The following is a 69,323-nucleotide window of genomic DNA, read 5'->3' as shown; positions in this document are numbered from 1 at the left end:
GAAGAGGATGGAGGAATGGAGTGTGGTGGAATGCAAGGGGGGGGAGGGGAGGGGGGGAGGGGAGGGGGGAGGGGGGTATGGGGGAGGGAACCCTGCTGAAACTTTGATTCCCTTCCATAAATATCTAAAGAACAATCACAAGGATTCCTATACTTATCTGTAAATTAGATAGATAGATGGATAGATAGATAGACAGACAGACAGACAGACAGATAGATAGACAGATTCTGTGTAACTCCCTAGGTCCTATCTGCATATGCGTTTTATATGTTCTACCATATAATGGAAACAATCTCACGTAAGTTATTTCGTAATGTATAAATAATAGTTTATGTATTACATACTATATTCAAAATTACATTGTCTATCACCTATGTACATTTCTATATTATAGGTAATACAGTAATGTGGACACAAAGATGTGTTATAATATAACATGTTATATATTTATATATCTATGCGTATAATATGTATTAGATGTATCATAATATATGTATCATAATATAACATGTTATTTATATATCTATACATATAAACATAAAATATATTGATATAGTTATATATGCTATATATATATAATATATAGCATATATAACATATGTGTGCATAATTATATACTTGGATACCATATATTTACACATAAATACATGATATATACATTTATATTTACATGTACTTATCTTTATAGCTTATCTTTACATAAATATGAATATAAGTAAATATAACAATAAATATAAACCTATTTGAACAAATATGTTTATCTATAAATTATAATATAAGCATATTTAAGTAAATATATACATATAATTCTGTATATCATCTATTTTTTTGGGGGGGAAGGTCCGGTCATGGGGCCTGAACTCTGGGCCTGGGCGCTGTCCCTCAGCTCTTCAGCTCAAGACTAGCGCTCTACCACTTGAGCCACAGCGCCACTTCCGGCTTTTTGCTTTTTGCTTATGTGGTGCTGAGGAATCGAACCCAGGGCCTCATGCATGCAAGGCAAGCGCTCTACCACTGAGCCACCTTCCCAGCCCCTCGAGGGCCAGCCTATTTCTTGCCACCAGTCTTGGGTCTTGAACTCAAGGCCATGGGCGCTGTCCCTGAGCCTCTTTGTGCTCAAAGGCTGGTGCTCTACCACTTGAGCCACGGCGCCACTCCTGGTTTTCTGGTGGTTCATTGGAGGTCAGAGTCTCCCAGACTTCTGGCATGGGGCTGGCCTCAAACCGCGATCCTCCAGATCTCAGCCTCCTCCAGAGTTAGCTGGGACCACAGGCGTGAGCCACAGGCGCTGGCCAGGCTGTCTATGTTCATTGCAGACAATAGCAATGACCAGAGAATGCTTTCAATTCCAGCACATTCTTTCTTCCTGGAGTCTCCAGGAGCCCGAGTGACTTGATTCACAGACACCCAGCCACCCTGACCATGGCTGGCGATGTGGAGAGGAGAATTTGTAGGTTGCCCCCAGCCATGTTCTTGTGGACTTTCATGTGGTAGGCTTTGGAGGGGTGAGGGGGGGCAGCCCGGAAATCTCATGACCGCCTCTCCCCATCCTGCTGGATTAAAAATGTCAAAGAACGTGTATTTTTGGAAAAAGAACAAAGCAGGGGAAAAAAACCCACTGCTTTTAAGTCCCGAACGAGACGTGCTTCAAAAGACCTGGGCTGTCGGAGCCGCGACCCAAGGCGGATCCTGTGGGAAACCCTGGCAGAGACAGAGAGAGATAGAGACAGAATCTGGGGGGGACCACACACACACGATTACTTCCCTTAATGGATGGGGAGAATTTGGGGGAACCAATGTGGTTTGATTCTGGATTAAATGGATTTTTTAAATTGATTCTGTATTGATGGCCGGTGATCTTAGCTAACGCAGGAAGGCTGAGATCTGGAGGATTGTGGTTCGAAGCCAGACTACGGTCAGGAGAGGCCCCGTTTGACTTTTTGTTTTGTTTTTGCCAGTGTACCCGCAAAAAGCTGGAAGTGGCGCTGTGGCTCAAGGGGTAGAGCGCTCGCCTTGAGCTGAAGAGCTGAGGGACAGCACCCAGGCCCAGAGTTCAAGACCCAAGACAGACCAAAAATATATTGAACTCGGCCTGGGCTCTGTCCCTGAACTGCTTTTGCCCAACACTGGCGCTCTTACCACCTGAGCCACAACATCACTTGGGGCTTTTTTCCGAGTGGTTCATTGGAGGTCAGAGTCTCCCAGCCTTTCCCACCTCGGGCCTGGCCTCCAACCTCGATCCTCCGGATCTCAGCCTCCCCAGTAGCTGGGATGCCAGGCGGGAGCCACCGGCTCCCCGAACCCCAAACACAAACGATAAACCCTCCCCCCAAAAAACCCACCTTTTGAAAAACAAATACGCAGAATGGAAAAATCAAGAGCACTTGGGTCAGGTAAGGGATACACACACCTAGGTGTATTTGGACGTGCGTGTATGTGTGTGTGTGCTGTGTTCTAGCCCTGCCGTTTCTGGAACCTTCCAGGCGTGCTGGGAGTCAGCAGCTGTCCACTTCCAAGCCGAGGCCCAGGACATAATCAAGATGGATTTGGCGTTCCTCGGCCTGTCACCTTGTATCAGCCATGATAAAAGCCTCAGCACCAGCTCCCGGTCTCCCTTTGATCTGAGCAGGCCTGGGCCGTGTGCACAAGCAGTACCTTCTGCCCTTCCCCTTTGCACACGGCCCAGCCCTGGCCGGGGAGATTTGAGTGTCTCTAGGCCCAACACAGCCCAGTCTGTAAAGCCACCCACCAGCCAAAGGGCCGGTCAGCCCTGGGACTCGAACTCGGGGCCTGGGCGCTATCCCTGAGCATCTTGGTGCTCAGGGCCAGCGCTCTACCACTTGAGCCACAGCACCACTAGTTTTGGTTTTTTGCTGGTTCACAGGAGAGAAGAGTCTCAAGGACTTTCCTGCCCCAGGCTGGCTTTGGACAGCGATCCTCCGGATCTCAGCCTCCGGAGTAGCTGGGATGGCAGGCGTGAGTGGCTTGGGACTCTGATCTCCAATGAAACCACCAGAAAACCGGAAGTGGCACCATGGATGCAGCTGGGCGCCCCGGAGGCCCGGCCTCCGCCTTGGCCTCCCTATTTTCTGTGTGTTTCTCCTTTCTTTTCCCAAGGCCCAGGGCTGCTTCTAGAACAGCTCCTCCCGGCCCACTGCTGTCCCTGGAGGAACATTTGAAGGCAATGGCTGGAAAACAACAAACAAACAAATAACAAACAAGAAAACCAGGCTGGAGTCTGCGCCTGACCCCCCCCCCACTGCTGTTGGGGTCTTGGGTGCGAATTCAGAGCTGGGAGAAGAGATGGGGGGGTGGGGGGTGGGGAGGTGGGAGGTAGGGGCTGTCTGTCTGTGTGTGTATTTGTCTGTGTGTCTCTGTGTCTGTCTGTCTGTCTCTGTCTCTCTGTCTCTGTGTGTGTCTGTCTCTCTGTCTCTGTGTGTCTGTTTGTCTCTGTCTCTGTGTCTGTCTCTGTGTTGTGTGTATGTGTCTGTCTCTGTCTGTCTTTCTGTCTCTGTGTGTCTGTCTGTCTCTGTCTCTGTGTGTCTGTCTTTCTCTTTGTCTCTGTGTGTCTGTCTCTCTGTCTCTGTGTGTCAGTCTGTCTCTGTTTGTGTGTCTGTCTCTGTCTCGCTGTCTCTGTGTATCTGTCTGTCTTTCTGTGTGTGTGTGTGTCTGTCTGTCTCTGTGTATCTCTGTGTGTGTATCTGTCTGTCTCTGTCCCTTTGTCTCTGTGTGTCTGTCTGTCTCTGTTTGTGTGTCTGTCTCTGTCTTGCTGTCTCTGTGTATCTGTCTGTCTCGTGTGTGTGTGTCTGTCTGTCCCTCTGTCTCTATGTGTCTGTCTGTGTGTGTCTGTGTGTGTCCCTCCATCTGTCTGTCTCTGTGTATCTGTCTGTCTGTCTCTGTCTGTCTGTCTCTGTGTGTCTGTATGTCTGTGTCTGTCTGTGTGTCTCTGTGTGTGTCCCTCCATCTGTCTGTGTGTGTGTCTGTCTCTCTGTCTGTGTGTGTGTGTGTCTCTGTGTGTGTGTCCCTCTGTCTGTCTGTCTGTCGTGGTGTCTTCGTTGGTGTGTCTCTGGGGAAAGGGTTGCTTGTATGATTTCATGTTATTTTGTCTTCTTTTCTCCGCCGCAGGGCCGGCTGGCCGTGCGTGCGCTTGTCAAAACAGAACTTTCCTGAATGTTCGGAAGGGAGGGTTGGGCCTTGCGGGGAGTGGGGGGGGGGATGCCAGGAAGCAGCCAGGGCCAGAGAGAGGGAGGGGGAAGGGAGAGGGAGAAGGAGAGGGACACAGACAAAGACAGAGACAGACAGACAGAGACAGACAGGCAGACAGAGACAGACAGACAGACACAGAGACAGACAGACAGAGACAGACAGAGACAGAGAGACAGAGACAGACAGACAGAGACAGAGAGACAGACGGACAGCCTGGTCCTCAGCCGGTGGCCCCCCCCCCCTCCCTCACCCCAGGGTAGGATTTCGGGGTGAGAGTCCCCAGTCTCAGGTGAACAGCAAACTGCTGTTTCTTTCCTAACTCCCGGGCGGCTCCCATCCCCCCTCCCCCCCAAGGCCATCCAGTAGACTGAGACCTGTGGTTCCCGCTGTCATCCCAGCCACTCAGGAGGCTGAGATCCGGAGGATGGCCGTTCAAGGCCAACCTGGGTTGGGAAAAGTCCCTGAGACTCTGATGTCCAATGGGCCACAGCAGAAAGCCAAGTGGTAGAGCGCCAGCCTTGAACCAAAGCAGCTCAGGGAACCAGTGCCCAGGTCATGAGTTCAAACCTGGGCTGGCCTCAAACCGCGATCCTCCAGATCTCAGCCTCCTGAGGAGCTGGGATGACAGGCATGAGGCGTAGGTGCCCGGCCTGCTTTCATATGCTCTCTGAGAGGCATGGGGGGGTTAGGGGTGAGCAAAGCCAGGGGGATGCGCTCTGGGGCCCCCTGGGGCATATAGGCCCCCAAGTCCCGTATGAAGTCACCAAGAGCCAACCAAGTGAAGAAAACTACAATTCCCAGAATTCCTCGAAGGGGAGCGGTAGGTCCATCCTGGTTCAAGGACGGAAGGGTACAGGTGGTAAGCCTGGAATTCATGAAGAATGCATAAAACACACGCAGGCTCACGCCTGTCACCCCAGCCGCTCTGGAGGAATCTGGGGTCTGGAGGATCACAGTTCAAAGCCAGCCGGGGACAGGAAAGGCCATGAGACTCTGATCTCCAAGGACCCACTAGAAAAGTGGTAGAGCGCCAGCCTTGAGTGAAAGAGCTCAGGGACAGCGCCCAGGCCACGAGTTCAAGTCCCACCACTGGCAAAAGTTCCTGGCCCTGAGACACTGGGACATGTTAGAGTCATGAGATTATCCTATGCATGTATTTCTCCCTACTATCCGCTGGGGTATTTGTTCTAAGCCAGCTGCCCCAAGACTCACACCTTGATCATGCTAATGTACTCAGGAGGCTGAGATCGCGAGGATTGCTGGTTCAAAGCCAGCCTGGGGTAGAAAAGTCCATGACACTCTTATCTCCAATGAACCACCAAAAACTGGGAGTGGTGCAGCGGCTCAAGTGGTAGAGCACTTGAAGAACACGAACAACAACCAAAACATCCAGTGTCAGCCACACTTCCCTCCTTCGGAGCCAGCTTTGGAGAGCTTTTCTTTTTGTCTGTCGCGGGACTTGAACCCAGAGCCTGGGCGTTGTTCCCTGCATTCTTTTTTCACTCAAGGCTGGCGCTCTACCTCACGAGCCACGGCACCAGCCACTTCTGGTTTATCTGGAGATTTCCTGGAGATCAGAGTCACACAGACTTTTTTGTTTTTTTCCTGCTCCAGGAGTCGGCCTCGAACCGCGATCCTCCAGATCTCAGCCTCCGGAGTGGCTGGCTGGATGGACGGGCGTGCGCCCCAGCGGTGGCAGGTTTAAGAACCTTTTTCATATTTGCACGGAAGCAAAGGTTTCTCAAAGAAAAACAAATAATAGAAAAGGAAAAGGAAAGATGGCCGGGCTGGGCCTTGGAGGGCCGGGCCTCCTTCTCCTTGGAGGAACCGCACAGAGCTATTTTTGGCTCCCTGGGCGCTGTAATTACCATAATGACACGTTGTCTTTCCTAAAGACCCATAGTGGGCTCCAGAACTGACCGTCCCCCCCTGTACCCCTTCAGTGCCCATCTGGGGCCAGGGGTGTGGGGTGCTATGCACAAGTACTGGCCAGGGAGTTGTTTGCTCAGCTGTGAACTTGAATTGCTTGGGAGGAGGGGGGCGAGGGGAGGCCCTGGTGTGGACTGAGCCCAGAAGGTTCCAGGAAAGGGGGGGAGGGAGGGGGGAGGAGAAGGAGGAGGAGGCCAGGGGAGAGGCCGTGTGTGAAGTCGGAGGACACTGTGGGTGGAGGAAGCGTGCGTGGAAGATTGCTCAAGTCCCTCCGTGGAAAGCACGCAGTAAATAAGACATCTTCGCACACGTGTGTGTGTGTGTGTGTGTGTGTGTCCTGGGCCTTGAACTCAGGGCCTGAGTTCGTTTGGCTCCAGCCTGGTCCTCCACCCCTTGAGCCACAGCGCCCCTTGCGGCTTTTTTTTTTTCTATCAGCAAAAACTCGGCCCTGCAAATGGAGGCTGGCCTCCTAAAAAGCTGACGATCCCACTAGACAATGGGGAGAGACTCAGGACCTGATGCTCAGAGCTTGGCTGTCCAGACTCTTCTGGAAACAGAACTGGCCTGGCTCAGAGATGAGCAGCGCATGCCCGCCACTCAGGAGGCTGAGATCCGGAGGATCGTGGTTCTCAAGCCGGGCCCCCAGTGGGGGTGGGGGTGGGCGGCAAGAAAACCTGGGAGATTCCCCCCCCCCCCCCGCATGGCCAACCAACCCGCCCAAAACACTGGGAGTGGCGCTGTGGCTCAAGGGGTAGAGCACCAGCCTTGAGCACAGACAGGCTTAGGGACAGCGCCTGGGCCCCGAGTTCAAGCCCCAGGACTGACAAATACACACACACACACACACACACACACACACACACACACGGGCACACATGATGGATGTTTTCCTTCTTCAGCAAAGGAATCCCTTCCCCCCCCCCCCCCCCCTCACCCAGGCAGGAATTGGAGGCAGGCCAAAGGCCCTGGGGTTCTAGGGGGCAGGGAAGGGAAGGGAAGGAAATGGATTTCAAAGGAGGAAATCAATCCCCCCCCCCTGTCTTTTCTAGAAGGAACCCCCCCCCCCCTTCCGTGGGCCTGGCTGCCACCAGCACAATGGTTTCTGGGCTTGAGAAAAAATAAAAAACAACACAACAACACAGGAAGAAATTCAGAGCGCACAGAGCACAGAAAGGCTGCCAGGACCTCTAGCCGGCCATCACGACCCAGCCCCGGCTAAGTCCTCCAAGACAAGACACGATCTTCCTTTCCTTCCTCTCTTTCTTGTCAGTCGTGGGACTTGAACTCACAGCCTGGGCGCTGTCCCTGAGCTCTTTCACTCAAGGCTGGCGCTCTACCACTTGAGCCACGGCGCCACTTCCGGTTTTCTGGTGGTTCATTGGAAGTAAGAGTCTCATGGACTTTCCTGCCCGGGGCTGGCTTTGACCCATGAGCCTCAGATCTCAGCCTCCTGAATGGCTACCCAGCATTCCTACTTTTCTCATGCTTTCTCAGTAAGTCATTAGCTGCATCTGTATCTATGTGCAAGAAGAGGAGGAGGAGGAGGAGGAGGAGGAGGAGGAGGAGGAGGAGGAGGAGGAGGAGGTGGAGGAGGAGGAGGAGGAGGAGGAGGAGGAGGAGGAGGAGGAGGAGGAGGAGGAGGAGGAGGAGGAGGAGGAGGAGGAGGACAACAAATCCACAGCTGGTCTTGACAGTCAAGTTTTTCTACCCAAGAGCCAGAGATCTGAGAACTGGTGGCTCCCGCCTGTCACCCCAGCTCCTCAGGAGGCTGAGATCCGGAGGATGGCGGTTCAAGGCCAGCCCTGGGAAAGGAAAGTCCATGGAGGCTTTGATCTCCCATGACCCACCAGAAAACCGGATGTGGAGCTGTGGCTCAAGTGGTTGAGCGCCAGCCTTGAGCAGAAAGAAACTCAAGCACGGTGCCCAAGCCCTGAGTTCAAGACCGACAAAATAAAGTTCCTGAATGAATGAATGAATGAATGAATGAACTCGGAGGGAGGTGACTGGGGAGCGGGGGCGGGGAGCTGATTTACTCAGGAAACATCTGCTAGGCAAACAGGAAGCAGAAGGTGATTTATTGTACGGGAAAGAATAATAAAAGGCCGCACCCACGTCTTCAGGTGACGCGTAGATACTCAGCTGAGCTCACATTCACACAGCTGCTTGCTCAGTGTGGAGGGAGGAGGCCGGAGTGGAAGAGGCCTGAGAGGCGGAGGCTGGAGGGAGGAGGCTGGAGGGAAGGAGGCTGGAGGGAGGAGGCCGGAGGGAGGAGGCCAGAGGGAAGGAGGCTGGAGGGAGGAGGCCAGAGGGAAGGAGGCTGGAGGGAGGAGGCCAGAGGGAGGAGGCCAGAGGGGAGGAGGCCAGGCATGCAGGGCTGGTTTTCCGTGGGGGACACACAGGACCAGGGCCAGGAGTGGACTTTGGTTCCCACTGGATGCGTGGCTTCTGTCCAAGCAAAGAGCAAAGTCCACCTGGAAGAGAGACAGAGAGACAGAGACAGGGCCAAAATCATTGAGCCTTCCTTTCCAGAAGCTTCTAACCATCCTCTTTTTCCTCCTTCATCCCCCCCTCCTCCCCATTTATCCACTTTCTGGTCTGGATGAAACCCCAGATGGAGTGGAGATGAGGTTGGGCTGCTCGTGGGATCCAGAATCTTCCTAGATGTCAAATACATCCCTGAGTTCAAGCCCCACCCCCAACACACCAAAAAGAACCAGCGGGGCTTTCTTTACTAGAACATTCTCCCAGCTTGGTGCACACAGGCACAGGCGATGTGGGGTTCACCTGCAGGTGGAGCGGTCCCCCCCTTCTGATCAATGTGGGGGGAGGAGGGGGGGCTGGGTGGGGCCCTCCTCTTCCCTTTGATGTGGGCTACAGTGGGAGATTCCTGCACGTCCCGCACCCCGTCTTCATCTAAAGTGTTTTATGTTTTGTTTGTGTTAGGAGAGTTGGCTCGGGTCCACCGTCAACTTGGGGAGCCGGGAGGCCGGCGGCCAGGGCGGGCAGGCTGCTGGGCAGGCCTGGGCCTGGCGTGGGCTGGGCTAGCCTGGGCAAAGGCCCTGCCATGAGGGCCCAGGGTTGGGCCTGTCTCTCTCTCTTTCTCTCTCTCTGTATATATATGGCGCCACTTCCAGTTTTCTGCTGGTTCCTTGGAAGTGAGAATCTCCCGGATGTTCCGGGCCTCCAACTGCGATCCTCCAGATCTCAGCCTCCCACCAGGATGACAGGTGTGACTCAGAGGAGCTGATGGACGCGTGTGGCCCTGTGTCCTAACCACACGCACACATCCACATATAACCATATCCTCTGGACAAAACACATTTCCAGATCTCTCCATAACCCGAGAACAACAGAAACACCTTCGTGAGGTTTTCCTTTTGGGGGGGAGGGGGCGACGCTCCCCTCTCCTCTGTGGTTTTCCGTTTGTCCCTTGCCACACGCCCAAGGTGGCAGGAAATCCGCACAGGTCCGGCTTGTCCCCCCCCCCAGACCCCCCTACATCCCCCCCAGGCCCCCCCTGCCTCCCCCCCCACACCAAAACACCATGGTTTTTGTGTTTGAGCAAAGGATCACACACACACACACGCACACACACACGCATGCACCTGCACACACCCATCCGTGCAAAGATGGCGCATGCAGAACTTGCCAAGAAATCCAATCCGGGGTGCGCCGTGTGTGTGAAGGGAGAAAGGCAAATCTGAGGGGAAGAGGCGGCCCTGTTTGCGGGGGGGTGGTGGCTGGGTGGTATCGGGGTGCTGGCTGGCGAGGGGAAAGGGGGGGGATAAAAAAAAATGGATTCATTTTCCCATTGTTTTTTGCAAAGAGAATTGAGTTTTGTTTCTTACCACGCGACAGTAAGAAGTGGGGTGCGGTGAGCAAGGCATACAAAGAACGGGGGGTTTTGTCTGTGCATGCATGCGTGCGTGCGTGCGTGTGTGTGTGTGCGTGCGTGTGTGTGTTGGACTCATTGTCGGTGGACTCTGTGCGCAGATGTCCTGTCCAGGGCTGCTTCATGCTTTTTATTCGCACAGCGGGGTGCAGGCTTTGGGGGCCCAGCTCCCCTGGACGTTGAATGATGAGATTATGATGGCCCCCACCGCACCAGAAAGCCACATCCTAGAGATATTAGAGAAGAAACGTGGCCATCGACACCCCAGGGGACCCATGGAGGGCTTGGCCTGTCTCTCCACCCCCCCCCCCAAAAAAAGAGAAAAGAAGATGTGTAAGTGTGCAAGCGAGAGACAAAGACCCAAGCCCGCCACCCCCCAACGCGGACACACGGTGGATGTGTATTCTTATTTGGGGGGTAGAGATTGGAAGGCGATCGTTTATTCATTTGCATCTTCTGGGGTGCACAGGGGTGCAGCTATGGCCTGCTGGGGGCGCTACTTTAGTCCTTTTATTCTCTTTATTCTTTTTTTTTTTTTTTCCCCTCCTTACCCACGGCCTGCTTTGCCGACAGATCAAATCAAAAGGGAAAAATGATCGATTTCATGGCCTTTCTGCAAGAGAGAGAAAGAGAGAGACAGAGGCTTTTAAAAATTGCCATTGTTTAAAGAAATGGGGTTCCAAACCTGCATTTGCCTGCTTCCCCAACCTCCACAAATGTCACGATTTCTACCATCACCCGATCATTACGATCATTATTACCATCACTGCAATTATTATTACTACTAGTATTACTCTAATTGCTACTTATAAGTATTCAAACCCGCTGGAATCCAGAAATACTCTTTCTTCGTCTTCAGTTTTCTGTCTTTGTTTTTATCCTGGCTGCAAAGCACCCCTGTGAGCCCCGACCCCTGCAGGTGAGTGAACTTGCGATGGCGAACCGCCTTGAAAATGGAGGCGTTCTCATCTGGGTAGGGAGGGGAAGGCTGTGTGTGTGCACGCGTGTGCACGCGTGTGCATGTGTGTGTGGATGTTAGGCAGGTGTGTCTCTGCAGAGGGGACTTGTTCAGCATGCCATGGGGTGAGTGCACGCGTGTGTGTGAGCGTGTGTGTGTGTAAGAGTGTGTGTACGTGGGGGTGTGTGTGCACACTTCTCTTCTGGCACAATGAGCTACCTGCATGTTGCTGGGTTTTTGTTACTTTTTGTGTTTTGGCTCCTGAGTAATGGGTGTGTCTCCCTTGCATTCAGAGTCTTAGCCATCAATGTGTGTGTATGTGTGTGTGTGTGTGTGTGTGTAAGTATATATATGTATATATTTAAGTATATATATATGTATATACATATATTTAAGAGCTTTGTTGGCCTGGAACAAAAACAAAAAGAAGATTCCAGGCCTAAGAGCTAGGAAACAGGAGTTATTGAGCAGATACTTAACTGAATTAATCATTTCTTTGAAGAAAATGTATATATTATTCATATATATATACTTGTATATATATATACTATACACACATATATATATACTTGTGTATACATAGTATCTATATAGTATTACACACACACTCCCCTCCCCCACCTCCTCCCCTCCCACTCACCCTCTCCCCCCCACCCTCTCCCCCTCCTCCTCCCTCTCCCTGCATTCTCTGTCAGCAACCACAGTGGTGGCTCCTGGCAATACCTCAGTTTACCCAGTAGGCCCCCCGTCCTCCCTCCACGCTTCTGTGAACCCCACTGAGCCGCCCACCAGCTGCACAGGGGACAGAGGGACACACGCAGAGGGACAGAGGGACACACACAGGACAGAGGGCCGGGCAGCCTGACCTCTGCCATTCACTATGATCTTCTGGGGTCTTGGCCTGGTGTTTGCAGCGCAAAGATGGCGGCCTGGAGAGGGATCATGCTCATTTTTCTCTCTAATGAGGGGAAGCCAGGGCCGACACACCCTGGTTGGACACTGTGAACGTATATATTCTGATATGTAGGTATAGACTTGGGTTTGTATATGCATATGGACAGGTGTGTATATATATATATATATATATATATATTTCTTTTTCTCTTCTTATTTTCACCTGGGACTCTGTGGCTCACAGTGATAATGCTTTTTAATTTTTTAATAGATGAAGAAGGGATGGAATAAAAAACAATTCTCTCTCCAAAATAATAATAATGATAATAGTGATATTAATATTAATAATAATAATAATAACAATCCCATCTCCTTCATTGGTCCTGGATCTGCACGCATTTATTTTTTCTTTGTTTTAAAGGACACAGGATTTTGCCAGTGGGAAAGCAGACCAACCACCACCCCCCCAAAAAAAAAAAAACCCAAACATCACCCTAAAACAAAACCCACACCTAGATTGCCAACGCTGGCTGGGTAAACCCACAGGCCCGCCATTGAGCCTGGCCGGCTTTGCTCTATGCAGCTAGTTTAGGGAGAGGAAAAAGGAAAAAAAAATTAGCTTGGAGTTTGGTTTCCAGAAACATCGCCCTGATGTTTCTTTGAACGGTTTGTCAGCTCTGCATGGAATGGGTTAATTCATGTCAAACCCATTGGGTAGATTTTAGGAAAGGTGAAGGAAAAATAAAAATGATTGTATATATATATATAATTTATTATTCGTGTATAATATCATATATAACTATATAATATATATTTTTTGTTGTTGATTTCATCTCTTGGAGTTCATTCTGATTAGAATCCTCTATATTCCTGTAAGGAAATGTTTTGTCAAATTGTGTAGTCATTTCTTTCTTTTTTTTATTCTTTCTTTCTTTTTCTTTTCTTTTTTTTTTTTTTTTTCAAATTACTGACCAGTGACAATTTATTATATTCATTAGGTTATTTTTTAGATGCTGTATTTGTTCAGCTTCATGGTCTATTTTTTTTTTTTTAATGAGACAATTGAAGCCATTTATTGTCTGAGAGAGACAAACTGCAACCACCACCAAAAATTCAACTAAATTCACCACTAAATGTAATTTCACCCATAATGCTTTTTAGCATACTTCTTGTTTGGTGAGAATAAATAGAATAAATAGAATAAAAGAAGTTTGCTTTAGAGAGACAACCTGTCCGGGGGACCGTGCATGACATGGCTTTCTGCTTTAGCTATCATTGAGGTGTGGTGGTGGTGGTGGACATTTAAATTGTGAGTTAGGATTACAAAACACCCAAAGCTGGAGAAGGGGTGAATTTGTGCAAAGTGCGTTCCTTGTGTGTGTTGGAGAGACAGAAGCATCTCCACAACACCCCATTGCTGCAGAGAAGCCGACCCCCGAATAAAATAATAGCAAAGAAAGCCAACCTCTAAAATCAATCAATTAATTAATTTTTAAAAAGCGCATTATTTGGACATCTACATCCAGGAAGTACACACTTTTTTTTTTTTAAAGGATTCTTTCTCTTTTTTTTTTTTTCCCCTTTGTCTTTTAGCTCTGAACCTGATTTTTAATCATGTTCATGGTGAAATTCTCCTTCCACAGAGATGAACTGAACCCAGAAAAAAAATATTTTAAATATAGAAATATACATTTTAAATATAGAAATCTAAATATCTTAAAGAGCTTTTAAATTGCTTTAAACATATATATATTTATATATTCATATAAATATATCAAATAATATATATTTAATATATAAATATATTTAATATATATTTATACTAAATATATATTTAATATTTAATATATTATATACTATATATATTTAGATAACGGTTTTAAATCAACCATTCGATACATATTTTTTTTTTTTTCAAATGCTTGGTTTTAATCGGGCCAACGATGTTTTCTTTCACGCCGCAGCGACATTATGTGGATGGTGGAAATCCTGTTTGGGTGACACACTTTTCTATTTCTTTTTTCTTTCCGTCTCCCCCTTTTCCATCTGTCCAAATCCGGCCCAGTACTTTTTCTTTTCTTTCTTTCTTTCTTCTTTTTTTTTTTTTTTTAACAAGTTTCTCACAAGGACAGAAATGAGACAATGGAACGGGCCGGACACCCCTGTGTAATCTGTGATTGGATTTTTTGCTCTCCAGAGCTGATAACAGCAGTTTTTCTATAGTGACACATCTCAGGCAGGAAAAGAAAAGTCCTTTAAAAACACCAACAACCACCACACTATGTTGGTTGGTCCTAAAGGTAGGCTGTACCTTGAGGAGGGAGGCTAGGCCCCAAATCAATGCATCCATAGATAAATGAAGAAATGAAAATGAAACACCACAGGCCATAACAAATCTCCAGGAGTGAGCGACTGAGATTTCCTGACAGGGCTGTTGTGTATAAGCAAAGATCCGTGGTTTGCGTGTATGGTGTGGAGTCTTGGTGTTCACAAAAGAAAAAAAAAAATCTGTCAATTTGCACTGTGGCTTTTTTCTTTTTTCTTTCTTTTTTTGGTATCCTCCATTGTTTTAGAAGGAAAAAAAAAAAAAAGAAAGCACAAAATAACAGACTGGAGAAAAGCAAATCCATTGTAAGGACGTCAGGCATTTATTTCTACTTCTGTGTATAATATTTATATTAATCCTTTTATTTATATGTATTCATGTCGGTCTTGGGGCTTGAACTCAGGGCCTCGGCTCTGGGGGCTCAGGTCTTGGCTGGATTTAGACTGACGTCCCTTCCCCAATGTCAGTGTATTGTTAAATAAATAACTAGAATAGAATAAAATGTTCCCTGCTGGAATGGTACAGGGGGCTCACGCCTGTCAGCCTAGTGACTCAGGAGGCTGAGATCTAAAGGATCACCCATGGAGGCCAGTCTGGGTAGGAAAAGTCACTGAGACTCTGATCGCCAGTGAGCCACCAGGCAAACAAAGAAACAAACAAAACACAAAGCCAGAAGTGGAGCAAAGCCTCAGCCCTGAGCAAGAAAAGCTCCAAGCACCCAGGATGTGAGTTCAAGCCCCAGAACTGACAACAACAACAACAAAGATACATATAGTGTATATGGTGTATATATATATATATATATATATATATATATATATATACTATATATATAGTGCTAGTTACATAGAATGTAGAACATACTATAAATATTCTATATATCTGTATAATAGATAATGATTTATACACTTATATGTAGCTATATGTAGTAGATATTATTATGCAGTTATAATGGTGTAAGATAATATATAGCATATAACTAGTATTACATGTTATTATATGGCATTTATTAATGAAGAAAATATATTATTATATAGTTATACACAACTATGTGATATATATAACTATATAATATGTGAAATTATAGTACACATATTATACTACATATAATACACTATCATACACTAATTATATAATATACACACTATGTAATGTAGTTGTATAGACTGTATGATACACTAGGTGTGAGGGGAGGGCAGGGTCATCATACTGTAGGTGTGAGGGGAGGAGAGGGTCATCACGCTGCAGGTGTGAGGGGAAGGGAGGGTCATCACACTGCAGGTGTGAGGGGAGGGCGGGGTCATCACACTGCAGGTGTGAGGGTAGGGCGGGGTCATCACACTGCAGGTGTGAGGGGAAGGGAGGGTCATCACACTGCAGGTGTGAGGGGAAGGGAGGGTCATCACACTGCAGGTGTGAGGGGAGGAGAGGGTCATCATTATGCAGGTGTGAGGGGAAGGGAGGGTCATCACACTGCAGGTGTGAGGGGAGGGCGGGGTCATGGCAGGCAGGGGCGTGGGGAGGGCGGGGTCATGGCAGGCAGGGGTGAGGGGAGGGCGGGGTCATCACACTGCAGGTGTGAGGGGAAGGGAGGGTCATCACACTGCAGGTGTGAGGGGAGGGCGGGGTCATCATTATGCAGGTGTGAGGGGAAGGGAGGGTCATCACACTGCAGGTGTGAGGGGAAGGGAGGGTCATCACACTGCAGGTGTGAGGGGAAGGGAAGGTCATCACACTGCAGGTGTGAGGGGAGGGCGGGGTCATCACACTGCAGGTGTGAGGGGAGGGCGGGGTCATCACACTGCAGGTGTGAGGGGAGGGCGGGGTCATGGCAGGCCGGGGTGAGGGGAGGGCGGGGTCATGGCAGGCCGGGGTGAGGGGAGGGCGGGGTCATGGCAGGCCGGGGTGAGGGGAGGGCGGGGTCATGGCAGGCCGGGGAGGGGCGTGGCGCGCCCCCTTTCTGGTTGGTGCCGGGGGTCCAGGTCCTCGCCTCCAGCCTCACCCTGGGCCCCGCGTCCCGCGTCCCCCTGCACCTGCACTGCCCGCACCACCCATCACCCACCCCGCAGCGCCACCCTGCAGCGTCCCCGCAGCTCCCCCGCCGCGCCCGGGATTCGAACTTCAGACCTGGCAGGACCCGACCCAGGCCCGGTGCAGCCGGGGCGGAGATGGAAGAGGAGGCGGACGGTGGGCGGGGTCTGCAAGACGGGGCGTGCAGACTTGGGGGGGGACAGGGGTGAACCCGGTGATACCGCCCTCCCTGCAGTTCATCCCAGGACCCCCCCCCCCACCCCGCGTCCCCCGGCTCCACCTGGAGAGCCAGCGGAGGGACGCGCGCTCCGAACCCCAGGCCCCGCCCCGCCCCGCGAAGCCCCGCCCCACGCCCCGCCCCCGGCCACGCCCCCTCACGCTCCGCGGCCTGTGGGGGAGCGTGGACTACTTTCTCTGTCCTCTCGGCCCCGCCTCCTGGCGGAGCGCGGGGACTACTTTTCCCCTCCCTCCGCCTCGCTCCACCCCCCCTCGGGTTTCGCGCGGCGGAGCGTTTCGCGTCGCGCCGGCGCCGCGCGCCCCGGCGGAAGGAGACGGCGGGCACCGCGCACCGTTTATAAGCGGTCTCCTTGCGCGGCGCCATTTTGAGTCTCCCGGTTGTGTCGGCGGCCCGCCTTTCGCCCGCTCTCCAGGCCGCCTCTGAGGACGCTCCGGGAAAGGGGAGGCGGAGACGGGCCCCCGCGGGCCTCCCGGACAGCACCGAGCTCCACGCCGCGTCCTTCCCCCTCCTCCCCCCGTCCCCGTCCCCGCTCCCTCCCCGCTGCTCCCGGCGCCAGGCCGCGGACCGCCCGGCTTCCCCCGGAGGTAACTCGGGGCGGCGTGGGGGGGGGCTCCCCGGCTTCCCCCACCCCGAGCGCGGCGGGAGGCCGCGGGGGAGGCCGGGCGGGGGCGCGGGCGCGCTCGGAAGCCCCGCGGCGGCGTCGGGGGGGACGGGCGGGCGACGCCCGGGACTCGAGGGCGGGGTCTGGGCCGGGCCGCGGCGCCGCGGGGCCGGCGGGGAGGGCGGGCCTGGGGAGGGGGCGCCGCCGCCGCCGCCGCCGCCGAGGGTGTGTGCGTGGGGGGGGTCGCCCGAAGTACCCGGATGTTGGCCGGGGTGGGGGCGGGGGAGCGCCGTGCGGGGCTCCCGGGCCGAGGCCCGGCGCGGGGGTCGGGGTGTCTGTGCGTGTGCGTGTGTGTTTGTTTTGGGGGGGTGAAGGGGTGTGTGTGGGGGGTGGGGTCGCCTCTGCCTTTGGGATCGTGAGGTGGTGTTAGTTTTTGGGGGGTGGGTGGGTGGGGGGGACGGCACCTCTGAAGTTCCCATCTGCCCTAGCGTGTGTGTGTGTACGTGTGCAAGGGAGTCGGCGAGGGGGGTGCGGAGTTCCCGGGATCCCCCCCATTTCCCATGGGGGTGCGGGGGCGCCTCGCTCGCCGTGTTGGGGGCGCCGCGGAGAGGGCCTGGCTTGCGCGTGGTTTGGGGGTGAGCCGCTGCGGATGTCGGGGCTCTGCGGTGAGTTTCGGGTCCAGAGCAACTTTTCAGCCTTTTTTTTTTTTAAAGAGCCAATGACAACAGCCAACACAAAACACAGCGCGAAACACAGCGCGAAACACAGCGCACAACACAGCGCACAACACAGCGCACAGCACAGCGCACAGCACAGCGCACAGCACAGCGCACAGCACAGCGCACAGCACAGCGCACAGCACAGCGCACAGCACAGCGCACAGCACAGCGCACAACACAGCGCACAGCGCAAAAACTTGTTTCTGGGTCGGGGGCGCGGGTCACGGGTCGGGGTGGGGGGAGGAGTGGGGGCGCTGGGCGGCCCTCGCACCCCGCCCTTCGAAGAGCGCCGCCGGCCCCGTCACCCCCCCCTGTCTCGGGCGCTTTGTCTGCCGAGCGGGCCTCGGCCACACGGTCTGCGCCCTCCCCGACGTCTGTCCCCCCCCCCCCGACGTCTGCCTCCCCCCCCCACGTCTGTCCCCCTCCCCGACGTCTGCCCCCCCCCCCCCGACGTCTGCCCCCCTCCCCGACGTCTGCCTCCCCCCCCGACGTCTGCCCCCACCGACGTCTGCCCCCCCCCCCCCGACGTCTGCGCCCCTCCCCCACGCCTGCCCCCCTCCCCGACGTCCGCCCCCAGGCTGGGGGCGGGGGACGGGCGGGCCCCACGGGGCTCTGCGCGGCCGCCCAGCACCCGCCGGCGGCCGTGTTTTTCACCCCAGACCCGGTGAATGCGGCCGCGCCGCGCTGCCGCTGCGGCGTGGGTCGGGCCGTGTGCGTCGGGCCGTGTGCGTGGGTCGGCCGTGGGACGTCCTCACGGGCGAGCCGGGCCCCGGGCGAATGGAGGGGGCGCGCGGGGCGCCCGCCGGGTCGTAACGGCGTCGGTGCGGGCCGAGGGGCTTCGGGAGCCTTCAAAGCAGCGGACGACGGTACATCCCCCCCAGCCCCACACACGCCACAGCACGGCGCTTCCAACCTCCCTCCCGAGAGAAGAGCGCAGAACAAACCACGTTGGCAGTGACGTGGAGCTGGGAAGGCGCTGCGCAGCGCTGTCTGCGTGCATGAGGCCTGGGTCCATTCCTCAAGTGGCTGCGCCCGCCTTGAGCTGAAGAGCTGGGGGACAGCGCCCAGACCCAGAGTTCAGCCCCACGACCGACCAAAACAAAATCTTGAGCTGACTTTGAGCAGCAAGGTTATTGTGTAGAAACGGGTGACCAGGGGTCCAACTTGAACGAGCAGAGCAAAGCCAGTGACACGCGTGGCGTGTGTGCCCGGGGAAGCAAGGAGGTGCGATCTCCACAAATGTGTTGAACCGTGGAACAATTTGGGGCCTGGGCAGAGATCCCTGGGCCCACCCCACCCGCATCTACCCACCCGCTTCTACCCACGTGGGTGAGCGCGGGTGGCAGGCATGGCTCCCGTGGTGTTGCTGCTCCCGGAAGGGTCGCGGTGGGAAGCATCGCGCTCACACAGACCGTGGCATTGAGGCCTGAAAGGTGTGTGTGTGTGTGCGCGTGCATGGTGGGGTGAGCTCGCTGCTCTGAGCATTTATCCCTGGCCGGCGTGGGGTGGTGCGGAGTGGTTACAGCTTGGTCAGGACCCGTGAGCGCGGTCCGTCCGTCCTGCTCCACCAGCCAGCGTGGAGACGGGGCTCGTGTCCTCTGTAGACTTGGGCAGCGAGCGGCTTCCACGCCGGGCAAGCCGGGGCTTGACTTGGTTGGAAGGCTGGCCCACGAGCCCACCCCGGCCCGGCCCCGCCTTCCAAGCGCTGTCATCCGTCTGCGCGCTCCCCAGGGCCAGCCGGTGGGCACCTTAGAAAAGGCTGGGCTTCCACAATCTTCCACCCCGGAGTGGTGCCAGCCCCCAGCCAGGGCCCCCCCCCCACTCCCCCCAGCCCTGCCAGGGCTGGCTGCGGTGGTGGTGTTTTTCTGCTTTGTCTGGTCTTTCATTCCAGCACAATCGTGTGAAGTGCGCTGATAGTAACTGTCCCATGCCCGACAGGCGAGAGGTGGAGGACAAGCCGCATTCGTGCTGCCCTGGAAAAGTCTGGGCACACGAAAAAGCCCTCCGCACCCAGGGTGCCAGGACAAAGTGATCCCGGCCATCTGACCGGATGCAAGCAAGTAGGATGCCCGGAAAAAGCCAACGACCACGCGAGCTGCGATTGCACGTGCAGAAACTGCAAGCAGTGCTGTGGGGTGGCCAGGCCCCCTCTACTCTTCCCATGAGCGATCGATCCCCTTCACAGCTTCTATGACAAGCAAGCTCAGGGTGTTTGTATTTGTAGAGCGTTCCTCCCCTCCCCCCCCAAAAACAACCCAAAACACTTGTTTTAAACCAGTCTCATTGGCATCAGGAAGGAAGCTTATTGTGAGTTAGCTTTTTGGACGTTTAGTGGTTTATGGAAAATTCTGGAAAGTTTTAATTTGTGGGGGGCGGTCCTGGAGCTTGAACTCAGAACCTGGGCACTGTCCCTAGGCCTCTCTGGACTCAAGGCTAGCACTGTACCCATTGAGCCACAGCGCCACTTCTAGCTTTTTCTGTGGATGTGGTACTAAGGAATTGAACCCGGGGCTTCATGCATGCTAGGTGAGTGCTCTACTACTGAGCCACCTTCCCAGCCCAAGACTTTACATTTTCAAGTTCTTGTAGCCGGGTGCCAGGGGCTCCCGCCTGTCATCCAGGACGCTGGAATCTGAGGATCGCGGTTCAAAGCCAGCTTGGGCAGAAAAGTCCGTGAGACTTATCTTCAGTGAACCACCAGAAAACCAAAAGCTGTGCTGTGGCTCAAGTGGTTGAGTACCAGCCTTGAGCTGAAGAGCTGAGGACAGCGCCCAGGCCCAGAGTTCAAGCCACAGGACTGACCAGAATAGAAAACGAAAAAAGTAGTTGTCTGCAGAATACATAGTTGGAATGAGGGCGAGAGTCTGGGGAAGGCGATGCCGCCCCACCAACCTGTGGAACCCCGGACAGCTTTATGGGGATCGCAGTAAGAGGTACGTTGTCACGTCCACTTAGTTTATTTGTTCCAGAAGCAAGAATGCCTCCCGGGCTTTTGGTGAAATGATTTGCAAGTGGATTAAGTATTCTTCCAAAAGGATCCTGCGTCAGCCTAATAGCTCATGCTCGTTAGTGCTTCCTATGGATAGCACGCGCCGTCTGTGGACTTCTGCTCCTCAAAATTAATGAGAATGGGCAGATTTAAAGGTTCTTTTTGAAGTTCATGCCCAGGAAAGTTATGAAAAAAATTACATGTTGAACTTTGCTTTCCTTTTTTTTTGTCGTTGTTGGTTGTGGGGCTTGAACTCGGGGCCTGGGCGCTGTCCCTCAGCTCTTCAGCTCAAGGCGAGCGCTCTACCCCCTGAGCCCACACACAGTGCCACTTCTGGTTTCCTGGAGGTTTACTGGAGATGAGTCTCAAGGAAAGCCGAGCGCGCCGGTGGCTCACACCTGTAATCCTAACTACTCAGGAGGCTGAGATCTGAGGATCGCGGTTCAAAGCCAGCCCAGGCAGGAAAGGCTGAGAGTCTTATCTCCAGTAAACCACCAGAAAACCAGAAGTGGCGCTGTGGCTCAAGTGGTAGAGCACCAGCCTTGAACTGAAGAGCTCAGGGGCAGCGCCCAGGCCCAGAGTTCAAGCCCCATGACCAACAACAAAAAAAAGCTCAAGGACTTTCCTGCCCAGGCTGGTTTTGAACCAGGATCCTCAGATCCCAGTGCTGCCTGATTGTGATCTCTGCTCCTGTTGGAAGAACAAGCTTTTAACAAAACTTATTGTAACAGTTGTGTGGAGTGGTGGGGTGTGTGTGTTTATGCGACTTAGTAAGTGGCTTAGGTTTTATGCGGGCACCCGGAAAGCCTGTTGAAACATCTCATGATAAACCGGGAACTTCGGGGCTGGAGACAGACGTCACTAGACAGAGCTCGCCTGGCATGGACAGCCCAGACTTCCGGCTCCAGGACAGACATGGCCAGCGCAGACGGAAATGCCTTTTTGTGCTGTTTTTCTGGAGTGCGGGGTGCACATCGAAGTGTGCGTTCGCTTTGCTCTTTGCTGCTCCCCGATGCTTGTGCTCAGTGGCTGTCCCTCAGGTGGGCTTTTTGTTAAAGTACAAGTCTAGTGCTCTGCCACCTGAGCCACAGCTCTCCTTCCGGCTTATTCTTGGTAGTTAGTTGGGGCTGGCTGACACAGAGCGCTCAGCCTCTGGAGTCATTGGGGTGACAGGCCTGAGCCCCTCGTGCTCATGGGCGACCTCCTGCCCCGCCCCGCGGCCCAGCAGGACTAAAGCTTAAAACTAAAGCCTAAAAATGGCTTTAAAGGCTGGCATAGGGCTTCTTGGTGTCAGGCTCTTAATACATTTTGGTTAAATCTTTGAACTGTTCATCAGGTTTTTCCTTTCCAGAATTTGAAAGGTCAGTGAAGGGGGGCAGGGCTGAACCCTCAGATCTCACGGGTAATCAACACACTGGAACTGGACAGAAAACCTCAGCCTTTAGCCAACACTGCTCGCTAAAAGGCGACCCCCGAACAGCGCAGGGGACTGTGCTGTTTACATGATGGTAACTCACAAACAGACTCATCCCAGAAGATTCATTCAGCTCACCTGTCTATCCCAGGCGCTCTCACTGAGTCACCGCGATGATCCTTTTATTCTCCTCCTCTTCCTCCCCCTCCCCGTCCTCCCACCCTCCCCACCCTCCCTCTTCTTTTTGAGACGAGCTTTCAGTGTGTAGCTCCAGAGATCTGACCACTTAGGATCTCTTGGCCTCCGCCTCCTGAGCCTTGGCATTACAGGACTGGCTGAAGTTTTTCTTGGAATATTCCAGATGTTTTCCTGTCTCTGATTTCCTTTGAATTTGTTGGAAAAACACTTTTTTTTTTTTTCTGATCGCCTTCCTGTGTGTGGCAGTAGCAAGGCTGACCAGCTTCCTAGCGCTGTCTGTGTTCTCCCTGGTGCTCTTCCACGCCAGAGTCTGTCCACGGCGCTTGCCGTGGTTTTCCTTGGGGTCCGATCGCTTGCATGCTGCCAAGCAGCCTTGTCGATAACTGGCTTTGTGCACGGCGCAGGGATTTTTCACATGGATCTTCGAAGGTCATCGGTCTTCAGGTCATAAAAGCCTTACCCACGGCGAATAAAATCTTCGCGTCAGTGCTGACAGTGGATCTGAAGTGTGAGTGAAAAACAGCCACACAGAAGTGACAGTAGGCTTTATTAACAGGATTTACGTGAGCTGATATGGTGGTGATGTGTGCAGCATGTTGACACGGTTCTGGGATCCACACGGAAGTGCGGTAGTTGCAAACTGCTCCCCGTTTTTTTGTACAGAGGAACTAAATAGCTGTGACAGGCTTTATGAACTTCATGTTTTCTTTCACTTTTTTTTTTTTTGGTGTCAGTTGTGGGGCCTGAACTCTGGGCCTGGGCGCTGTCCCTCAGCTCTTCAGCTCAAGGCTGGCGCTCTACCACTTGAGCCACAGCACCACTTTCGGCTTTTTGTGCTTATGTGGTGCTGAGGAATCGAACCCAGGGCTTCAGGCATGCAAGGCAAGTGCTCTACCACTGAGCCTCCTTCCCAGCCCCCGTTTCCTTGATGAAGAAAATAAGCACCTTCCCCACCAGCAGTGGGTTTGAACTCAGCCTAGTGTTGAAGGTGAGCGCTCTTACTGCTTGAGCCGTGCCACTTACCCACTTTGCTTTTACTTTCCAGATAGGGTCTCCGGCTTCTGCTTGTGCTGGCCTTCGTCTGTGTTCCTCCTGTGTCTGCCTCCCCTGCAGCTGGCCTGGCCCACGTCTGCTAGGCTTGTTCTGTGAGGCAGGATCTCCTTCTTGCGCTGGGGCTGTAAACATGAGCTCCCCGCAGGGCCTAAAGAGGGGTAGCGTTTTGATTTCTGTTCTGGCTCCGCTTCCTTCCGCTTTATTAACCTGCAGCCCCCCCTCCTCCCTGCTCCCCACTCCTGAGAAGACAGACTGCAAGGCTTCCCTCCCTCCCTCCCTCCTCCCTCCCTCCCTCCCTCCCTCCCTCCCTCCTCCTTCCCTCCCCCCTCCCTCCCCCATCCCTCCCTCCCTCCCTCCCCCATCCCTCCCTCCCTCCCTCCCCCTCCCTCCCCCGTCCCTCCCCCCTCCCTCCCTCCCCCTCCCTCCCCCCTCCCTCCCTCCCCCGTCCCTCCCCCCCTCCCTCCCTCCCCCGTCCCTCCCCCCTCCCTCCGTGGCTGGGCTGGACTGTCCTCCTCTGGCCACCGCCGCATGGAGCAGCGCTGTCCCCCGTCGATCTCCGCCTCAGGAGCCTCCTCCTTGTCCTCCACTAGTTCTTCCCGCGAACGGCGACATTTGCCTGATTCGAACGAGTTCTCCCTCGTTCCGTTTCCGCCGGCCACGCTCCCTCCGTTAGGGCAGGCCCGGAGCCCGCGGCGTCTGTGTCGTCGGGAGCCGATCTGTGCAGGAACCTCAGACATGTCCCCGGCTTCTAGAAGTCGTGATGTCCCGGCGGCAGATTCGGGCAGTTCGTCCCGTGTCTGCTGCTCGCAGCGTCGCTCTGGCGGCCGTGGCTCGGTCCGTCTGTGATCCGCGCTGTCCTGTGTTCCTCAGGTGTCCTCCGGCCTGAGCGCCGGCGCCTGTGTGCGCGTGCGCGTTCCTGGACACCCCCCCCCCCCCCCCCCGTTCTCCGGTCGGGGCATTTCCAGCACTCTGGGTGTCTAGGACGTGCTCACACCTGCTCGGTGGACCCGGTGGACCTGCCTGGACCCGTGCCGCCGCCCTCCCCGCTCCTCACGCCTGCGCATCAGGTGCGAAATGGGGCGTTGTCGGTGCTTGTGGCCTGTGTGCGCGCCGGGGGCGCTGGCGTTCCAAAGCAAGGGACGACGGCTTGGCGGCGCGGTCAGACGCCACCATGTCCTGCTCGGGAGCCCCGGGAGCCGGCGCGGCGGGATGGCGGCCACCCCCGGCCGCGTCCCCGAGTGTGGCCGAGCCCGCCCGGCCTCAGCCAGGGGGACGGGATGTACCTGCAGCGAGTCTGGAAAGCCGCGCCCCGCGGTCCGGCCCGCACCTTGGCCCCCGCGTCCTGAGCAGCCGCTCTGGCCTGCTGGGGGGCGCGAGCGTTTCCTGTCCCTGTGGGGTCCCCGGGTCCTTCCAGCCTCGGCCCCCTCCCCCCCCGTCCTTCTGTGTCCCCCGGCACGGAGCAGCCGCGACCCCTCAGCCTCGGGCCTTGCGGGCTCGTGGAGCACGCACATAGGACACAAGTGGATTCCGTGGGCCAGTTGCGGGGTTGGCAGTGCCGCATGCGGAAATAAAAGGGGCGCACGTGCTTGACTCAGAGAACTCCGTCTTCCATCTTGGCAAACTGAAGACAGCCCAGGTCACTCACCATCCCGAGTACTGCACATGCGTGTGTGAGGCGTGTGAGGCGTGTGTGAGGCGTGTGAGGCGTGTGTGGGACGTGTGTGGGACGTGTGTGGGACTTGGGAGAGCCCCTGTTGCACACTGCGCCCTGAGTAAAACGTCCTCAGTTGGTCGTGGGGCTTGAACTCTGGGCCTGGGCGCTGTCCCTCAGCTCCTCAGCTCATAGTGAGCGCTCTACCTCTTGAGCCACAGCGCCACTTTTGGTTTTCTGGTGGTTCTTGGGAGATAAGAGTCTCATGGGTTTTCCTGTCCAGGCTGGCTTTGAACCATGATCCTCAGATCTCAGCCTCCCAAGTAGCTAGGATGATGGGCATGAGCCACCGGCTCCTGGCTTAAAAACCACCCCATTCCCCCCCCCCCCCCCTTTTAAAAGTAGTATCTCATGACGCTTATATGAGTGAATTTAGATGTCAGTTTGGTGCGTGAAGTTCTGTAGTTTTGCACTGCACTAGCAGCGGCGCATCTGTGACGGAGATTGTGGCCACAGAACCCAAAGTACTTGCTCATCTAAACCTGCACAGCGTCTGTCCGCGTGCTCACCTCTGTAGGTGAAGTCCTGTCTTCACTGGACCAGTCTCTTGTGGTGAAGGCATTGAGGAAACCTTCTAAGATGTTTTTAATTGTTGTGACACGGCCCTGAGGGAGCCCGGGTATTTGAGGTGTTGTGAAGTGGGGTGCACTGCTTTGGGCGAGGGTCGCCCACAATGCACGGAGAAGAGACAGAGGGTCGTGTCAGAATATGAACCAGAGCGGTGCTTGTGCAGGTCACTCACTGTTGAGAGAAGTGGCGATCTCTCTCGGCGGGCTCAGTGCTCTGTATCTGCTGTGGATTCTCTTCCCAGGGCATCTGGATGCAAGGCTGAGCATTGCTTGTGTGAGGAACCTTGGCATTCTTCCTGCCTGCCTAATGGTGTGTGCACGTGGCTAGGGTGCTGGGTGCTGCCGCAGGGGCCGGAGGGAGAGCGGGGCTCCCATCCCCCAGCTCGTGGGTTTGAGCTCGTGGGTTTGAGCTCGTGGGTTTGAGCTCGTGGGCTTGCTCTGTCCCGCAGGGTCTGTGACAGGAGAGGTTCCGTGGGTGACCGGGCCGTGGTTTAGTTTTGGTGGCTGGGTGCTCGGATAATTTCCCCCTTTTTCTTGTTTTTCGTGGGGCTTGAACTCTGGGCCTGGGCGCTGCCCCTGGCGCTTCAGCTCAAGGCTGGGCGCTCTCCCACTTGAGCCACGGCGCCACTCCCAGCTTTTCTACGTCTGGGGTGTTGAATGGAACTCGGGCCTCACGCGGGCGAGGCGAGCGCCCCCCAGCCCCCCAGCCCCCCAGTGTGTTGTTGTTTTTGCAGGCTTTTCCTCGCCAGCACTGAACCTGCGGCATCATTTGGGTTTTTAGACTCGATCGTGGAGAAGGGGGAGGGGCGGCTCGCGCGGGCCGCTCGTGTCTTGCGTCCCATGTGCTTTGGGGGCGTCGTTGCTTGGCACAGGGCAGTTCTGAGCTCGGAAGCGCCCGCGTTTTGGAAGAATTGGTCGTGGGGGTGAAGCGGGGCTTTGGAGCTCTGTGCGTGGACACGCGGGGTGCTGAGGGGCGGGTGGTCCCCGTGTGAAGTTGCGTGAGTGCTGCACGCCAAGGCCCTTGGCATGTCATGCTCCAGCGCTACCGCCGCCGCCGCGGCGCGTTTGTCCCGAGCGCTTCCGGCGCTCTTGGGCCGGTCCGAGGTCTTGGGCTGGGCTCCCGCGCTCACCCCGAGCCGCGCCTCGGCTGCCCGGGCTGGCCTTGAGCCGTGATCCTCCTGATAGCTGAGACGCAAGGCGTGAGGCACAGGCGCAGCCGGGATGAGCGGAGGCCTGGCTCCTCCGCAGAGGGGCGCCGAGGCGAGCGCTCCACCACTGCGCGCCACGGCCCCGCGTGCAGCCGAGCCCGGCCGGGCCGCCTGGGGACGCGTGAGCCGGCGGCAGAGGCGCCCGCGCGGCCTTCTCTCCCCGGCAGGACACGCGTGGTGTAAGCGCGCCTTTCTGTGGGCCGGGGTGGGAGTGCTCCCGGACGCTGTCACCCGCCTGACCCCGCGCGGCCCCCCACGGGGCGCTGGACGGGCCGGGCTGGGGCCGGGCGCGGGTGCACGGCGGGCGGGGCGGGGCCCGCGAGGCCCGCATCCTGTTGACAAGAGCGACTGTCACCGGGATGTCCCCGCGTGAGACTCACCTGCGTGCACCCTGGGGTCCCCGTGTGTGCACCGCGGGCCGTGCGACCGCGGCGTGGAGCCCTGACGTCACCACGCTATTAGTATTCTTGCGCAGGGTGACCCAGTGAGCAGTGCGGAAGCCACGGGGGCGGGGCCAGCGGGATGGTAGAGGGGCGGGGCCGTGGGCGGGGCCAACGGGATGACGGAGGGACGGGGTCGTGGGCGGGGCCAGCGGGATGGTGGAGGGGCGGGGCCGTGGGCGGGGCCTGTGTTCCACGCCGACACCTGAGCAGCCAGACCGGCCTGCGCCTCGAGGCGCTCACTAGCGCTGCTCCAGCGCCTCGCCTTCCTGCCCGGGAGGTGCGGGCCGCCTGCCAGTTAGCCTCCACTTGCGAGATTTCCTCTTGTGGAGCGGTGCACGGGACCCGGGTCTGCTTCGCTCCGGGACTACACCCGGCTTTGCGGGGAGAAGGGCGGCTCGGCTCGCCTAGCTGGCAACCGAGGTCGGCCGCGGGCCGCCGTCCTGTGCGGGCGGGGCCCGGGGGCGGGCGGGGCCCGGGGGCGGGCGGCGTGTGCACGCGTGGGGCCCCTCCCTCCCCGGCGCTTCCGATGCGCGCAGCCCGCAGCAGCCGGGTCCGCCCGTCTGGAGCGCGGTGCGCGGCGGCACACGCTCCGTGCCCGCGCCGTCCCGTCCCCCCCGCGAGTGGCGCCTCGTGGCGGGGGTCGCCCGTGTTCCCGGCGGTGCCGGGCCGCTCGGGCGTGGGGCGATCGCGGTCCTCAGAAGGAAGGCGGCGCGCCCGGGGCGGCGCGGTGTCCCGGCTTGTGTCCGTTGTGGGTGTGCGGCCCTGGCCATCCTGGCGTAGCCGGCGGGGGCTGCGCGGCACCGGGCGGCTTGCTGACCGCGGGCGGTCCGCGCACGCGCGCGGCGGAGGCGGGCGTGGGTTTGGGTCGGGCGCCCGCAGCTCGTGGCTGGAGCGGGACTGGGGTCCCACGCTCGGCACGCTAATGAGTTCCACCGTTTTCTCCCCCTCCTCCTAGGGCATCTGAAGTTGATTCTCCACCTGCGTTGAAAACCCCGCGTGGACAATGGCTACGCAAGGTTTGTGTCACGAAGGATTAGTGGGGGGCTGCCCCCCTCCACACCCACCCCCCTGCCGCGCCCGCCCGCTGCGCCCCGGGGCCCGTGATCTCCGACGCCCCGTCCGCGATCACGCGTGGGCGCCCACGCGCGCGTGCTTTAATTTCCACAGCAGACCTGATGGAGCTGGACATGGCGATGGAGCCCGACCGCAAGGCGGCGGTGAGCCACTGGCAGCAGCAGTCGTACCTGGACTCAGGCATCCACTCGGGCGCCACCACCACCGCGCCGTCCCTGAGCGGGAAGGGCAACCCCGACGACGAGGACGTGGACACGGCGCAGGTGCTGTACGAGTGGGAGCAGGGCTTCTCGCAGCCCTTCACACAGGAGCAGGTGGCCGGTGAGCGCGGGCAGCCCTGGACACATCGCGTGGGGGGGGGAATGGACGGAGGGCGGAGCGGGGGCGCGGCATGGCGCGGGGTGACGAGGGCGGGCGTCGCCCGTGCTCCCCCAGACATCGACGGGCAGTACGCCATGACGCGCGCGCAGCGGGTCCGCGCCGCCATGTTCCCCGAGACGCTGGACGAGGGCATGCAGATCCCGTCCACGCAGTTCGACGCCGCGCACCCCACCAACGTGCAGCGGCTGGCCGAGCCGTCGCAGATGCTGAAGCACGCGGTGGTGAACCTCATCAACTACCAGGACGACGCGGAGCTGGCCACGCGCGCCATCCCCGAGCTCACCAAGCTGCTCAACGACGAGGACCAGGTCTGCCCCGCGTCCTGGGGAGGGGGCGGCGGGACCACGGAATCGGCAGCCGCCAGGGGCGCCTTGCATGCGGAGGCTGACGTGGCGTGCGCCCCCCGCAGGTGGTCGTGAACAAGGCGGCCGTGATGGTCCACCAGCTGTCCAAGAAGGAAGCTTCCAGACACGCCATCATGCGCTCCCCGCAGATGGTGTCCGCCATCGTGCGCACCATGCAGAACACCAACGACGTGGAGACGGCGCGCTGCACGGCGGGGACGCTGCACAACCTGTCGCACCACCGCGAGGGCCTGCTGGCCATCTTCAAGTCGGGCGGCATCCCCGCGCTCGTCAAGATGCTCGGGTGAGGCCCGGCCCGAGCCGCCCGGCCCACGGCGCATGCGCGCGCCCCGCGGGCTCACCCCCCCCCCCCCCCCCGCCCCCCCTCCCCAGGTCGCCCGTGGACTCCGTGCTGTTCTACGCCATCACTACGCTGCACAACCTCCTGCTGCACCAGGAGGGCGCCAAGATGGCCGTGCGCCTGGCCGGCGGCCTGCAGAAGATGGTCGCCCTGCTCAACAAGACCAACGTCAAGTTCCTGGCCATCACCACCGACTGCCTGCAGATCCTCGCCTACGGCAACCAGGAGAGCAAGGTGTGCGTGCGCCCCAGGGGGGCGGGCCCGGCCGGCTGGAGGGTGTGCAGGAGGGAGGGGCCCGCCGGCCCGGGGTGCTGAGCCCGCGCGTCCCCGCAGCTCATCATCCTGGCGAGCGGCGGGCCGCAGGCGCTGGTGAACATCATGCGCACCTACACCTACGAGAAGCTGCTGTGGACCACCAGCAGGGTGCTCAAGGTGCTGTCCGTGTGCTCCAGCAACAAGCCCGCCATCGTGGAGGCCGGTGAGCGCGGGGCGCGCGTCGGAGCACCCCCCCCCACCCGCTGAGACCGGCCCCCGCATTGAGGGGACCCCGCCTCACGGGACCGGCCCCACCCATGGCCCACGGCCCCGCGCCCTGGGGAGCGCCGAGCAGCCCCCGCTCAGAGGACGTCGCCGTGACCCCGGCCCCGGCTGTCCGGCTGTGGCCACTGGGCCGCTCCGGGCCTCGCCCCAGGGGCCTCGCCCCGGAGCCTCCGCGGTCCTGCCGGCTGGGGCGCCGGGTCGCAGGCACGCCGCACGGGGCAGCCCACGGTGACGCGAGCCGCGGCCCTCGGGAGCGCATGCGCGCCGTCCCAAGCCTCCGCTGGGGTGTGGGGTGTGTTGGAGCAGGGCGCAGGCGCGTGCGGGGTGCGGCGGGCCCCCGAGCACTGACGTCAGACGCCAGCTACCCGACCCGCGTTCCCCACGAGGGGGCGCCCGCGCCGCCGCCGCCGTAGCACTGCGACAGAGCCGGAGACCCGCGGCTGGAGGCTCCAGGCCAACCCGAGCCGCAGGAGCCTCCGCTGCGGCAGGCCGAGGCGCGGCTCCCTCCGGCCGGAAGCCCCTCCCGGAGCGGGTTTGAGACAGTCTCCCGCCCGGCTGGCGCCACCGCGCGTGCGCACACAGGGCCCGCCGCGGCGCGGCAGGACTTGCGCTCCTGCCCGGCTGGCTCGGCAGCGATGCTCAGCCCTCGGCCTCCTGAACGGCCGGGCCGTGCCGAGACGCGCGTGGCGGGGTCCACGTGGGCCTGGGAGTTTGGGGCCGTCGCTGCGCGCTCCCGGGCGTGTGCCGCAGGCGGGCGCGGGCATTGGGGGGGGTCCGGCGCCCAGGGTGACGCGGCGCTGTGCGCATGCGCAGGTGGGATGCAGGCGCTCGGGCTGCACCTGACCGACCCGAGCCAGCGCCTGGTGCAGAACTGCCTGTGGACGCTGCGCAACCTGTCGGACGCCGCCACCAAGCAGGTGAGCCCGACCGGCCCGCCCCGGCCCTCCCCCGACACCCCCGCCCCCGCGGGGCGCATGCGCTGAGCGCCCTGCCCTGCCCTCGCCGCCCGCCGCAGGAGGGCATGGAGGGGCTGCTGGGGACGCTGGTGCAGCTGCTGGGCTCGGACGACATCAACGTGGTGACGTGCGCGGCGGGCATCCTGTCCAACCTGACGTGCAACAACTACAAGAACAAGATGATGGTGTGCCAGGTGGGCGGCATCGAGGCGCTGGTGCGCACGGTGCTGCGCGCGGGCGACCGCGAGGACATCACGGAGCCCGCCATCTGCGCGCTGCGCCACCTCACCAGCCGCCACCAGGAGGCCGAGATGGCGCAGAATGCCGTGCGCCTGCACTACGGGCTGCCCGTGGTGGTGAAGCTGCTGCACCCGCCCTCGCACTGGCCGCTCATCAAGGTGCGGGGCGTGCGGGCCTGGGGTGGGGGGGACGGGACGCGGCCGCGCGCACCCCGGGGGGGGGAAGGCGTGGGCCGCAGCGCCTCTTCCGCCCCTTCCTCGCCCGCAGGCGACGGTGGGTTTGATCCGCAACCTCGCCCTGTGCCCCGCCAACCACGCGCCGCTGCGTGAGCAGGGCGCCATCCCGCGCCTCGTGCAGCTGCTCGTGCGCGCGCACCAGGACACGCAGCGCCGCACGTCCATGGGCGGCACGCAGCAGCAGTTCGTGGTAGGTGACGGAGGGCCGCGGGAGAGGGGCGCGGGACGGGGGGCGCGGGACGGGGGCGGCCCCCAGGGGGAGGCGGCTCGCGGGAAAGGCGCGTGTCGCTGCGCAGGAGGGCGTGCGCATGGAGGAGATCGTGGAGGGCTGCACCGGGGCGCTGCACATCCTGGCGCGGGACGTCCACAACCGCATCGTCATCCGCGGCCTCAACACCATCCCGCTGTTCGTGCAGGTACGCATGCGCGCGTGGGGTCACCAGCACGGGCGCCCGCGGGCGCGGGCCATGCCCTGCGGGGACGTGAGGGGACGTGAGGGTCGGGGTTCATAGGCAGCCGGGGCGGGGCTCCGATATCGAAGGTGCAGCGCGGGCCGCCTGCAGCTGCGGGCCGCACCCCGGTCACGCACGCGCGCCGCCCGCAGCTGCTGTACTCGCCCATCGAGAACATTCAGCGCGTGGCGGCGGGCGTGCTGTGCGAGCTGGCGCAGGACAAGGAGGCGGCCGACGCCATCGAGGCCGAGGGCGCCACCGCGCCGCTCACGGAGCTGCTGCACTCGCGGAACGAGGGCGTGGGTGAGTGCGGGGGGCCGGGCGGGGTGAGCGTGAGCGCGCGGGGGGCGGGGGTGGGTGAGCGGGGGGGTGAGCGCGCGGGGGGGGGGTCGGCATTGGGAGGGACGGGGGGGGGGGCGGCGGAGCGCGCGGCCGTGCAGCTGTGCCGTGTGTGGGTCGCAGCGACGTACGCGGCGGCCGTGCTGTTCCGCATGTCGGAGGACAAGCCGCAGGACTACAAGAAGCGGCTGTCGGTGGAGCTCACCAGCTCGCTCTTCCGCACCGAGCCCATGGCCTGGAGCGAGGTGAGCAACGGTACCCCGACCCCTGAACCCCGACCCCTGAACCCCGCCCATCCGACACCACGGCGGGCAGCGGGCGGCGCGGGCCCCGCGCGTGCGCCCCGCTGACCCCGACCCCCTCCCCCAGACCGCGGACCTCGGCCTGGACATCAGCGCCCAGGGGGAGCCGCTGGGATACCGGCAGGACGGTGCGTGCGCCCCCAACCCCCCCCCCCCGCATGACCCCGCCCCGCGCGCTCCCCTCCCCGCGTGTTCCCCGCCCCGCGTGCTCCCCGCCACGCGCGCTCCCCGCCACGCATACCCCCCCCGCCCCGCGCGCTCCCCGCCCCGCGCTGAGCACCCCCCCCCCCCCCCCCCCCGCAGACCCCAGCTACCGGCCGTTCCACGCGGGCGGCTACGCGCAGGACGCGCTGGGCATGGACCCCATGATGGAGCACGAGATGGGCGGCCACCACCCCGCCGCCGACTACCCGGTGGACGGGCTGCCCGACCTGGGCCACGCGCAGGACCTCATGGACGGGCTGCCGCCGGGCGACAGCAACCAGCTCGCCTGGTTCGACACCGACCTGTGACGGCGCTGCCGGTGAGCGGGGCGCGGGGGACGCGCGGGGGGGCACGCGGGGCGCGGGGGGGACACGCGGGGCGCGGGGGGGGGGGGGGTCGCTCCGGGCCGCTGACGGCGCGCCGCGCGTCTCCCCGCGCAGGCCGCATCCGGGCAACACCGCGGCCGGACGCTCGAGCGGCGCCTGCGCGGTCGGCGGCGGCCGTGGACGTGGACGTGGCCTCGGGAGCCGGAGCGGCAGCGGCCGAGGAGAGCGCGCGCGGGGCTCATTCAGAAAGTGCCTGACACGAACCTCACGGCGGCGCGGGCGGGGCGGGGCGGGCGCGGCGGGGAGGGGGAGGGGGAGGGCCCGCCCGCCCCGCCCCCGCGCCCTCCCCCGTCCCCCCCGCCCCCGCTTGCTGCCCGGCCCCGCCCCTCCGCAGTGACCTAGTTGGAGTCTCGTAGTTCTTCTGTCGTAGTGACCCCGCGGCCGGCCCAGAGCGCGGCGACGCGGCACGCAGCGTGGTGACGCACGCACGGACGCGCGCCCGCCCCCCGCGGCCGCGCCGCCTTGTACAGAGTAGACGGTAGACGCGCCGCCCGCTTCCCTTTTTATACGCTCGGACGAGCGGCCGACGGCCGGACGGACGGGCGCGCGCGGGCTCGGGCCAGCACCGGCTGCCTCTCACCCCAACGCTGTCCCCGCTGTGCGAGCCCGCGGCCGCGGGAGGCGCCGACCCCAATAAACGTGCGAGTCCTCCCCGCCTCGCCTCGCCTCTGTTCCCGCCCTGCGCCCCGAGCCCGCCAATGACGCGAGGCCAGGCCCGCAGCCGGCCAATGAGAGCGCGCCCCGCCCCCTGCAGCCGGCCAACGGGGGAAGAGCCGGCCAGGCAGGACCAGATGGCCCGGCCCAACAGGGGCCCCGAGGGGCCACACGGTGCGGGAAGGTTCCAGCAGCTCTCCTGCTGGGCAAGCCCGTGTCGGGGGAGCAGCGGGGAGAGACGGGCCGAGGCCGGCGAGGGTTCAGGAGGTTTTATTTGGGGGTGGAGGCGCCGGCCGCCTGCAGCACCTCGAGCGCCAGCGAGGCCGCTGCCGAGTCCGCGGGGGCCCTGCGGGAGGGGCGCCGTCAGCGGGGCCGCCACAGCTCAGAACCGGCCCGGGCCCCCCCCCCCCCCGGGCTCTGCCGCCACCCACCCCGTCCCCCCCCCCCCCCACGGCCGCCCCGCGCACCCCTCCGCCCCGGCCAGCCGGCCCAGGGCCTGCAGCAGGCCGCCCGCGCCCCGGACGCTGGCCGCGTGCTTCTCATTGGAGGTCACCTGCAAAGCACGAGGGCCGGGGGTCAGGTCAGGGCCACCCCCCCCCCCCCCCCCGCTCTGGGGAGGCTGCCGCCCCGAGGATCGGGCTGTGAGGCCCCAGGCCCATCTCAACGCGCGGTGTGAGAGCCCGCCTTGACGGCTACAAAGATGAGCGCGGACTCCACGAGCGGCGACAGCCAATGCCTCCCCCTCCCCACCACCCGCCCCGCCTCCACCCCTCCACATCCCTCCTGCACCCCGACCCGCCCGCCGCCATCCACGCGTCCGTCCCCCCTGGCGCGCGGGCCCGCGTGACACACGGTCCGCTCTGCAGGGTGCTGCCCGCGCCCCCCGCGGCTCACCATCCTGCGGAGGGTCCTCAGCAGCAGCTTCTGCTCCCGGGGCTCGCGCCTGGCGGTCAGCACGGCCGCCCAGCTGTCGAGGTGCTCGGGGGTCAGGCTGGCCGGCTGCGCCCCGCCGTACAGCTGCGCCAGCACCGACAGGCAGCGCGCCGCCGCGGCGAACACCTCGGGGTCCCCGCTGGGGAGCTGGGGGAGAGGGGCCGAGGGCACCGAATAGAAATGGGGGGTTGCATCCCGAGGATCGCGGTTCCAAGCCCGTGAACCACCAGCAAACCCGAAGCAGCGCTGAGGCTCAAGGGGTAGAGCGCCCGCCTGCGGCTGGAGAGCTGAGCGCCAGCGGGAGCCCCCGAGTTCAAGACAGGGCCGCAGCAAGAGTAGAAGCAGGTTTAAAACAGATGGCCATCTATAAACGCCCCCTGCACCAAGAAATCCATCCCCCCAGAAACGCAGCACCGACCAAATAAACGCACAAGACACGCCCTCCCGCCCCGACGCTGCCACGGAGCGTTGGCGAAGCCCAAGGCTCTGCTGGGAGATGTGCCCCTGGGGTTCCGGGGCCGGCTACGGTTTGGGGGTGCCCCGGCCGAGCTTACCAGCAGGATGAGGTGGCTGGTGAGGCCCGTGAGCGGCTTGCTGTGGACCAGAAGGTTCTCTGCGGCCTGCGTGGCCCCTCCAGAGCCTGACTTCTGGGCCTACAACACGTGGGAGACACATTTCATCTCTTGGGCTGGGGCTGGTGCTTGAACTCGGGGCCTGGGCATTGTTAACGGAGCCTCTTTGTGCTCAAGGCTGGTGCTCTACCACTTAAGCCACACCGTGACACTTGTGGTTTTTTGGTGGTTCCTTGGGACAGTCTTCTGGACGTTCCTGCCCGGGCTGGCTTTGAGCCGCCGTCCGCAGATCTCAGCCTCTGGGAGGTGGGATGGGCGAGCTCCGAGCACCCACCTGGAGCGCCTGGCGGACCACCCCGGACGCGTGCGTCAGCATGGCCTGCAGGATGTCCAACAGGGAGCAGAGCAGCGCCGTGGCCATCTCGTTGTTGCTTTTGCTCATCCCGTCCAGGTAGAGCGTGGCCGTGTGCGTGAACAGGCCACACACGCGGCTCACCAGCCCTGGGCGGTGGGGACGGAAACAGTCATAAATGACATGCCCAGAGACTCGGGAGGCTGAGATCGGGAGGATCGTGGTTCAAAGCCAGCCGAGGAAACCTAACGTACACTTGGCAAGCAAGCCGGAAAACCCAAGTGAACGTGAGAGATCCTGAGTTCAAGCCCAGCACTAGCACAAGGGAGGAGAGGAAGAGAGGGAGAAAAGGGGGGGAGGGAGGGGAGGGTCCCCAGCCTCTCCCAACACAGCTCCTGTGTTTTCTGTCAGTCCTGGGGTCTGAACTCTGGGCCTGGGCGCTGTCCCTCAGCTCTTCAGCTCAAGGCGGGCGCTCTACCACGTGAGCCACTTCCGGCTTTCTGGTGCTTCTTGGAGATCAGAGTCTCTCGGACTTTCCTGCTGGGGCTGGCTTTGAACTGTGATCCTCAGATCTCAGCTCCTGTAGTGACCATCATTACAGGCCTGAGCCTCTGGGACCCAGCGTGACAGTAATCCTAACACAGCTCTCACGGGGAGCCACGACACCCACCCAAGCCCTAGACCGGACTCGCTGAGTGACAGGGATGGCCATTCCCCGCCTCCGCCACGGGAGGGCGCCCCAGGCCCAGGACTCGCTGAGTGACAGGGATGGCCGTTCCCCGCCTCCGCCACGGGAGGGCGCCCCAGGCCCAGGCTGTCACGGTGCCAGGGCTTGTACATCCTCACGACTGCACCACAAACATGCCGCGCTTTCACGCTGTCACCGCAAGGGGGAGACCCAACTACAGGCTCGATTTGAGCGCCCTCTGCGCTGGGGCTGGGGCTCGAACTCTCGACCTGGGCGCTGTTCTGAGCTCTTTATTTTTGGGGGTGTGGGGGGGGGGGGTCAAGCCTGCTGCTCTCTCACGTGCGCCACAGCTCCATTCGCAGCTTTTGGATCAAAAATGGGAGTGCTGGATCATTGCTCCATGGGGTCTCATTTAGCACGCACGCACGCGCGCACACACACGCGCACGCACACACGCGCACGCACGCACACACGCGCACGCACGCACGCGCACGCACACACACGCGCACGCACACATGCACACGCATGCACGCACGCGCGGGCGCGCCACGGAGCCCGCGCTGCGGGCCGCCCTCACCGTGCTCGTACAGCAGGCTCATGGTGGAGTCCCGGCTGGCCACTAGGTTGCTGAGCAGCGCCACGACGCTCTGCGAGCTGCTGCCCGCCGCGCCCTCCCGCGGCTCCTGCAACACACGCGCCCGCGTCACCGCCGCGGGGAGCGCACGCCGTGCGTGCGTGCGTGCGTGCGTGCCCACCTGGGGCTTGAGCTCAGGGCCGGGGCCCTTGGTGGCTCACGGCTGGCGCTCTTCCGTGTGGAGCGCCCTTAGCGACCGCCCTCGGCCCGGCTGTGGGGGGAGAGCGCGAGCCCCCAGATGGACGCCCGGGCCCGCGCATGCGCGCGGCGGCCCGGCGCCCCGGAGGCCGAGCCGGGGGGATCGCGGCGCGAGGCCGGCCACGCTGGGAAGCCTGGGGCGCTGCGTCCCGAGGAAGCGGCCGAAAGCCCGAAGTGGAGCTGCGGCTCACGGGGTGCAGCGCCGGCCCGGAGAGGCGGCGGCTACGGGACGGTGGGCGCCCGGGCCCTGGGTTCAAGTCCCAATCCCAGTGCGGCCGCCTCCCCCAACCCAGCACCGCCCACCCGGGCCCGGCCGCTGGGAGGAGCGGCGCCCGCTCACCGGGATGAGGTCGAGGACGAGCGGCGGCAGCCTGCTCCGCGCCACCAGCCTGCGGGAACAACCCGCCAGCGTGAGCCGAGGCCTGAGCCCGGGGCCTGGGCGCTGTCCCTCAGCTCTTCAGCTCAAGGCTAGCACTCTACCACTTGAGTCACAGCGCCACTTCCGGCTTTTTTCTTTTTGCTTATGTGGTGCTGAGGAATCGAACCCGGGGCCTCAGGCATGCAAGGCCAGCGCTCTACCCCTGAGCCTCCCGCCCAGGCCTGTGCGATCAGCTCCGTGGCGCGTGGCGCTGCCGCGTGCGTCGCTGTGGGTGCGGGTGGCTCAGCCCGCCATCCCAGCGACCCCGGAGGCTGAGGCCTGAGGATCGCGGTTGGAGGCCAGCCCGGGCAGCAGCAAAGTTGGTGAGAGTCTCATCTCCAGTGAACCGCCGGAAAGCCCAGCAGTCACGCCGTGGCTCAAGCAGCTCAGGGGCAGCGCCCAGGCCGAGTTCAAAAAAAACCACCATCACCTTGCACGGGGTGCGCGGCTCGAGCGGCAGAGCGCCCGCCCAGAAAGCCCAGTTTCAGAGTTCAAATCGCAGGGGCGCCAGGGAACGCACCCACAACCCGGACGCCCCCCGGAGGTGGGGAGGGCCGCGGCGCGTGGCACCTGGTCAGGGTGGCGTTCTGCTCCGTCATGGCCACGAGGAGCTTCAGCGCGTACGCAGGGGCAGGGCCGGACTCCGTGAGGACCTGCGCGAACCTACAGCGACGCACACACCCGTGAGGAACCGTCCCACCGCCGCCCCCGCCGCGCTCCCGCCCGTCATCCTCGCGACTCAGGAGGCGGAGACCGGAGGACCGCGATTGGAGGCCAGACCGGGCAGGAAGGGCCATGAGACTCTTACGCTCAATAAACCACTCAGGAAGCCACAAGTGGTGCTGTGGCTCAGGGGGTAGAGCGCTCGCCTTGAGCTGAAGAGCTGAGGGACAGCACCCAGGCCCCGAGTTCAAATCCCAGAAAGGACAAAGTGTAAAAATCCCTAAGGACCCCTGACCCCGTCCTGCGGCCTCGGGGGCCGGCACTCACTGCGGGAGCAGCGTGTCTCGCACGAGGCTCAGGAGGGCGCCGTCCGACTCGGCCTGGGCCGCCTCGACCCCCGCGCCGGCCTCGGGGTTCACGAGCAGCGACGCAGCCTCCGACAGCAGCCGCAGGCTCACCAGCCGCCACTCCACTGCGAGGGGAGGAACGGGAAGGAAGCGGGCGCGCCTGCCATCCAGGCCGCTCAGGAGGCTGAGATCCGGAGGATCGCAGTTCAAGGCCAGCCTGAGAGACTCTCGTCCCCAAGGAACCACCAGAAAACTAGAAGTGGCGCTGTGGCTCCAGGGGTAGAGCGCTCGCCTTGAGTCAGGGCCCAGGGACAGCGCCCAGACTCTGAGTTCGAGCCCCACGAATGACACACAGAAAGGAAAACACGGAAAACCCCAATAATAAAGCAGAGCGCGGAGAGACGGGAGCGCGCAGCCGCCGCCGGCTTCCCCACACCCGCCTCACCGTTTTGACTTTGGAGCAGAGACACCAACGGAGGCAGGACGTAGCCGACGACCTGCAAGCAGCAACAGCGCGGGTTCGAGTCCCTGGTCAAGGGGAAGCCAGCGGCAAGCACCAAGACAGAACCAACCGTGCAGGAAAAGTGGGGGACCCAGGGCGCCCCCGGCGCGCCATCCCAGCGACTCAGGAGGCTGCGATCCGGAGGATGGCAGTTCCGAGCCAGGAAAGCCTATGAGACCCGCAACAACGAGCCACCAGAGAACCGGAAGTGGCGCTGTGGCTCAAGTGGTAGAGCGCTAGCCTTGAGCTGCAGAGCTGAGGACAGCGCCGGGGCCCAGAGTTCAGGCCCCATGACTGACTTTTATTCTGACGTTCCAGCCTCTATCCCCAGCTCGCCATCTTCCTGAGTGGCCGGGATTACAGGCATGCCTACCAGCGCCCGGGAGAAAGGGTCTGTCTGAAAGTCAGCTCCCAGGGGCGCCTCCGTGACCTTGCGGTTGGGATGGCCGCGGAACTGCCGCTCCCCGGGCGGCCGCTGGGGCTGGGTTCCCGCCCGTCCCACGCCAGCCTGGCGAGGCCGGGGTGGAGGCCGGGGCGGAGGCCGGGGTGGAGGCCGGGGCGGAGGCCGGGGTGGAGGCCAGGGGAGGCGGCGCGCCAGCGCCCCCTGGTGGGCAGAGCACTCGCGCACCATCACCAAACGCGGAGCAAGCACTCACGGTAGCGCGGTGCTGCTTCAGGAAGGCCGGGTACTGGATCACCGCTTCTAGAGTGCACAGGGCCATCTTGATGAACTCCGCTGCCGCCGCCGGCCCTGCACATGCACACACACAACCGAGCCTCATTCTCCACGCACCACCGCTTTTTGTCGGTCTTGGGCCTGAACTCTGGGCCTGGGCGCTGTCCCTCATCTCTTCAGCTCAAGGCTGGCGCTCTACCACTTGAGCCACAGCGCCACTTCCAGTTTCCTGAGTGGTTTTGATTGGAGGGTCTCACGTGTTTCCTGCCCGAGCTGGCCTCAAACCGCGATCCTCCACATGTCAGCCTCCAGAGTAGCCGGGATGACAGGCGCGAGCCGCCGGCACCCGGCTGTCACCTGCATGTTCTAAATGCCACCTGCTAATGGTGTCAGCCGCAGGCACCAGATTTGGGGGCAGCTGTACACCAGTGGCTCCCGCCTGTCACCCCAGCGACTCAGGAGGCTGAGATGTGAGGATCGCAGTTTGAAGCCAGCCTGGGCAGGGAAGTCTGTGAGACTCTATCTGCAATGAATCACCAGAAAACCGGAAGTGGCGCTGTGGCTCAAGTGGTAGCGCGCTCGCCTTGAGCTGAAGAGCTGAGGGACAGCACCCAGACCCAGAGTTCAAGCCCCACAACTGACAAAAGAAAAACCGTGGCGCACTCACCGACGGCGCTGTCGATGTTGGTTTCTCCGGAGTCGATCGACTTAATGTGACCCTGCAAAGCATGAAATCTTCAATAAGCGGCGGCGGCTGCACACCACAGCGCAGGGACAGTTCAGCCGTGGCGCGGTGTTTTCTCAGGCATAGGAAACATCACATCAAACTACCCGAGGGGCGCCGGCGGTTCCCGCCCGTTATCCCAGCGCCTCGGGAGGCTGAGATCTGGAGGACGGCGCGTTGAGGCCAGCCCGGGGAAGGAAAAGTCCCGGTCGGACTCTGGTCTCCACTGAAACCGCCAGACAACCGGAAGTGGCGCTGTGGTTCAAGGGGCAAGGGCACCAGCCCTGAACACGCAGCCGCTCGGGGCCGCGGCGCCGGGGCCGGGGAGCTCACGCCCCAGGACCGGCACGAAGAGAAAACGGGGACTCACCAGAAGCGTTCCGTAACTGAAGAGGAATTCCTCCGTGATAACTCGAGGCCGGAACACCTGGGGGGGGTAAGGGGGGGTTGCAGGGATGGACGTGCGAAAGCCAAGAACCACGGACGGACGCTGGGCTCAAGCGAGAGACCCGGCCGACCTGTTGAGCATGCTCAGTGCCGCTGCCCCGCCCCCCTCCTCCAGGGCTGGATTTCGGGGGGGGGGGGGGGTTGTCACCTGGGAAGTGACCAGGTACAGGGCCACGGGCATCATGGGAAGGCACAGCTTCAGCTGCCGGCCTTGGACCGTCGACGGGTGTTTGCGGCCGGACACGTTAGCCAGGGCCTGGAGGATGTCCCCTGCATGCACAGACACAGCGCCGACGGCCGGGCGCGGCGGCTCATGCCTGTAGTCCCGGCTACCTGCCGGGCTGAGATCTGGAGATCTGGGGGGGGGGGGGGGAGGCAGGAGTCGGGGAGGGGGAGGGGGCCTACCCAGAATGCCCGGCAGCTCCTGGGCGATGTGCTGGGTGAGCAGCTGCAGGCTTCGCGACAGGTGCTGGGCGCAGCTCTGCGGCTCGGGGCGCGGCGAGCTCCTCCTGCTGTCCCTCTCGATGTACATCACCAGCCTGCGGGCACACCGGAAGCTGTGGCGGCTCTGTGCATGCACAGGCCCGGCCTGGGGGGGGGGGGGGGCGCAGCACGCCGACCCCGTGCAGGCGCACCCGACAAAGCTCACGGGGCAGCCGGGGGCTCACACCCGTCCTCCCAGCGACTCGGGGAGCCCGAGATCCGGAGGATCGTGGTTCGAAGCCAGCCCCAGGCAGGAAAAGGCCAGGAGATTCTCATCTCCAAGGAACCCACCAGAAATCAGAAGTGGAGCCCTGGTTCTAGTGGCAGAGCACCAGCCTTGAGCTCAAAGAGGCTCGGGGGACAGCGCCCAGGTCCTGAGTTCGAGCCTTTCCAAGTATCTTTGGCTACTGATTGTGTGTGCACTGGCAATAACTCAGGGTTTGGGTCCTGGCGCTCTACCACTTGAGCCGCAGCGCCACTTCCAGTTTTCTGGTGGTTCACTGGAGATCAGAGTCTCACAGACTTTCCCGCCCAGGCGGGCCTCGAACCACGATCCTCCGGATCTCAGCCTCCCAAGTAGCTGGGATGACAGGCGGGAGCCGCAGCGCCCTGAGTTTCTTCAGGATTGTAAAAACCTTCTCCTGGCCACTCTGTCTTTTCCAGTTGCGCTCTCTTACACTGGGTCGCGCTCACAGCAGCCTCGTCTCTACACAGACTCTCTTACAGCTGGCTGTGGTTTGTTTTGGGGGGAGGCGGAGGGGGTGGTGGTTGTTGAATTAGGTGACTGTCCAAGCCGCCCGCGGTGGCGTTTGGCGTGCTAGCCGCAGACGACAGGCAGTAATTCCCACATGGCTAACCAATCATCCACACTACTTTCTTTTTGGAGAAGTTACAACAACAACAACAAAATCACCATCATCATCATCATCATTTTAAAAAAGCAACCCCATTTCCCGTAATCTCGCCCAGGCATCGGCTGAGAAGAACGTGTGTCACAAAACCAAATGGCAAAGAAGTCTATCCCCAGCCGGGCGTTCGGTAGCGCACGCCTGCAGTCCCAGCCAGTCAGGAGGCTGAGATTCTGAGACTTGCCATCCGACGCCGGCCCGGGCAGGAAAAGGCCCCCGTGAGACTCCTAACTCCGGTGAGCCAGCAAAAATGCCAGAAGCGGCGGTGTGTCTAGAGCAGGAGAGCGCCAGCCTTGCGGGGGGCTGGTCTCCCACTCGGTGTCCCCCCTCCCGCTCCCCTGACCCAGAGAACGAGCAGAAGGTGTGGGGGGGTTCCCAGCATGGCTCCCCGGCCTCACGGCCACCCGGAGCTCCCTGTGTGACGGCCGCGCTGCGCACTCCCCGGCCGGGCTCGGCCACGGACTCCCTGCGTCCCGGCCGAGGAGAGGCTCACCTTGCGTGGCAGCTGAGCAGCAGCATCTCGCGATTGTGGATCAGGATGTAGAGGAGCACCAGGAAGGCTTTGGCTCGGATGGGCGTGGAGGGGCTGTCCAGGAGCCGCATGACCGTGGACACGAAGTCCTGCGGGAGGCGTTGGAGAGCGCGGGTTCGGTGCTAAGCTAAGCGAGCCACGGCCACGGCCACCACCCCACAGACCATCATCATCATCATCATCATCCTACCATGACAGCACCCGACATCACACCCGCTACCTAATTTCCCTTTTTCAGTCGGCCGCGGGACTTGAACCCAGGGCCCGGGCGCTCTCCAGCTCAAGGCGAGTGTTTTACTGCTTTGAGCCACGGCGCCATGTCCATTTCCCATCGGAGAAAGGAAGTCTCACGACTTCGCTTCCCCTCATTGGCTTTGAACCTCGATCCTCCCCTGCTGAGTAGCCGGGATTACAGGCGTGCGCTACCCGGGCGGCTCCAGATGGTGACTGCGAGGGCGCTGGACGCACCTTTTCCTGGACGAGCCTCTGCAGGTGGAGGCCGCAGGACAGCATGGTGGCGAAGAGGGTGAGCAGGCACTGCTGCACCTTGCAGGCCGAGCAGGCCAAGGCGCCCATGACGGCCGGCAGCCCCACCTTCTCGATCACGTTCTGGAAGGCGGCGGGACACTGCCGGGTGATGCGACACAGGGCCTGCGGAGGAGGAGGAGCCACGGGGCACCCGTGAGACAGGCGGGGAAGCCCCGCCCCCTCCCGGGGCCCACGCCCATCACGCTCGTGCGCAGGAGGCTGAGATCCGGAGGATCGTGGTCTGCGAAGCCAAACCCTGGGGGCCAGAAAGTCTGCGGCGACTGTTCCTTCCCACAAACCACCAACACGAATAAGTAAAAGAGCCAGGAGTGCGGCTGTGGCGCGAATGGTAGCACCCAGCCTTGCAAGAAGCAAGCTTAGGGACCGCGCCCAGGCCCTGAGTTCGAGTCTCAGGACTGGCACAGAAAAAAAAAGACAGGCAAAGTACAGAATGAAGGGGAGCGGGCGAGTTCTATTTGCAAGGCCCAAGAAAGTCAGGCTGGACGTCACACCCCATGCGCGTCGCTGCCCATAACAACTTGTGAATAGCAAAAGAAGCAAAAACCAAATCCCCAGGACCTGGAAGAGAAATACGGGGCGGAGGTGGCTCAGAGGCAGAGGACGCAGGGCGGACGGGCCACACACAGGAGGCCAGGTCTCAATCAATCAGACCAGAAGGCCTCGTCTTCGTTCAACCCACCCGCGATTAGCTGCGCATGCATGTGCGTGCACAGCTTCCTGTCTGTCTGTCTGTCTCTGCACCCAGTCACTCAAATCCAGCGCGCTCGAGACAGCCTGTGACAAAGACTGCAAAAGCAGCTTTCTCCGAGCCGGGCAGTGGTGCGTAGCGCATGCCTGCCGCCCCAGCTACTCTCGGGGCTGAGATCTGAGGATGGGGGTTCCAAGCCAGCCTGGGCACGCCAAGTCTACCAGACTTCTCTCATGTGAACCGGGGGAAAACGACAAAACCCCCAAGGCAGAGGCATGGCGCTAGCCTTGAGCGGGGCTTGGCTTTGGACAGCGATCCTCGGGATTTCAGCCTCCTGAGTGGCGGGGATGACGGGCAGGAGCCAGCGGCGCCCGGCTCCATTTCCGACGCTTGGGAGCGGAGCGGCCCCCGGAGCGGGGGTCACAGGCAGGCGGGACGGGGCTGGAGCCGCCGGGCTTACCGAGATGGCGGTGAGGCGCAGCGCGTCCACGGTGGAATGGCGGAAGAGGAACCAGAGCGCGGGGCCCGCTTCGCTGGTGAGGAAGCCCTGGCCCTGCGGCGCGCCCGTGCTGCACACGTTCTCCAGCACCTTCGCCGCCATGTGGTTCACCACGCGCTCCTCCTGCAGACACAGCGCCGCTCAGCCGCGGGGAGAAGCCGGGCGGGCGACGCGGTACGGGGGGGGGGGGGGGGGGGGCCCCCCGCCGGGCCCCCGGGGGGGAGGGGGGGCTAAGGGAAAGATGGCTGCCCCGAGTTCAAGCCCCGGGACGCGCAGGAGAGAGAAAGAAAAAGAAAGATGGGCGGATGGGGGGACAGATGGACGGGTGGATGGACAGATGGACAGGCGGATGGACAGATGGACAGGCGAATGGACAGATGGATGGACAGGCGGATGGGTGGGTGGACAGGTGGATGGACGGGTGGATGGGCAGGTAGATGGACAGATGGACAGGCGGATGGACAGATGGACAGGCGAATGGACAGATGGATGGACAGGCGGATGGACAGATGGACAGGCGGGTGGACAGATGGACGGGCGAATGGATGGACAGATGGATGGGCAGGTGGATGGACAGATGGACAGGTGGATGGACAGATGGACGGGCGAATGGATGGACAGACGGGTGGATGGACAGATGGACGGGTAGATGGGTGGATGGACAGATGGATGGGTGGATGGACAGATGGATGGGTGGATGGATAGATGGATGGGTGGATGGACAGATGGACGGGTGGATGGACAGATGGACGGGTGGATGGACAGATGGATGGATGGGTGGGTGGATGACGGGTGGATGGACAGATGGATGGGTGGATGGATGGACAGATGGAGGGGCAGATGGACAGACGGGTGGATGGACAGATGGACAGGTAGATGGGTGGATGGACAGGTGGATGGACGGGTGGATGGGCAGGTAGATGGACAGATGGACAGGCGGATGGACAGATGGACAGGCGAATGGACAGATGGATGGACAGATGGACGGGTGAATGGATGGACAGATGGATGGGCAGGTGGATGGACAGATGGACAGGTGGATGGACAGATGGACGGGCGAATGGATGGACAGACGGATGGATGGACAGATGGATGGGTGGATGGACAGATGGACGGGTGGATGGACAGATGGACGGGTGGATGGACAGATGGATGGACGGGTGGGTGGATGACGGGTGGATGGACAGATGGAGGGGCAGATGGACAGACGGGTGGATGGACAGATGGACGGGTAGATGGGTGGATGGACAGATGGATGGGTGGATGGACAGATGGATGGGTGGATGGATAGACAGATGGACGGGTGGATGGATAGACGGATGGGTGGATGGACAGATGGACGGGTGGATAGATGGACAGATGGATGGGTGGATGGACGGGTGGATGGACAGATGGACAGGTGGATGGACAGATGGATGGGTAGATGGATGGACAGATGGATGGGTGGATGGACAGATGGACAGATGGACTAATGGACGGGTGGATGGATGGACAGACGGACAGGTGGATGGACAGGTAGATGGGTGGATGGACAGATGGATGGATGGGTGGACAGATGGACGGGTACATGGATGGACAGATGGACGGGCGGGTGGATGGACAGGTGGACAGATGGTCGGATGATGCCAACAGCATCCGTCCATCTCCAGCTAGCTCTACACAGAAGAATGGAAAGTGTCAGACTGAGGTGGGGATCGCTTGATCTGCACCCAGGCCCTGGGTTCGAGTCCCTGAAGCAGACACACACAATTCGCTTTTCCCCGGGCCATGTCAGCTTTAGCGATACGTTCGCAGGCAAAAACCACAGCCAACTTAAAAACACCGGCTACTCGGAAGGCCGAGTTCCAGAGGACGGCGGTTCGAAGCCAGCCCCGGCGGGAAAGTCCCTGAGCGTCTTTAGCTCCCAGGAACCACCAGAAAACCGGAAGTGTCGCCATATATATATGGCTCAAGTGGTACAGCGCCAGCCTTGAGCACACAGCAGCGCAGGACCGGCGCCCGGGCCCTGAGTTGGAGCCCCACTTTTATCTTTCCCCCAGGGCAGGTCCCTGGCTTGGTGGCTCAGGGCCCAGCGGGGGGGGGGGGGGGGGGGGGGTGTCTCACCCCTTCCCGCAGGCATCTCATGACCACGGTGTAGGTGGCGGAGGGCAGCGGCCAGCACTCCCGAGGGTGGTTCTTCTTCTCCTCCTGAGACCCAGCGGAGGGAGGAAGATGGCGAGGCGGGGGACAGCGGGCCCCGTCCGAGGAGGAAAGCAGAAACGAACAAAAGAAAGGAGCAGCTCCAGCCGGGCGCTGTGGCGCACGCCTGTAATCCCTGCTGCTCTTTGGCAGCACTGGGGGGAGGGAAGGAGGGCGCGCGAGCGTGCTTGCGGATGAGGGAGGGAGGGGGCACCTGTGCGTGTGGACGTGGGGGGGAGGGGGCGTGCGTGCGCGTGTCACCTGCGTGGCCACCAGATACAGGAGTTCGCCCAGGGTGGGCAGCAGGCACTGCTTCAATTTGCTGTTCCTGAAGTTCTCCCGGAGTAATTCCGTCAGCAGGGAAATGGCCTGAGAGACAGAGAGACAGACAGACAGACAGAGTTAGTTGAGATGCATGCCATGTTCCGTGGTTTCTATATTAGCGTCACATTCGTCTTCCTTGGGGGTTTTTGTTTTGTGCGTGTTTTGGTGCTGTGGAGACTGGAACTCAGGGCCTAGCGCTATGTGAGGCGGTTCACTCTGGATGGATCTCAGCCGGGCGCTGGTGGCCCACACCCGGCATCCCAGCTACCCGGGAGGCTGAGATCTGGAGGCTCGTGGTCCGAAGCCAGGCCGGGCCGGCAAAGTCCATGAGATTCTGATCTCCAATGAAACCGCCAGAACGCCGGAAGTGGCGCTGCGGTTCAAAGGAGTAGAGCGCTCGCCTTGAGCTGAAGAGCGCCCAGGCCCAGAGTTCAAGGCCCACAACCGACCAAAAAAAAAAAACAACAACAACACAACTATCCTAAAAAGGGAGGAGTGGGAACGAGGCGTCGGCGGCTCACGCCTGCCACCCTAGCTACTCAGGAGGCTGAGATCGAGAGGATCGCAGTTCAAAACCAGCCCAGGGCAGGAAAGTCCATGAGGCTTTTATCTCTAATTAAATACAAAAAAAAAAAAAACCAAAAACCAGAAGCGGTGCTGTGGCTCAAGTGGTAGAGCACCAGCCTTGAGGAAAAAAAAAGCTCAAGGACAGCGCCCAGGCCCTGAGTTCAAGCCACAGGTTAAAAAAAATAAAAACCAGCCCAAAAGAAGCAGCAATGACATACTGGGTGGGGAGGGGGCCCCTAAGAAATAACTTAAGAGAAATAACTTAGGAGCGGGCGTGATGACTGCACACGGTCACCTTAGCTTGCTGGGAGGTGGGTAGAGATTTCGAGGTGCACGGTGCGAATCCAGCCCCAGGCAAAAAAGCTCATGCGACACCTAGCGGCTGGCGCGGAGCGGTGCAGCCAGCTCCAGGCGGCACCCGAGCTACGCACGCGGAGAATCGCAGCGCCCCCGCCCGGCCAGACATCAAATCCCGTCTCCCAAGGAACACAGAAGCCACCCAGGGGCATGACTCAAGGGGCGGGCGCCTGCCTGCCTGCCCCGAGAGGACCGGGCCAGCCAGACCAGGGAATGCACGGACAGCACACCTCGACCACGGGCGCGTTGTCCTGCAGCTCGGTGGTGTGGGATGCCAGCAGGGCGATCGCGCGCGCCACCTTGGAGCGTCTGCGGGGAACACAGAACACGGGCTCGGCACGGCCGGCGGCGAGGCTGCCAGGGCGGCTCAGGGGCAGGGCGCTCGCCTAGCACGCAGGAAGCCCCGGGTTCGAGTCCTCAGCACCACACACACCGAAAAAGCCGCAAGTGGCGCGGCGGCTCAAATGGTGGAGCGCCAGCCTTGGGTGGACAGGAAGTCCTAAGTTCGAATCCCAGCTCTGGCACACACATACACACACGTTGGCCTATTTCACAACAAAGACGCACGTGAAGGACAATTTTGGAAGCTTCTAGAACTCCCCGCAATCTCAGACTTGAATTTAGAACACTCCGGATAATGACTTTTAACTCTTTTTTTTTAGAAAGCTTACAACCCAGCAGTCTCCAGACACGCCCCGAGTCGACAGTTACCACTGGTCCATAGTAGGTGCTCATTTAGGACGGCAGCTAACGGGCCCCCAGTGGAAATGCTTGCAGGACTTACACATCCCAGTTTGTGGCGATCCGCAGGTGTTGCACGAGCAGGTTGAACTAGGACACAAAGTTCAACACGGACGCTCAGTCCACCGCCCACCGCCCAGAAGAGGGACGGCTCAGTGACTCCCTCAGACTAAAGGGTAAATGGTTGCCCGTGGGGGGACCTGAGGGATTTCCACACCGGCTCCGGACCTACCAGGGGGGAATGCAGGAGCCGCGTGGCCACGGCCCTGTGAGACGCCACCGCGCACAAGTAGCACAGGAGGTTGAGCTTGGCCCGCGAGGCCGCCATGCTCTTCTCTGTGGAGTCGATCTGGGAGCAGGCCTGTTGCAGGAACTCGCCCCACTCCTGCTCCCTCAGACCCAGCAGCTTCTCGGCTGCCCTCGGGAGAAGCAGAGCTTTGAACTAGGGCTCGGGGAGGGGCGGGGTCCCAGCCCCCCTCAGAGCCCGGCGCTCGCCTCTCAGCCCAGTGACCCCGGAGGCTGAGATCTAGAGGATCGAGGTTCAAGGCCAGCCCCGAGCAGGGAAAGTGGTGACACTTTTAGCTCCAGGGAAGCATGCAGAACAAGCCGGGAGTGGAGCTGAGGCTCAAGTGGAAGAGCGCCAGCCTGGAGCCGCGAAGCAGCTCAAGGGATGGCGCCCAGGCCCTGAGTTCAAGCCCCACGACCGACACATACGCAAGAGAAACAGGAGGGACCAAAGGGAGAACTTCATCATGCCCGTCCCAACAGGAGGATTTCCAGGCAGGTTTGCCTGATGGGCCTGTTTAGAGAGGGCGCAGAGGGTTGACGAGGAGTTTTACGGTCCTACCGGAATGCGCGGGGAGATGCAGGATTTTGGGATCAAACTTGATCGGCGGCGGCTTCATTATCTGTGGTGCAGATAAGAAATACAAAATGTCAACTCAATTCTGCTCATCTGTCTCCTCATGTGTCCCCAGCGCCAGGTTACAGACAAAAGGGAACGCAAGAAGGGCCTGTCACAGCAAGAAAAGCAACTCAAACCCGGGATCTTTATGATTGCACGAGGCAGCGGGGCGCCGGTGGCTCGCGCCCGTCATCCCAGCTACTCAGGAGGCCGAGAGCTGAGGATCGCGGTTCCAAGCCAGCCCTGGGCAGGGAAGTCTGTGAGAGTCTCATCTCCCATGAGCCACCAGAAAACCGGAAGTGGCGCCCTATCTATCTGGTTCAAAGTGGGCAGAGTGCTCGCCTTGAGCCAAAGGAGCTCAGGGACAGCGCGCCCAGGCCCTGAGTTCGAGGCCCACGACTGACTGGGGGAAAAAAATTATAAATAAAACACCTCAGGTCTGAAGAACGGCAGCGTCTGTGCGTACCTTGGGATTGTCGATAATCGGGGTGACCACTAGGTCGGACTCCATATAGATGAGGTCCCGTATCTGCACCTCCAGCGCCTCCTGGCTCAGGGGTCCCTCTGTCCCCTGAAATACAAGCACAGGCCACGAGTCACACCAACAGAACCCTGGACTAACCGAAGCGGGGCATGCGTGGCTCACGCCTGCCACCCCAGCTACTCAGGAGGCTGAGATCCGAAGGATCATGGTTTGAAGCCAGCAGAGGCAGGAAAGTCCCCGTGAGACTCTTTCTCTCTGATGAACCACTCAAAAACCCGAAGTAGCGCTGTGGCTCAAGTGGTAGAGCGCCAGCCTGGAGCGCAAACAGCTCAGGGACAGCGCCCAGGCCCAGAGTTCAAGCCCCACGACCAAAACACAAAAAGAAACACTGGCAAAAATATGGACATACTACGCTGTCAACCCCTCGTAGGACCTTTTCAAACCCAGAAAGAAAAAAATAAAAATCACACTGAGGAAATGTTACCAAAGCCAAAAATCCACTGTGAGCACGCACTCACAATTCCACGACCTTCAGAGAAGGCGCAACAAAGGTCCTGCTACAACTTTTAATTTTATAATTATGAACAGTTTTTCCACACCCTGACTTGGGATTCTTTTTTTCTCAGGGCCTGGGCACTGTCCCTGAGCTTCAGGTTTTCTGGTGGTTCACTGGAGATCAGAGTCTCACAGACTTTTCCTGCCCGGGCTGGATTCGAATTGCGATCCTCAGATGTCAGTCTTCTGGGTAGCTGGGATTACAGGCGTGAGGGACGGCTCCCGGCTGCCTATTTCTTAGACCGACAAGTACTTCTGATAGCTCGCTCACCTCGACCAGAGGAGAGTTCTTCTGCGGTGAATCCGGGGTGAGGGCCTCATCAGGATGTAAAACCACAGTGCTGGTCCTCGGGGTTGGGCGAGAACTTGAAAACACACGCGAGCTGATTTAGCAGTGGGTTGAGATCTATTTAGCAGTTTAGATCAATTTAGAGGTTGATTTAGATCTATCGTAGGCCTTGAGCAGAAAAAAAAAAGCTCAGGGATGACACCCAGGCCCTGAGTTCAAGTCCTGGGACCAGCACAAATCGTTAATTATTAGGATATTCAAGAAAATCGGTCAGGGTATAATAACTATCTAGATTCTCATCCGAATGAAAAGTTCTCCACTCACTTCTGCGTATATAACCCTGTTGTTTTTGTTTTTGTGTGTGTGCTTTGAAGATAATTCCCTGGCTAGCTTACCTTATAGCCTTCCCTTACAATTTGCTATATGTGTTTTAAGTAGATACCTTACCATATTGGTTTTTTTTGTGTTTCTTTTGGTGGGTCGTGGGGCCTGAACTCTGGGCCTGGGCGCTGTCCCTCAGCTCTTCAGCTCAAGGCGAGCACCTACCACTTGAGCCACAGCGCCACTTCCGGTTTTCTAGTGGTTTATTCGAGATAAGAGTCTTACTGATTTTCTTGCCCGGGCTGGCTTTGAACCTCGATCCTCAGATCTCAGCCTCCTGAGTAGCTCGGATGACAGGCATGAGCCACTGGCCGCCCAGCTGACGATATTGGTTTTATTACTGTGTTTTTACACGAAGGCTTGTCCAGGCAGAGCAGATGTCAGAAAACACTTGAAAGGGAAATCTGATCTTTGCGCTTGGTGAGAATAAGTTATAAGGAAATATATTCCTGATTCCAGGGGCTTCTCTGCTACATTTTTTTTCAGTTTGCCACATCTTAGAAATACAGTCAAAATACAAAATCAAAGACAAAGGACTGGGGACCTGGCTCAAGCGGTCGAGCACCGGCCCAGCACGCACAAGGCCCCGAGTTCAAACCCCGACCCTGTCAAAGAAACAAAGACCGAACGGTCAACCGCCATCCACTCCCTCGGGGGTTTTGCAGTCACCATACCTGAGGAGAAACATGGCTTCGTTTAACTCGCCACCATCGGTGCTCTTGGGGCGTAGTTCCATTGGATTTTCTGTCGGAGGAAATGAGCATTCTGCAGCAGCAGAACGGAAAGATTTAAAAAATGAAGTGTTAACAAGGAAGACTTGAAGAATGAAATTCAGCCAGGCACCGGTGGCTCACGCCGGTCATCCCAGCAACTCAGGAGGCTGAGACCTGGAGGATCGAGGTTGGAGGCCAGCCCGGGGACAGGAAAGTCCGTATGACTCTGGATCTCCAATAAACCACTCAGAAAAAGCCCCAACGGGTGCTGTGACTCAAGTGGTAGAGTGCCAGCCTGGAGCAAAAGCAGCTCAGGGACAGCGCCCAGGCCCTGAGTTCAAACCCCAGAACTGACCCCAGAAGAATGAAAACTTAAACCATTTTTTAAAAAGCTTACCGAGTCTGAAAGAGCGACATGTCCACTGGCTGCTCCTCTGACCTTTCGCTTGGGCATTCAGAGGACTCTTCAAAAACTCCCTGGAATCCTGGAGCCCAGAATATTCCATGGCAGCTCTGCTACTACTACACAGGAGAAAGCCAAGGTGATCATGGTTGACACTGAAACTCTCTCTCCAGTTACAGATGCAAATGACAAAGTTGAACACACACACACACACACACACACACACAGAAATAAAGAGCTGGATGCCAATGGCTCATGCCTGTCATCCTTTCTACTCAGGAGGCTGAGATCGGAGGATCGCGATTGGAGGCCAGACCGGGCAGGAAAGGCCATGAGACTCTGATCTCCGATAAAGCACTAGAAAACTGGAAGTGGTGCTGCTGCTCAAGTGGTAGAGCGCTCGCCTTGAGCTGAAGAGCTGAGGGACAGCGCCCAGGCCCAGAGTTCAAGCCCCAAGACTGGCAAAACAAGTGAATTTAAAAAGGGAGAAAGCAAAATCAAGAATTCCAAAAAGTGTTCTAACTACATTCACGACGCCAGCTTGCATCAGACAAACCCCGGGTCCTCTTCAGCCATGAAAGCCCAGCAAAATCTCAGTCCCTGCTCTTCCCATCTCAGAGCGAAGGCCAGGCTCATACCCACCTGAGGCTCAGGTCTTCGAGGCCCGACTCCTGCTCATCCCTCAGCAACGCGTCCTTCCAGAACGGATGCTGCAGCAGCCCCGCCCACGTCAACCTGCGCAAAAGAGCATCAAAGGCAGCCCAGTGGGGTAGCGCACGCCTGTAATCCCAGCTCCTCACGAGGCTGAGATCTGAGGATCACGGTCTCGCTGTGGCTCAAGTGGTCGAGTGCTCCCCTTGAGCAAAAAGCAGCTCAGCGACAGCGACAGCGCCCAGGCCCTGAGTTCAAGCCCCAGGACTGGCAATCAATCAAATGGCCCCCATACCTTTTCTGAGGATCTTTCTGAAGTAACCCATCAAGCAAGTGAATAAAATCTGATGATGCTTTAGGAAGTGAAGAATCTATCAACAAATTTTTCAGAAAGAAGAAAAAAGGGATCAGATCGGTAAGTCAGGCATCGACCGTAGGACCCTCCAGAACACTGAGGGGCCGGGGCGCTGTCCCTGAGTCGCTGGGATGACAGGCGGGAGCCACCGGCACCCGACGGATGATTGTTTAACGCAGCATAAAATGTGGCAGAATTCAAGCCCCAAGACTGGTCAACCAAAACAAGAACAAAAACATCGAAAAACAAAAAAGGAGATAAATGAACTTATCTGCAGACCGTGAGCTCACCTTTCGGGATGGGTGGCAAGGGATCTTCGTACAAAATCTTCTCAATTAACTCTGAAGGGCTTTCTGAGGAGAACGGGGGCTTTCCTGAAATCATGGTAAGGGGCAAAATTAAATGGGTCAGCCGGGTGCCGGTGGCTCACACCTGTCAGCCCAGCTACTCAGGAGGCTGAAATCGGGAGGATCGCAGTTCGAGACCAGCCAGGGCACGGAAGTCCGCCCGACTCTTATCTCCAATGAACCACCAGAAAATGAAGCGGCGCTGTGGCTCAAGGGGTAGAACACCAGCCTTGAGCCGAACAGCTCAGTGACAGCGCCCAGGTCCTGAGTTCAAGCCCTGGGACTGACAAAAAAAAAAATACATTACTAATTGTCCTCATCCATCCTCTGGTTCACAGATGACAGACTCTCTGACCCAAGGATTTCCAGCTCCTTGATAAGAACTGCTACTAATTCTCCCTTGCTTTAGCTGGTGCTCAACCACTTGAGCCACGCCTCCAGCCCAGCTTTTTGCTGGTTATTTTGGAGAGGGGACTCTCACGATCCTTCGAACCGTGATCCTCTGATTCTCAGCCTCCTGAGTAGCAAAGGATGACGGAGGGGAGTCGCTAAGTGCCTCGTGAACCCTGTTTCTGTTTTCATTCTGTTGCCAACCTGGCTGATTTTGGGAGGGGATCAAAACGCATCACCTGAGAACATTTCGTACAGCAGGCAGCCCGCCGACCACAGGTCGCTGGCACGGGTGCAGTCCGTGCCCCTCACGATTTCCGGGGCTGCGTACATCAGAGACCCTAAAACCAAAACACACACGACGTCCTAGGCCTTTCCCTCTCCCTGGCACGCGCCCGGCCTGGCAGACTGGGGAGATGGCAACAGACATCAAGAAACAATGGACGTGTGCCCGGCACCAGAGGCTCATGCCTCTCATTCCCAGCTACTTCAGGAGGAGGCTGAGATGATCCGGAGGATCACAGTTCAAAGCCAGCCCGGGGAAGGGAAGTCTATGAGACTCTGATCTCCAAGGAACCACCAGAAAACTGGAGGTGGTGCTGTGGCTCAAGGGGTAGAGCGCTCACCTTGAGCGAAAGAGCTCAGGGACGGCACCTAGGCCCTGAGTTCAAATCTCACAACCAACGCCCCCTCCCCCCAAAAAAGGTGACGAACTCCTAGCTTCTCGGGGCCGCATACCCTTCACCCTGGCTTTCGTGTTTCTCTTGAGGGTGTTTTCCCCGCTGTCGCCGCTGCCTCCATCCTCGGCGGCCACCAGCGCGAAGAAGTCCTCTAGGCTTTCCCCTTCCACTTTGGCCAAGCAGAAATTGCTAAACTTCAGCGTGCCGGGACCTTCCAGAAGAATCTGTGCAGATTAAAATAAATCAAGAACACATGCACCTCCATGTTTATTGCAGCACTGTTCACAATAACCAGAGTATGGAAACAACCCAGATGTCCCACCACAGATGAATGCATCAAAAAACTGTGGTATCTATACACAATGGAATATTGTGCAGCCATTAGAAAGGACAAAATAATGGCATTTGCAGGGAGATGGATGGAGCTAGAAGGAATCATGTTGAGCGAGGTAAGCCAAGAGCAAAGAGACAAACGGCATATGGTCTCCCTGATAAGTGGATGCTAAATCCAAAATGTTAAGTGATACGACAAAATTAACAGGACTTAAGAAACAAAGAACTCCCACTCATCTGGTCGAACCACTACTAAATATCTCCATGCTGCTGATCACATGTATGGTGTATAACATGTGAACACTGTTATATATTACAGACTGTGGTAGACAATTTGCTCCAGGAAAGCTAGAATAAACTTGTGACTTTAAATGAGCATCATTATTCCATAATACTGTGAAATTCGGGAAATTATGTAATCGCTTAATCACAAAAAAAAAAAAAATCTCAGGGAAGGTAGGGAGGGAGGGAGGGGATGGTAGGGGGAAAACAATGGAGGGGGTAACAATGCTCAATAGGAAGTGTACTCATTACCTCACTCATGTAACTGCAAGCCTCTGTATAGTATCTTTACAATAAAAAATTTTAAAAAAATAAAAAAATAAAAAGCTCAGGGGCAGTGCCCAGCCTCGAGTTCAAGACCTCCAAAAAAATAAAAATAAAATAAAGAAATCAAGAAACTAAATCGAACAGCCTGGATGCCCCACCAGAGATAAGCAGGCCCCAAAACCATGTGGTACCTCCACACAATGGAATACTACACAGCCGTTATAAAGGCAAGATGCTGTCACCGAGAGACAAACGGCACCACGCTCGCTTTCCTGTGTGGCAAGCAGTCAAATGGACTTCAGGAACTGGACCCAAGAGGCTTTTTTCTTTGTGGTTGTTTTCTTTGGGAGGGTGAGGGGGGCACAGAAATGGAGGGACGGAGGGTGAACAAAGGCAGCCGTGGTCCTCACTGGACACGGAGTAGAAAATGATCTCTACGCCTTGTGGGTGGGAACGGGAGGGAAAAACTGGGGGTGAGGGAGGGAAGGAAGCATGGGGGGGGGACACGGTCCACAAAGAAATGCGCTCGTGACCTGCCTGATCTGACTGTCACCCCTGTGTGCAGCACCTTTAGGAGAACAGTAATTTTTTAAGTAAATAAATCGGTACAATTTCAGAGCTAGAGGCTGGTAGCTCACTCCTGTAATCCAGGCTACTGTAACTATGATCTCAGCAGTTAGGAAATGAAAAAAATCAGCGGATCACCTTCCCTGGAGAAATGTCACAGAACACGATGCCCAGAGTGTGGAGATAGTGTAATCCGGCGATCACGTCAGCGCCAAATGCTCGCACAACATCTTCTGGAAGGTTCTCGTCCTGGGCAATAACTGTCTCTAAGGATCCGCCTGCAAGGCATTGAGTAAAAGTCATTTCCATAACCTACCAATCTCATCTTAAAAGGAAGAAGCGAAGCCAGGTGCCATGGCTCACGCCTGTAATCCCAGCTACTCAAAGAAGCTGAGCCCTGAGGCTCACAGTTCAAAGGCAGCCGGGCAGAAAAGCCCATGAGACTCTTATCTCCAAGGATTCATCAAAAAAAGCCAGAAGTGGAGCTGTGGCTCAAGTGGTAAAGTGCTCACATTGAGCTGAAGAGCTGAGGGACTGCGCCCAGGGCCAGAGTTCAAGCCCCACGACTGACCAAAACAAAAAACTAACAAACAAAAAACACCATTTAATGATCCTTATTATTGAGTGCATAACATAAAAGCATGCAAACTTACCTCTTTATTGCTGGACCTAGAGTTTGAACTCAGGACCTGGGGGGCACTGTTCCCTGCGCTTTTTTTTTTGCTTAAGGCTGGTGCTCTACCACTTGAACCACAGCTCCCTTCCAGCTATTTTTTTTTGAAGTTTATTGGAGATATAGGGTCTCACAGACTTTTCCTGCCCAGGCTCAGATCTCAGCCTCCTCAGTAGCTAGGATGACAGGTGTGAGCCACCAGTACCAGGTTCCATTCCCCCCCCCTCCCCCCATCATACTGCTAAAAAATAAAAGGTTTTCATGCTCATCTTTCCCTGGGTATGCATCACAGCAAGCGGTGCAAAGACACTGCTGTAACCCAGAGTGGCCACCAGGTGGCAGCATGGGACAGTTCAACTTTGCTCACGCACTCCTCTTGCCCACAAAATAATAAATAATAATAAAAAATCACTATAAAAAGTAGGGTGCATGAGGCTCTGCCTTAATACTTTTTGGGAGGGGGTAGGTACTGGGATTTGAACTCACGGCCTCACACTCTTGTTTAGCTTTTTTGCTCAAGGCTGGCGCTCCACCACTTGAACCACACCACCCTTTCCAGTTTGTGGCAAGTTAATCTGAAGAGTCTCTCGGATTTATCTGCCCAGACAGGCATGGAAACACGATCCTCAGATCTCAGCCTCCTGAGTAGCTGGGATGACAGGGGTGCGCTACTACGCCAGCCTCCCGTTCTTTTACATCTGTTCTCGAAGCCACAAGCGCCAGTGGCTTTCACCCATGAAAAGCGACACAAGGGTTACCGGCCTGCCCGGTGAATACTCTGGATTGTGGTACAATAGATTCGTGTGTGTACATTCGAGGCAGTTCTCGAGAGATCTGGTGGCCAGGCTTACCCGTGCAGAGCTCCACCACGAGCCACAGGTGATTGCTGGTCTCGTACCATTCGTGAAAAGTCACGATATTCTTGTGCTTAATTTCATACGTGAGACGGACCTGCCGGGAAAGGGGGAGGGGAAAAAAAGTTCTTGAACTCTTGCACGTAAAAACCACTTCAGTGGGCGATCAGGAGATAGACTGAAAAAAAGATGTAATTTATTTTCAGACATTAAGAAAGGCTGGCCACAGGGAAATGAGGCTAACGATGTCTGATCTTCATGCCTATTAGGATGGCTACTCAGGAGGCTGAGATCTGAGGAGCCTAGTTCAAAGCCAGCCTGGGCAGGAAAGTCGGGGAGACTCTGTCCTCCAATGAGCCACCAGAAAACCAGAAATGGAGCTGTGGCTCAAAGTGGTACAGCACTAATCTTGAGCACAAAAGCTCAGGGACACTGCCAAATCCCTGTGTTCAAGCCCCAACAGAAAAATAAAATTAAAAAATCCCAGGCTGGGGCTGGGAAGGTGGCTCAGTGGTAGAGCGCTTGCCTTGAATGCCAGAGGCCCTGGGTTCGATTCCTCAGCACCACATAAGCAAAAAAAAAGAAAAAAAGCTGGAAGTGGCGCTGTGGCTCAAGTGGTAGAGCACTAGCCTTGAGCTGAAGAGCTGAGGGACAGTGCCCAGGCCGAGTTCAGGCCCCACGACCGACCCAAAAAAAAAAAAAAAAAAATCCCAGGCTGGGCACCAGTGGTTCACGCCTGTCATCCTAGCTACCTGGAACGCTAAGATCTGAGGATCTCAATTCAAAGCCAGCCCGAGCAGGAATGTCTGTGAGACTCTTTTCTCTCCAATGAACCACAAGAAAACCAGAAATGGAGCTGTGGCTCAAAGTGGTAGAACGCTCGCCTTGAGCACAAAAGCTCAGAGACAATGCCAAAGCCCTGAGTTCAAACCCCAGGACCAACAAAAAAAAAAAAAATTTTTAAAAATCCCCAGGACTTTCTTGTCCCAGCTGGCTTCAAACCACAACGCTCAGCTCTCAGCCTCCTAAGTTTAGCTAGGATGACAGAAGTGAGTGTCCAGTGCTCAGTTTATAACTTACTTTTTTTTCCTCTCATTTTACTTTGTTGATGGTTCTGGGTATCAAACCCAGGGCTTTGGGCTCTACCACTGAGTTACATACCCAGCCTTTGGTTTATTGAGACGGGCTCTAAGTATATATCCTTGAACTTGACATCCTGCCACCTCCCAAGTGCTAGGATTACAGGCGTCTGCTATCATACTTGGCATTTGGCTACTTTCTCCTCTGACCAGAGCACTGTCTCTTCCCAGCGTGGATGGACGCGCCGCACACTCACCCAGTTGGTGATTTCCGGTCTCTTGCACTTTTCAGCACACAGGATGGCCACAAAGTTGATCGTCCCCTTCCGCCGCCCTTTGTAGACCACGGTGTTGGTTCCTCTGCCAATCTCCTCGTAGAGAATGAAGTTTTCCATCTCTCGGCTGACTCCTCACATGGGGTAAGAATACATCTTTAGCTCCTAAAAGGCAAACAGAAAAGACACTGATAAAACTAGCTGGGGGAAGGATGCATTCACTTAATGGGTGCATGAATATGTACATATGCAAATTCATCAATTCCATGTATAAGATTCTTAGGTACAATTTACTAGCAAACTGCCACAAACAGAGGTGTGGCTCAAGCCACAGAGCACCAAGCCTTGAGTGGAGTTAAAAAAAAAACTAGGGGACAGCGCCTGGGCCCTGAGTTCAAACCCTGTACAGACACGTGTGCACAGACCAAAAAACAACTGTCACTTTGTCCCTGGAAACTGAACTCAAACACAGAAAACTGCCCACAATGAACCTAATAAACACCCTACAGTCAGCACCCACCACCCAAGGAACCCCAGAATCTACCGCCACCCCCCAAATGGTCACCTACCTGACTCTCCCTTCTCCCCTCCTCACATTTCTCTGCAACTCTTCTACCCAAAGTATGCTGTTCCTGGCAGCGTCGTTTTCCCCCTGCTTTGCAAGAGAACAGTGCTGTGTGTTGAGCCTCTGGGTTTTTCTTCCTCTTCTTATTTTTGTCTGCTTAGGCTCCTTCAAATTCACTTTAAAAAGCATCAGGAACGCCCCCCCCCCCCAGGTGAGAGCTAATTCACTGCAAGTGCATCTCACACGCGTGTGTGTGCACACGCAAAAGCAAAGGTGACTGCAATTAACTGGAAGATTCCCAACTCATTCCCCGCCTTCATGGAAGCTTCCAGAGTGCCAACACCTGTTATTTAACAAATGCAAACCCTGAGGCACGTGCAGGCCAGTGGATTCCCCACTGAGCAGATCCAAGGCTGGGGTTGCAGGGTGCCCCAAGTTTATTCCCCCCATACCCCTCCCCCCCACCTCTCTCTATGCCCCCCCACACACACCCACACCTCTCTCCACACACCCCCTATACCCCCACTCCCCACACCCCTCTCCCCGCCCCCCCACCCCCCACATCCCTCTCCAGCCCCCCCACACCCCTCCTCAGACCCCACACCCCTCACCACACCCCACACCCCTCACCACACCCCCCCCCACTCCCCACACCTCTCTCCACGCCCCCCCACACTCCCACTCCCCACACCCCTCCCCACCCCCACTCCCCACATTCCTCTCCACGCCCCCCACTCCTCCCCATGCCCCCCACGCCCCTCCCCACACCCCCACACCCCTCTCCACACCCCCACTCCTCTCTCCAGAGCCCCCCACACCCATCCCCACACCCCCACTCCCCTCTCCACGCCCCCCCCACTCCCCACATCCCTCTCCACGCCCCCCACACCCCTCTCCACGCCCCCCACACCCCCACTCCCCACACCCCTCTCCACACCCCCCCACACCCCCCCACTCCCCACACCCCTCTCCACGCCCCACACCCCCCCACTCCCCACGCCCCTCTCCACACCCCCCCACACCCCCCACTCCCCACGCCCCTCTCCACACCCCCCCACACCCCCCACTCCCCACGCCCCTCTCCACACCCCCCCACACCCCCCACTCCCCACGCCCCTCTCCACGCCCCTCCCCCCACACCCCTCTCCACGCCCCCCCACACCCCCACTCCCCACGCCCCTCTCCACGCCCCCCCACACCCCACACCGCTCTCCACGCCCCCCCACGCCCCTCCTCCCACGCCCCCCACTCCCCACGCCCCGCCCCCCGTCCCCACCTCACCCCCCCCCCCCCCCCCGCCTCTCGCAGGCCGCGGGAGCCCGTGGCCCTCGGCACCCAGGCCAGAAGGAGCGGAGTCTGGGGGAGCACAGGCCGGGGTCCTGGCGGGAGGAGGCGCCCGGGCTGAGGGAGCCGCGGGGCCCGGCGGGGCCGCCGCCCGCAGCGCCGCCCGCTCACCCGCCCCGCTCACCCGCCCGCCGGCGCGTCCGCGTCGCCTCTCCCGCGGCTCCGGCTGCCCCGCCCCGCGCCGGCGGGCGGGCCCACGGGGCTGCGCTGGGGAGGGGGCAGCGGCCCGGCCGCACGGAACTGCGCAGGCGCCGGCCGCCTCGCGCGCGCGCCGCACCCCTCTGCGGTTGGACTCGCCCAGCCCGTTTCCAAGGCAGCGCCCGGGACGCGAGGAGAGAGGCACGCTGATTGGCTGAGCAGTTTCTCTCCTTATTGGCTGGTGCCCGGAAGTGATTAGCCAAGAAGGCCCGCCTCCCACGCCTCCCCTCCCTTCGCACTCATGATTGGCGGGAGGAACGGGAGGAGCTATTGTAGGCTCAGTCCTAGCCGGTGGAATGCGCCCCTTCCGTAGCCATGGCAGCACGCAGGACGCCGGAAGGAATGAACGGCGCTGATTGGCTGGGGCAGGGCCTCAGTGTGTGATTGGCTAACCGCCCCCCAGATGTCACTTCCTATTGGCTACCAAGCAGTGCGGCTTCACTTCCGACTTTTTGGTTTTTCCTTGGAGCTGAGTTTTGCAGTTTGCTGCTGGGGCTGGATTTGAACCGTGTTCCTCAGAGCTCAGCCTCCTGAGGAGCTAGAACGACAGCAGACGTCAGCCACTGGTGCCTGGCGTCTGGTGTTTTTTTTTTGTTGTTACTTTTTTTTAACAATTCATTGCTATTATTATGATTTTTTGCAGTATTGAAGATCAGACCCACAGTTTCACAAATGCTAGGCAAAATGCTCTGCCATTGATCTACAATCCTCAGCCCTAAAATACCTGCACGCTCAAAAAGGCATTAAACAATTGAACCTTGGATATTTGCCATTTTCTACTTTCATGAATCTATTATTATTATTATTATTATTATTATTTGTATCGGTCCTGGGGCTTGAACTCAGGGCCTGGACCCTGTCACTTAGGTTTTTCATTCAAGGTTAGTGCTCTACCACTTGAGCTACAGCACCATTGCCAGCTTTGTGTGTGTGAGAGAGAAAGAGAGAGAGAGATTAATTGATAATAAGAGTCTCCTGGACTTTCCTGCCCTGGGCTGGCTTTGAACTTGAATCCTCAGCTCGCTGCCTCCTGAGCAGCTTGGATGATAAGCATGAGCCACGGTGACCTAGCTATTGTTTATCTATTATATTATCCAGCCCATCTGGAATTTGTTCTGGTGAACACTGGGAATTAGGATAAAATTTTATTACAGCTCAAAATAATTAGGTAATCATTTTAACACCCGTGCACACGCGCGTGCACACACACAATTCCTTTTCTTCAGCAATTTATGATATCTTCCTCAATATAGGCCAAACTTTTAAATAATGCATTAAAATCTATTCCTAGCTTATTAGGTCTGCTCCATTGAACTATTTTTGCCCTGGTTGGAGTCAGTCCTTAATTTTGGTTTAAATTTTTTATCATAAAGAAGAAAGGAAAATTACCTGCTGTGGCATGTGCTTGTACTTATAGAAAATCTTTTTTTTGTCAGTCCTGGGACTTGAACTCAGAGCCTGGGCACTGTCCCTGAGCTTCTTTTGCTCAAGGCAAGAGCTCTACCACCTGAACCAAGCACCACTTCTAGCTTTTTCTGTGGGTGTGGTACTGAGGAATGGAACCCAGGACCTCATCCATGCTAGGCGAGCACTCTACCGCTGAGCCACCTTCCCAGCCCCTCACTTGACTTTTTCTGCTCCAGGCTGGCACTCTACCACTTGAGCCACACCTCCACGTTCAGCTTTTTTTTGCCATTTAATTGGAGATAAAGAGTCTCTCAGAGATCTACCTGGATAGCTTCAAACCTGGATCCTCACATTCTCTGGAGTTGCTAGGATTATAGGTGTGATCACTAGACATTATTTTTTAATTAGCCTATATAATAAGGACAATGATGGTTCTATCCCATTAAACATAGCTGTCTCTGATGCTCTCATTTGAAGTCAGGATCTCTACCTTGGTAGACTAAACACTCTACCACTTGAGCTCCAGTTCCAGTCCCTTTTTTGCTTTACTTATTTCTCAGTCTCCTGTTTTGGCTTTGGGGCCACCTTTGGACCACAAGCAATTCTCCTACCTATAAAAACCATGTGGTTGGTGTTGCAGGTATGTACCACCATACCCAGCCACCATATTTCTCTAAGATTGAAGCACTCAAGATACTTTTCCCCAGCTTTTTGAAATGCACCGGACATTAAGGTCAGCTCCGGTCATCTTACTACGCAGTTAAAAACACAGGAGAAAGTTAATCTTTTATCTCCTCCGGGGGACTCTCTCTCCTGCTAAGGATATCTGTATAAACTGTAGAAGCCACACGTGGCTGGGAGATCATGGGGTAAACTTTACCTTGGGAAAATGATCCTTATCTCTTGAATTTCAACTGATTATAATCTGGAACTTCAACCACTTATACAGCAATAATTACACTTAAAATCCAATCCAAGGGCTGGGAAGGTGGCTTAGGGGTAGAGTGCTCACCTAGCATACACGAAGCCCTGGGTTCGATTCCTCAGTACCACATCCACAGAAAAAGCCAGAAGTGGCACTATGGCTCAAGTGGTAGAGTGCTAGTTTTGAGCCAAAGAAGTTCAAGGACAGTGCCCGGGCCCTGAGTTCAAGTCCCAGGACTATCAGAAAAAAAAAAAGTAGGTATACTAGAAATGTAAATATTCAATGCTCAGCAGGCCCTCTATCTTTAGGCCCTCAATAATGAGGTGTGCATGTTGGGCACACCCAACTTTATGGCAGATGGAATTCAGTACCCACTTCCTGATAAGCGACTTCTACCCAAGGACATGTTGTACTTGTTGGCCAGCTAAGTACATCCCCTGAGCAGGAGAAAATCAGGGCACCCTGCCAGGTCCTGGGAGGCTCATGCCTGTCACCCCAGCTACTCAGGAGGCTGAGATCTGGAGGATCATGGTGCAAAAGCAGCCGGAGCAGGAACGTCTGTGAGACTCTTATCTCCAATGAACCACCAGAAAACCAGAAGTGGCGCTGTGGCTCAAGTGGTAGAGCGCCTACCTTGAGCTGAAGAGCTGAAGGACAGTGCCCAGGCCCAGAGTTCAAGCCCCAGACCGACCAAAACAAAAAATGTTAATAGCCAGGGGCCAGTGGCTCATGCCTGTCATCCTAGCTACTCAGGAGGCTGAGATCTGAGGATTGTGATTCAAAACCAGCCCGGGCCAAGGCCAGAACTCTACCACTTTGAGCCACAGCTCCACTTCCAGCTGTTTGTGGGTGGGCTCATCGGAGATAAGAGCCTCAAGGATTTTCTGTCCAGGCTGGCCTTGAACCATGATCCTCACATCTCAGCCTCCAGTCTAGCTAGGATAACGGGCGTGAGCCACCAGCACCCAGCTCCGTAGCTTCTTCCTTTTAAAAGAGGACTTTGAACGCTGCATGTGCAGCCTGGAGACATGGTTTTTCTTTTAGTGAAGTCTCCACAGAGGCTGCTTTGCACTGGCCGATTTTGCCTCTATATCCCAGAAAGAGAGAGAGAGAGAGAGAGAAAGAGAGAGAGAGAGAGAGAGAGAGAGAGAAAAGGAGTCTATTCATCCTGGATCCAAGGCTTCTTTTTGCTGCTGTGTGTGATAAATTGAGGCCCCGGGAGGGGATTTTGCTACAGTGTGCTGTACAAGGTGATTTGTTTGGTCCTCATTGTCCGTCCTTGTATCAAGAGAAAGAGCTCCCCCTGCCACTCCCCAGCTCTCAAGACTTGATACCAGCATTCAAGGATTCATTCTCCCAACCGGGCGCTGTGGCTCACACCTGTCATCCCAGCTACTCAGGAGGCTGAGCTCTGGAGGATCGGGAGTCGAGGCCAGCCTGGGCAGGAAAGTCCATGGAACTTTTTATTTAAGGTTAGCGCTCTACCACTTGAACCACAGTGCCACTTCTAGCTTTTTGCTGGTTCATTAGAGATAAGAGTCTCATAGAACTTTCCTGTCAGGGGCTGGCTTCACAACACGATCCTCTAGATCTCAGCCTCTCAAGTAGCAAGGATGACAGGTGTGAGCCACCAGCACCTGGATTTGCCTTTAAAAAGAATTTTTTTTTTTTTTCAGATAGGTTCTCATACCTTTTGCCCGGGCTGGCCTTGAATCTCAATTCTCCTGGCTCAGTCTCCCAAGTAGCTGGAATTACAGGCGTGAGCTACCCCACCCAGCCTTTAAAAATAAAAATAAAGAGGAGTTTAATCACCTGAAAGAAGAACAATTATTGCCTGAAGGAAGAGAAGGGAACATGAGTTTCTAGAACAAGATCTTCAGTGATCTCTAGAAAGCACAGGTAGAGGCTTAGTACGGAAACTGAGGCAAAAAGTAGCCTCTGGGGCTGGCAGCAGCGTACTCTAGACTGCAGTTGTGTTACCCACAATCTGAGGATCCCAGTTCAAAGCCAGCCTGGGCAAGAAAAGTCTGTGCTGTGGCACAGGGGATAGAGTGATAGCCTTGAGCAAAAGAAAATCAAGGACAGTGGTCAGACCCCAAGTTCAAGCCCCAGGACTGGCCTACAGAATCATAATAATAATAATAATGTCCTAGACACTCAGGTTCACAAGTTGGTGAAGTTTAGATACAACTAATTAGATAAGATAACAGAACATGTCTTTGCCCATCAACTATAGTTCCTGGGGAAATAAAAGCAGCCAAAGTCCACAAAAACCCGTGGCTCTCATGAAACATGAAGTTCTCCAACAGTCCCATATGCAGGAGTTTTATGACCAGGTGCAGTTGCTCCTGCCTGTAATCCCCGCTCAGTGAAAGACACAATCCAAGTAACTGTAGTACCAACTGCAACAGGAGGATTGTAGTCTGGACAAAAGCTGCATGGGATCCTGCATGGAGAAATAACATGAAACTGGGCACCGGTGGCTCATGCCTGTCAGCTACTCGGGAGGCTGAGCTCTGAGGATCGTGGTTCAAAGCCAGCTCTGGGCAGGAAAGACCATGAGACTCTGATCTTCAACGAACCACGCAAAAACCAGAAGCAGAGCTGTGGTTCAAAGTGGTAGAGCACTAGCCTTAAATAAAAAGTTTCACGGCCTTTCCTGTCCGGGGTGGCCTCGAACCACAGTCCTCAGATCTCAGCCTCCTGAGTTGCTTCTTGTTAAACTCTTAACTGTTCCAAGAGATTTCACCATCAGAATGATCATACATGTTACATAGATGAACCTTTACATATTTCCTGCATCCGGGTCCCTGAGTGGTCCCTTCCTGCATCTGGGTTCCTGAGTCTGCACATACTACTTTCCCCCCATTATCCGCCCTGGGCTTCAACCTCCTATTGTGTATGTACTGCACGGCCTCCCTCCCTTCCTCCTTCCTTTCTTCCTCCCTCCCTTCCCTTGTCTTCCTCCCTCCCTTCCTTCCTCCCTTCCCTCTTCCCCTTCTTCCATTGAACAAAACTTTATATATCCAGTGCATTTTGCCCAGGCTTCAAACATATATAATATAAAAGACCTATTTTCTACGGTTATTACGCGTGTGGCGTGTGGCCCTGCGCGTGTTACTTCTATGTGGGTTGATATAAAGGCAGGATGTCCACGCAGGGCGTGCGCCTCTGCTCCCAGTGTGTGGAAAATGACTTCCTGGAAGCGGAAGCGGAAACAGGAGGGTCTTTTGTTGTGTTGGCTCTTTTGCTTTTGTCTTGTTTTTTCCTTGGGTGTGCTGGCGTCTTTGGGAAGGAGAGGGGGAGAGAGGGCGCAGACCTGGAGGGAGGGAGGAGGAAGGGAGGAAGGGAGGAGGAAGGGGAGAGGGTGGAGGTAAGGGGGGGGAGCCAGGCAGCAGTGGGTCTCAGTAGACCTCGGTGTGGAAAATGAATGGTATAATTGGTGTGGTGGGGGCAGAAGGAGGATCCAAGGAGGGGGAGTGAGAGAGCGAGGGGAGGGGCACGGTGCCCCAGAAGAAGTGCTCTCGCTGCCCGGTTTAGGGGCGGTAACCCCTTTATAACAGCAGCCACCAGCAGGTGTGGGGCCCAGCAGCAGTGGTGAGGATGATGGTGATGATGAAGACAAACGTGATGGGAGCACAGTGCTGAGGAACAAGCAGCTGGCTTGGGGTGGGGTGTGCGGCAGCACTGCTGAGCAACCGTTCATCCGTGTGCACTTTCACCCACCCATCCACCCATCCATCCACCCATCCATCCACCCATCTACCCATCCACCCACCCATCCATCCACCCATCCACCCATCCATCCACCCACCCATCCATCCACCCATCCACCCATCCACCCATCCACTCATCCACCCATCCATCCACCCATCCATCCACCCATCCACCCATCCACCCATCCACTCATCCACCCATCCATCCACCCATCCATCCACCCATCCATCCACCCATCCACCCATCCATCCACCCACCCATCCGTCCGTCCATCCACCCATCCACCCGTCCATCCATCCACCCATCCATCCATCCATCCATCCACCCACCCATCCATCCACCCATCCACCCATCCATCCACCCACCCATCCACCCATCCATCCATCCACCCACCCATCCATTCTTCCATCCACCCACCCATCCATCCATCCACCCACCCACCCATCCACCCACCCACCCACCCATCCATCCACCCATCCACCCACCCATCCATCCACCCACCCACCCACCCATCCATCCATCCATCCATCCACCCATCCATCTTCCATCCACCCACCCACTCATCCACCCACCCACTCATCCACCCTCCATCCAACCATCCATCCATCCATCCATCCATCCAACCACCCACTCACTCATCCATCCATCCACCCATCCCTCCACCCATCCATCCACCCACCCATCCATCCATTCATCCAACCATCCATCCATCCATCCACTCATCCACCCATCCATCCACTCATCTACCCATCCCTCTATCCATCCATCCACCCACCCATCTATTCATCCAACCATCCATCCATCCATCCATCCACCCATTCATCCATCCATCCACCCATTCATCCATCCATCCACCCACCCACCCATTCACCCATTCATCCATCCACCCATCCACTCACCCACCCATCCACCCTCCATCCATCCATCCACCCATCCATCCATCCTTCCTTCCATCCATCCATCCACCCATCCCTCCATCTATCCATCCATCCTTCCATCCATCCATCCATTCACCCATTCATCTATCCACCCACCCATCCAGCGACTCACCAAGAGTCTGTCTGTCTGTCTGTCTATCTGTCTATCTATCTATCCATCCATCCCGGGAGAGCTTCCAGGAGGAGAGCAGTGCTTGCAGGGTGGCACTGGACCTGGACGAGGGGGAGAGGGAGAGGGAGAGAAAGGAAAGGGGAGGAGGGAGGAGAAAGAAGAAGATGAGGAAGGGGAGAGGATGGGAGGGAAGGAAAGACAGCGACCGGAGAAGGGAAGGAAGAGGGAGGAGGAAACAGAGGGGAAGGAAAGGGGGCGGAGCCAGCACGCGGACGCAGGCGGCTGGGAGGGCGTGGCCTGCCCCGTCCCCGCCCCCTCATCCCCGAGGCGGGCGAGCGTAGAGCGGGCGGAGGGGGCGTGGCCCGCGCGCTGTCGCCGGCGCCGGAGGGCGTGGCCTGCCCCGTCCCCGCCCCCTCGTCCCCGGGGCGGGCGAGCGCGGGGCGGGCGGAGGGGGCGTGGCCCGCGCGCGGACGCCGGCGCCGGAGGGCGTGGCGTGGCCGGGCCCCGCCCCCTCATCCCCGAGGTGGGCGAGCGCGGGGCGGGCGGAGGGGGCGTGGCCCGCGCGCGGACGCCGGCGCCGGAGGGCGTGGCGTGGCCGGGCCCCGCCCCTCCGCTGGCTTCCTCCCCCAGGGCGGGGAGGAGGCGCCAGGGCCCGAGGCCTCCGCGCGCGCCGCCGCCGCCGCCGCCGCCCCGCCCGCCCCGCCCGCCCCGCCCGGGCCCCTGGCCGGCTCTGGGCCGGGCCTCGCGGCTGGCTTCGCCGGGCTGGGTGGTGGTGGTGGTCCGCGTGGGGTGCTTTGCTGTGTCGGC

General features: G+C 58.1%; 2 protein-coding genes across 2 annotated transcripts; one reads left to right on the top strand and one right to left on the bottom strand.

Annotated features, from left to right (window-relative positions):
* The first annotated feature begins 16,840 nt into the window (after nt 1-16,840).
* On the top strand, nt 16,841-33,422 carry Ctnnb1 (catenin beta 1). Its single transcript, XM_042699461.1, has 16 exons — nt 16,841-17,058; nt 28,335-28,395; nt 28,547-28,774; nt 28,889-29,142; nt 29,244-29,482; nt 29,572-29,773; nt 29,873-30,017; nt 30,893-30,996; nt 31,095-31,433; nt 31,543-31,701; nt 31,808-31,927; nt 32,116-32,266; nt 32,426-32,547; nt 32,672-32,732; nt 32,908-33,127; nt 33,249-33,422. Exons 2-15 carry the CDS (start codon nt 28,383-28,385, stop codon nt 33,114-33,116), a joined length of 2,346 nt encoding a protein of 781 aa, XP_042555395.1. The 5' UTR covers nt 16,841-17,058; nt 28,335-28,382; the 3' UTR covers nt 33,117-33,127; nt 33,249-33,422.
* Nucleotides 33,423-34,118: 696 nt separating this feature from the next.
* On the bottom strand, nt 34,119-60,042 carry Ulk4 (unc-51 like kinase 4). Its single transcript, XM_042699458.1, has 37 exons — nt 59,880-60,042; nt 59,293-59,475; nt 57,954-58,053; nt 56,568-56,707; nt 55,039-55,204; nt 54,540-54,641; nt 53,854-53,937; nt 53,504-53,579; nt 53,200-53,292; nt 52,552-52,676; nt 52,116-52,185; nt 51,043-51,136; nt 50,199-50,303; nt 49,676-49,736; nt 49,061-49,242; nt 48,872-48,918; nt 48,318-48,396; nt 47,101-47,208; nt 46,765-46,848; nt 44,623-44,784; nt 43,394-43,576; nt 42,887-43,014; nt 41,408-41,541; nt 41,151-41,272; nt 40,926-40,982; nt 40,499-40,550; nt 39,812-39,906; nt 39,099-39,150; nt 38,634-38,778; nt 38,214-38,306; nt 37,566-37,614; nt 36,971-37,076; nt 35,688-35,854; nt 35,336-35,434; nt 34,743-34,928; nt 34,316-34,401; nt 34,119-34,194 (listed from the first exon to the last, which is right to left on the bottom strand). Exons 2-37 carry the CDS (start codon nt 59,428-59,430, stop codon nt 34,119-34,121), a joined length of 3,846 nt encoding a protein of 1,281 aa, XP_042555392.1. The 5' UTR covers nt 59,431-59,475; nt 59,880-60,042.
* Between the last annotated feature and the right edge of the window lie 9,281 nt (nt 60,043-69,323).

Source organism: Dipodomys spectabilis, unplaced genomic scaffold (assembly GCF_019054845.1).
Source record: "Dipodomys spectabilis isolate Male_0828 unplaced genomic scaffold, ASM1905484v1 ptg000251l, whole genome shotgun sequence".
Taxonomy (NCBI): Eukaryota; Metazoa; Chordata; class Mammalia; order Rodentia; family Heteromyidae; genus Dipodomys; species Dipodomys spectabilis.
Note: the sequence above shows the minus strand (reverse complement) of the source record. Positions and strands in the feature narration are given on the sequence as shown.

Bases quoted from the DNA above. Each gene is read 5' to 3' on its own strand.
- Ctnnb1 (XM_042699461.1), top strand. The intron at 31,434-31,542 runs GTGCGGGGCGTG...CCTCGCCCGCAG, and splicing joins CGCACTGGCCGCTCATCAAG to GCGACGGTGGGTTTGATCCG. The intron at 31,928-32,115 runs GTACGCATGCGC...CGCCGCCCGCAG, and splicing joins CCATCCCGCTGTTCGTGCAG to CTGCTGTACTCGCCCATCGA.
- Ulk4 (XM_042699458.1), bottom strand. From the start codon at position 59,430: ATGGAAAACTTCATTCTCTACGAGGAGATTGGCAGAGGAACCAACACC. The intron at 37,615-38,213 runs GTGCCACGCGCC...TTGTTCCCGCAG, and splicing joins CAGAACGCCACCCTGACCAG to GCTGGTGGCGCGGAGCAGGC. The intron at 34,402-34,742 runs GTGAGCCGCGGG...CGTGCTTTGCAG, and splicing joins TGAGGACCCTCCGCAGGATG to GTGACCTCCAATGAGAAGCA.